General features: G+C 39.1%; 3 protein-coding genes across 3 annotated transcripts; 1 reads left to right on the top strand and 2 right to left on the bottom strand.

The window, feature by feature from the left end:
- Positions 1-50,343: 50,343 nt before the first annotated feature.
- On the bottom strand, positions 50,344-56,549 carry paqr7b (progestin and adipoQ receptor family member VII, b). Its single transcript, XM_020648978.2, has 2 exons — positions 56,393-56,549; positions 50,344-53,780 (listed from the first exon to the last, which is right to left on the bottom strand). Exon 2 carries the CDS (start codon positions 53,772-53,774, stop codon positions 52,716-52,718), a length of 1,059 nt encoding a protein of 352 aa, XP_020504634.1. The 5' UTR covers positions 53,775-53,780; positions 56,393-56,549; the 3' UTR covers positions 50,344-52,715.
- A 2,020-nt stretch (positions 56,550-58,569) lies between these two features.
- stmn1b (stathmin 1b) lies at positions 58,570-62,077 on the bottom strand. Its single transcript, XM_020648972.3, has 5 exons — positions 61,964-62,077; positions 60,535-60,580; positions 59,392-59,561; positions 59,099-59,290; positions 58,570-59,002 (listed from the first exon to the last, which is right to left on the bottom strand). Exons 2-5 carry the CDS (start codon positions 60,548-60,550, stop codon positions 58,943-58,945), a joined length of 438 nt encoding a protein of 145 aa, XP_020504628.1. The 5' UTR covers positions 60,551-60,580; positions 61,964-62,077; the 3' UTR covers positions 58,570-58,942.
- A 948-nt stretch (positions 62,078-63,025) lies between these two features.
- On the top strand, positions 63,026-71,765 carry serinc2l (serine incorporator 2, like). The gene is made up of 10 exons (XM_020648967.3): positions 63,026-63,182; positions 63,928-64,089; positions 64,797-64,984; positions 65,082-65,161; positions 65,286-65,423; positions 65,598-65,767; positions 65,983-66,073; positions 69,129-69,279; positions 69,363-69,572; positions 70,057-71,765. Exons 1-10 carry the CDS (start codon positions 63,144-63,146, stop codon positions 70,193-70,195), a joined length of 1,368 nt encoding a protein of 455 aa, XP_020504623.1. The 5' UTR covers positions 63,026-63,143; the 3' UTR covers positions 70,196-71,765.
- Positions 71,766-72,089: the final 324 nt, after the last annotated feature.

Here is a 72,089-nt window from a genome sequence, read left to right as displayed (position 1 = left end):
TAACATGTTTACAGCTTGGTACAAAACAAACAAATAGGTGTGATTAGCTCATGTCTCGATGGAAACACACTGTACAGGGGGGGTGAATGTTTTGATGAAGGATAAGAGTTATTCACAATAAGGCGTGTAGCTGAACTGATTGACAGGTGGGCGCGGTGTAACGGTTTGTCAAAAGGCTTAAAACCCGTCTCAGCTCTCAGCCTGTGGGTGACATCACTCAGGCCATCCGGGGGAGACCTCCCTCACAGCGAGGTGTTGAAGAGAAGCAACTGAAGTCCACCCCAGAAGAACCAACAAATACAGATGTTGTTGAAGCTCAGGTTTCTTCCTCTGTCTCTGCAGCTCTCTGGGCACCTCGACAGACAAGTCACCAATAATCCACACTGTGTCTATAAGAGAAATACAAAGGTGTTCAATTAATGCCTCAGACAACACAAAATGTACAGTTAACTACATGTGACAGCTCAGGCTGTTTTTGTTATGAGCCACATATGCAGGAATAATATTGAACAAGGTAGCTGCAACTCATCATAATAGATACCTGTCTTAAACACTATTTTTTCTAATACTTAAAGTTTTTGGTGTGAAGCTGACACTGTCCACAGACTTCATGACTTCACGGGGTTCAATAGAAAACAAATGTCTTATAATAAATACTAAATAATTATTTTTCAATTGTCATGTTCACCCACATCGCTGTTGACATCAGTAAATATAAAACACAGACATTCCTCTTTTTGTCACAACAGTAACATGAACTGTATGCTCTGTAATATTGATTTCTTCTGGATGTCTCATTTATTTACAGTTTATAGATAAAACTTTGTTAATGTATTTCTCTGCTAACTCTGACAAAGTCTAACTGCTCTGACAAATAACTAATAAACATAATTGTATATTTAAAAAAGTGTAGTTTTAAGACTTTAATTAAATATTTGTGTTGAATATAATTCGTTTTAACTGTGTTGTAGAAAAGTTAAATGTTAACTTACTGTTTGTAGAGTTTTCTCAGGATGAGCAGGAATAGTTGATGATAGCAGCCTAGCCGTTAGCTATGCTGTCAAGTGGACTGCTAACGTCGAGCTGAATGGGCGGAGTTAAATCCCGCCGGTCCCGCCTTACTGCTGTTGCTAGGTTGATCCGAAGTTAGGTTGAGACTGCAAATCCAATATGGATGCGGCCGTCGATTGGACTCATTTTCTGCCTATGTCACAGACGGGTCAGGGTTCGTCCAGTAATATTTACAGTCTATGGTGTGGGCTCGTGCATGCATAGAGAATGAGTAGGGAGACAGGGGCCATGATTGGTTCATCAAATTGGTACCTCGTGGCACTACATTCTGTAGTAGTACAACCTGGGCTTGACTCCTCCTCAGTTAGTTCCTCCAATTGAACCACATCTGTATTTCATTTTAAAACAAAAACAAACACTGGTTAAACATGTTGGTGGCAGCAGAGTCTGTTAAATTGTCCTTAGGATTGTCCTGCAGGACGGGGGTTCAATAAGTGTGTGAGATCAAAGGGATTGAATGAATATCAACAGTATACACCGCAGTCTTTTAAAAGTGAGCTAAGCTAGCTGTTTTTGCTCACATTAAACTGATGATTTCCACTGATAGTAAAGTGAGACAAGGTGAACAGGAATTTAATGATCAGCAAAGCAGCTAATTTAGCTTTTCTGTCTGTTGACATTTTCTTTTCTATTCACCAACCTTAAAACATCACAGTGGTCTGTTACATATATAGGCCATCTTCATATGATATTTTCCATTGTGTAGCTTCTTCTGTCATCATTCTCTTTCCTCTCTTTCCACAATACACAGATCAAGGTCAAATTTATTCATATCAAATGAGCATTCACATGATTAAAGTTAGTCCTCCAGAGTCTTTGGTTTGAGCTGCATTTATGGCAATGGTCTGTTTCTCATAGAACAGACCTCAGAATGTGTCATAAACCAATCAGAAGCTAGTTTCTAACACAGCTGTGTAATAACTTTCAATAATGTACATAGAGAGTATTGGAATAGGTCGTTATTATTATTCCATTTGTGATGTTTTTATTCCTTTTTTAACTATACATGTGGTTAAGCTTGTATTATGTTGTTTGAAACATTTTTTTTTTACTGTTCTCTACAGGGGGCATCTTTGGAAAACAGTAGCAAAGGTTTTAGCGCTCATGGCGATCTATTGCTCACTATATCTCTAGCTGACAAGTGAGAAGACATCAAGCAAGGAAAATGAGTTTGGATATATCACTGGCCAGAGCATTTCTGATGCCCTTTTCTGAGACAAACAAGGCCTGTACACTAATACAAGAGCAGGAGTCGCGCATCACATCCCGTGTCATGAGGGGACCAACGTACCCGGAGGAGTCTGTGGCTGCTGTTAGGAAGAGATGGGCCTTAATGTTCAGCTCTAAAAGACTGATGGGGCCTCCATTGACCGGGGCAATCATGCTGAGACAACAGAGGTTTGTACACACTTGCTAACATCACTAATGTTTGTGGACTTTTTGTCCTCTGTATAGTGTGTGTAGTTAGGGTGCTATCAGTTGGTTTTGTGTAGTATTGTATATGCTTCATATGAACTGTGTAAGTACCTAATTAAGGACTTTGTCCATATGAATTATGCAGAGAAACAGAGAAAAATATGTAAGCGCAAGGCATGAGTAATGCCTTTGATACCAATGTTTTGTCTCCCAGTCTAATTGTTTTATCAGCGGGATATTCATTGGAGTGGAATACAGACAGAAGGCTGGCACAAGAATAATGGAGATTCATATTGGATAATGGCTTCCTCTTCTTCCTCTTTTCCCACTTTTCCTTGTCTGCCAGTCTGTCTGTGTCTCCCTCTCTTACTCTCTCTCTCTCTCTCTCTCTCACACGCAGACATACACACACACACACAGATCTCTCTGGTGTCACACAAACACTTTCAGGGGTCCTGGCAATCTGTTCAATCATCCCCTTTTTGCAGGTCTTTATGCGGCTCTCTGAGGTCTAATTACCAGTGACAGAGGACTTTACCCAGTTGAACAGATGACAGAGCGTAAAGAACTGTCCCTCCTTCACCTCCGTAAGCAGCAGGTTTTAATGTAACGGCCTCCTAATAGTTAGAGCGTTAAGTGTTAATAGACAAGAATCATCGGCTGCCTTCGAGGGATGAAAAGGCAGAAGCATGAGAACATAAATGAGAAGAGGGAGTCATAATGTTCAGTGGGACACTTTTAATTGAAAATCACATTTAATAGAGAATCACATGCTTCAGATGGATCTCTTTCATTACCGTGGTGACATGCAGATGGTAATGGAGTGACCATGTGAACAAGGACACAAGGAGTAAAACAGTCCAAGCGTGAAACATGGCAATGAAGTCTGAGATATGTATTGTGAATGTAGAATGTTATATCATGATCTATGTGAATAACAAGGAGCAATAAAGTACACACCTGATTTTACTGATAATGTTAATAACTAGGCCTGTTCCTGACTAAGGATTCGCATAGTAAAATTGATTCGTCAGATTTAGATTTTTTTCAGAGTTTGCTTGTGATAAACTTTAGATATTGAGCGCAAAATGCATGAAAACTGAATCTTGTGGTTTCGTGTGCATTATCTAAAATGGAGACCTAGGTGAGCATAATCCAGATTATAAAGCCTTTCAAGCATTGACATGAAGGCCAGAATCTTCTTCAGTGGCACGTTGGATAATTGTGGCCTTCCATGACTTCCTGATAATTGACTCCTTGTTACGCATTATCACTTACTTACTTGACGTATCTGCATCTTTTGATTCTGGCAGAGATTCTCTTTTACCCTTAAAATGCCACATTTATACATAGTGATTAATCATCGCCGGCTCTATTTTTATCCAAGCTTACATTTCAGTATTTGAGAGGGTAAGGATTCCTTTAGAACAGAGCGGAAGAGACAAGTACCAATATGTGAGTCATGTAGATAGAACAATGCCTCTGTGTGATCAAAAGGTCTCTTAGAAAGTCTACCTGTCAAAACAGCCATTTAAGAAACAGAGAGAGCAGACTAAAAAGAAATCCATGCAACCAAAATCTTTAGGAAATACAGAGTAAAAAGGGAAAAGGGTCTGAGATAAGATAAAGGACTATGTATTTCTAAAACCTTTGCGCTCAATTTCTTCTTCGTCTGACATACAACTTTGTGATACAGAATCTAATTTATTCACTTGGTGTAGCTCGCGCAGCATGGCTGAATTAAGAAGACTGGAAGCTGTGAATTGAATTTATCAGCTGAAGGAGTTAAAGACATGCCAGGTGGGATGATATGAAAGCGCTGCCTCAAAAGTGAGAGAGGGAATACAAAGTTAATCTAAACGCAGTGGGAGGTGCACGCTGCTGCACATGATAGGACGAGAGGGAGGAAGCTTATATTCCATGCAAAGCGAGGCTTTTCTGCAGAGATCTTAATGAAAACCTGGAACGAACATTGTCATTCTCCATGTCCCCCTGTTGTGCTCCGCCGCCTCTCCCCAGATAACTCGTGAACAAACCTCTCGTCAATGCTTTATTGAACTTGAAGATAACGACAGCTGCTAATGCTGTCATTCTGCCAGAATCTGGAGCTCACAGTATCGCAGCACTTATCTGCTAATTTGTGGCTTTCAGGTAAGAGGAGGGAGGAGCTACACAGAAAACAAAGGATCATTGACGCACGATCTACAATATGTGCCCTGTCAAGGATATGTGGGCAGCTTTTTACTATTTAACTCCACTCCATTTCCTGTTTTAAAACCACACTAACTATGCTGCTCATTCATCCAGAGCAGTTTGCTGCTCCGGGTTGAAATAATTATTGTGATCTAGTAGCATAATTGTTCAGCTGTCAATATAGATGAATGTGAATGTGCTGTTTGATTGAGCAAACACAGTCAATGAAAAGAAGGTGAGAAATGCTCTGTTTTATAAACAGGGTTTTGTCATTTCTATCATATTTCATCTGCCAATTTCACCACCTGGCAGAGAGAAATAAAAAGTACACAGTGTAGCTACATGCCAAGATAGCACAATCCCATATGGAAAATATACACACTAAGTTGCAAATGTTGTATATATCTATCAGCTGCCATTCTTTCTCAGCACCTAGCATTGAGTCTAGGCTGCATATTTTCTCATGCTTAGTTCACTTTGACCCAACTTATAGAGCTCCCAATTTAAACTCAAACTATAGAGCAACTTTCATACAAACGAGGAAGCCCAAAGTGCTCCTTGTGCCGAATTCACAGATGCAAAAAACAATAAATATGATACAATTTTAAATCTCATATAAGGAACTTTGGGCTTGCATTGATTGTTTTGTGTGCCCCCACAGAACATGACAGCCCCTCTTATATCTAATGTGTTGATCTCGTCCTGTAAGTCATGTTTTCTGATGAAAGATCTCATCCGCTTGTGTTTAACAGTCGGTCGTACCACTCACTGTGAATCTTTGCCATGAAAACATCAGACAGAGTCCTGTAACTCATTTTGTTTTGACACCTACCTGTTGATCTGAAAACAGGAAGGTGTAGAGTTATAGAGAAGAGTTATTAAAAAAAACTTGATAGAAATCGCAAATATTCTTGTTTTCTTTTGTAGCCCAAAAAGAGACATCAGTGTTTATTTCAGTCTGTTTGATAAGTCCTCACAGGAGATTTAAAGTTGAATAAATAAAAATCAGTAAACGTTTTTTTGGAAAAATAAGCAGAGGGGATAAGGCTTTGAATAACAATGATAAACGCTTGGAATCAGGTTAAAACATTGCTGAAACATCAGGAAAATTTACTTAAATTTTCTTTTAAAATACAGACAGAGCCTTCTGTTTTCCAGTGTTTATAATGCTGATGTACGACAGTGTTTATATATCTGCTTGAGTACATCTCACTGGGCACTTTTCTCCACAGAGAACATTCTGTCCGACACAGAGGAGTGTACAGAGGAGTACATGCTGTCTAAGTGGCTTGAAGATGAGGTTTCATTATGTGGTTAGCCATTTGTTTTTGTTACTGATGGTCTGACTGCTGTTGTGCTGCACAGCTGAATTAAAAACTCGATCAAACCAAACCAACAGAGGTCAAGTTCAGGAGGAGTGGTTTGTGCCAGAGTCATACAGATGGTCCACTGTCTTCAGCACTCACTGTCAATTAGACATCGCTCAGAGCCATTCATGCCCTGCTTTCACTCTCACACTCACTCACAAACACACACAAGTCTTCTTTATCTTAAGGCGCCACAACTGTGTGAATATTTCCTATTGGCAGGACGCAGCCAACAGAGCAAACAGAGCCCACAGACATCTATGTGTCACATGCCATTACTGCAATTTGCTAATGGATTTATGGTGCATGTATCAAGGCTCTGCTATCCACTGACAGTCTTTGTTTTACACTGGGAGGCATGGCAGACTGACAAGTTAGCATGATAAAAATAAAACCTGATGGAAAGCTTTTAATCAGAATGTAACACTTTTTGGGAGCTACACTTCTGCTCAAAAATCAGTACTGTCGATGAACATTGTCTAGGATTCAAGGAGGTTTCATTGTCAATCTGGAACATATTTATACATGACAGGGACCGCAGTGAGGTGCTCAGGTCCTGTTAAAAAAAGAGAGCAATAATATCAAATACAACAATTCTAAAATATATCTACAGACTCTGAGTAGGACAAATATAAACTACGTGTGAAAAGACTAAACAGTGAATACAAATGTACTTTTATTATGTATAAATATGGAGTGCCGATATCAGTGAGAAGCCCTGATGCTACACAACCTCCAACCTCCAACCACACTCCAGCAAAATCAATCTTTGGTTATTAAACTAACCACAGGAGATTTTAAAAAAAAAAAAATTCTATGTTAAATGTAGGGCAGGCTGTTAACTAACGATCCTATGAGACAGGAGAGCTCAGGAGCTCCCAGGAAAATATGTGGTTAGATTTAATGATAATGACATGCAGTAATATGATGTGAATGTACAGAGAGAGAGAGAGAGAGAGAGAGAGAGGGGGGGGGGGGGGGGGAGATAAGAGCTCAAGCTTCCCCCGGTAGTCTAAGCCTATAGCAGCATAACTAGGAGCTGGTCTACACCAGCACCAGCCCTAAATATAAACTTTATCAAAAAGGAAAGTTTTAAGTCTATTCTTAAAAATACAGAGTGTGTCTGCCTCCTGGACCCTGACTGGTTGATTATTCCAGAGGAGGGGGACCTGATAACTGAAGGCTTTACCTCCCATAGTACACTTAGAGATGGTACCACGAGCAGGCCCGCATTCAGGTTGTGTAATGTTCTTGAAGGGTAGAACGGAACTATTAGCTCTTTAAGATAAGATGGTGCCTGACCATTAAGAGCTTTGTAAGTGAGAAGAAGGATTTTAAATTCTATTCTAGATTTACATGGAGACAGTGCAGTAGAAGAAGCCAGTACAGGAGTAATGTGGTCCCTTTTTCTAGTTCTAGTCAGTAGCCTACACGAGCTGCAGCATTTTGGGCCCAGTTGAAGAGTCCTTAGAGTCTTACCATAGCACCCTGATAAAAGAATATTACAATAATCCAACCTTGAGGAAACAAATGCATGAACTAGTTTTTCTGCATCGTTTTGCGACAGGATATGCCTGATTTGAAATTTTTCACGAAGGTGAAAATAAGCTGTCCCAGGAATGTGTTTCATGTGAAAGTTAAAGGACATATCTTGATCCAATAGAACTCCTAGATACGATTCAGCAAAGCTAATTATAAATATCTGTACAGCTTTCTTTGACAGATGTGCATAACATCTATAAGACAAATTGGACTTACATGAGTGGGTTTTTAGTCATCAGAATTTCCACATCTAACTTTTTTTTCAGTGTCAGGAAAAATAAGCTGTTTTTGAATTCCCCTGCTTCCCCTGCTGTGTCCGTACACGAGTCACAGATATTAGTGACGCTCAACTGCCAAATAACTCGCTAGTTTTTTCTTTACTCAGTGATTCAGCTGTCAAGGCTTACCTCCACCTGTGAGCTGTTTTTGCATGCTTGTTGAGTGTACACACACACAGACTCACACACACAGACTCACACACACACACACACACACACAAACACAGACACACACACACACACACACACACACACACACACACACACACACACACACACACACAAACACACACACAAAGTCATCCTGTGAGAGTGTGAAAGTGAGGAGGGGTCTGATCCAACCACTAGAGGCCGGTGCAATGGAAGCTAAAAATAGGCTGTTTGGCCACACGCCACTGAATGACAGTGAAAATCTGAGGTTCTTTCCTTGCTCACGCACATGAAAAACCACCAAACAAGGACGATTTGAATCCGTACTTTTCTTAGAGAACTGAAACATGAACATGAAGCTTCACAAAGGCTTTTCTTTTTTAGGGGGAATAAAATTGTAGTCACTTAGAAGGAACAAGTATTACTGCTTTCACTCTTGGGGAAATTATATATTTGGTTTTTAGATGGAGACGTGCTGATATGCGCTTTCTAGGTATTATGTTGGTCTAGTTTAGGCATTTCTTTTGCATGTCTCTGTTTCAAACCATCATTTAAACATGAACAGACATTAAGAAAGTCTTCTTTCAGACCAAAATACCCTGAGCTTATCTGTATAAACTCACTTTGTGTATTATAGGGTGGAACTTGCTGTGTTATCAGTGTGTCATTCTAATTCTGAGTTTCTGAAAACAAACATTTCTAATAAATGTTAAACGATTGAGATCAAACAGAACATATTAATCTCATAGCCATTTGTCATCAGCACTGTTTCTTCTATTCTTTTGCCTTCTTTCTTTTATATTATTTTATTGATTTCATCTCTTTATACAACATCCATTTCATCTGTTAATCTTTCCATCTGCTGCATCACTTTGCCCAGAATCATTCCTTTTATGATTTTAGTATTTTTTACTTCTCGACTGAGTCATTGTCCTTCTGTTCTGATTATGGTCATCTGCTCTTCTTTTATTCCTTTTAAATGGGATCTGAATGTCACTTTGTTTCAATAGTAATGTTTTTTTCTTTTACTGCCTCTGGTATGAGATCTTTCTTTTTTTAACCTCAACCTCGTGCCAAGCTAAAATAGGGAGACTCTTATTATTCCCCAAAAAGTGGCTTGAATAAAAGCTCAGAACAGCCACAAACCTTTCGATATTTATCCAATAAAGTCAAACCTCTCCTTCATCCACAGGTGTTCCTGAACGTCATGGGCAGTTCTAGGCAGGGGCCAACAGGGGCCAGTGCCCCTGTAACACTGACCTTGGTCCCTCTGTGTAACACATACCGGTACACAGTATTTGACTCAACAACTGGACTCACAATCTAGTATTAAATACTGAAACAAATATAAATCATGGTATTTTATGTTGTGGTATTTTATGATGTGTGCTATATATATATATATATATATATATATATATATATATATATAAAATAAGTGATCATCTTTGTCTATTTTTCACCTATAGGTTTAATGTTCCCCTCTGACAAAACTGGCCTCAGTTTGGCCCCCTGAGAAAAAGTGGTCTAGAACCGCCACTGCTGAATGTTCACCTCCCTCACATTGTGGCCAAAGTTGGATGATGGCGGCTGCATTGTTCGGCTCTGTACAGTGAAAGTTAGAGAGAAAAGCACATGACTTTCAAAGAGAGTAATGTGAACTCAGTGATCAACTTACAGATGGTCGTAGTCAAGTGATACATAACTTACACTTGGATCCTGGTTGTTTCAAAAAGAAGGTGATTTAAGATCATGCTGATGAGTCTTCCTTGATACCTCCATCCAGGTGCTGATATAAACTATTCTCTCTCCTGGTGAACCAGATCACAATCTCTCCTCCAGACAATTAATCAACCACAAACCATTTTTAATCAGTATATTAAATTTGATCTACACATGACATTATCTCTGTACCTCTGCATACCTCAGGCCGAAGCACATCCTCTGTGAGGAGGAACCCATCGTTAATCGCTATGGAAAGATAAAGACATTGTCCTCTGGTCTGAAGGTACCAAGCAAGTGATCCTAATGGAACTTACAGTACCCTGGGAAGAGAGGATTGAGGAAGCACATGAGCGCATGCTCAAGAAATATCAGACTCTCATCCTCGACAGCCAGCGTAATGGGTGGAAGGCATGGAATCTGCCGGTGGAGGTCGGCTGCAGGGGCTTCGCAGGGCAGTCGCTCTGGAGAGCTCTCGGTCTGCTTGGAATTGAAGGCCTGGCTAGGAAGCGACTGATAGCCAACATCACCAAGCAGGCAGAGGCAACATCCCCGTGGATTTGGATAAAGCAGAATGAGCGGTGGCAGAGCAAACCTGGGGTTTGAGTGGTGGTCAGAGTTGAGTGGTGGACTGCGGGGGTAGTACCAGGACGTTGGCTCTACCGCCGAGCCCCCCCGAGATGTGATGGTCTTAAATCGACGAAACATCGAGGAAGGGGCGTGCCCATTTGAAAACCTGCATAAGCCACTCAACTCATGTACAGTTTTGAGGGGGGTGCCTTGAGGGAGGGAAAAGGAGAGAGCGATTCCACTGGCTCACAGATGGTGCAGGGGAGAGTACCTGTAAAGGTGAGCCGGTTGCGATAACCCCTATAGTATTTTGCATATATGAGTGTTTTCTGTGATGAAGGTGAAGCTAAATAGAAAGTGAGGATAAAAACGAGTTTCTGACTGACCTTTTTTCCTGAGAGGATGTATTTTTTGGGTCATATTATTGGATCTCTTTGCATGGCAGATGGACACTAGTGGGCAGAAGCACTTAACAGCCTGGTTAGGGGCTTACTGCTCTAACCTTTAGGAAAATGTCAAGATTATTCACACAGGGTTTCCCCGCTGAATCATTCTCTAAGTAAAATAGATCCTCCTGGCCTTAAAGCTGAAAATTAATACAAACAACAGAGATAGTTTGAGCGCAGACAGAACTATCACATTTTATGACCATACTTTAAAATGAAAATGAGACATGTCAATCAAAACCTTTTTTTATACATGCAGTGTCTTTAAAGGTCAGTGATTGGGCGCGCTGGTGGCGCAATGGTTAGGGCGCGCATCCCATGTGTTGAGACCCTCGTCTCGAGCGGTAGGCCGGGGTTTGCTTCCACCCGTGACCCCTTTCCGCATGTCGTTCCCCGCTCTCTCTCCCTGGTTTCCGACTCTATCCACTGTCCTATCTCTGCATTAAAGGCACAAAAAGCCCCCAAAAAATAAATCTTTAAAAGGTCAGTGATTCTTTAAAATCCCCTGGATATATCATCTTAAATATTTGATATTGTCTTAGAAATCATTCATCAATGTTCCGAGACAAGACCAAGACCAAAACCAAGACCAAGACCAGGACCAAGACCAAGACCAAGACCAAGACCAAGACCAAGACCAAGGCTATACATATCAATGACATCATCCACTCCTGCTAGTGTGCAGCAGGCAGGTCACTCACTTAGACTGTAGGACCTGGTAGGTGGCCGAGGTAACCAAACAATGATTATACTGAGACCTTCAAGAAGTGGTCTTGAGACCAAGACTGATTTCGAGTACAACAACACTACTCTCTAGGTCTTTATGAAGTCAAATAACAGCATTACAGAACAAAACAAACTTAAAGCATATGCAAAGATATCATGCATCAATGCAGTTATTGTAATATTGTAGCTGTGCTGTTCTTTACTTCAGCAGTGGGTTTTTTTCCAATCCTATCCAGAGAAAACGCATCTCAATCAACTTATCTAAAGTAAATATTTACTTGGGTTGCTATGCCCTCAAGGTTCTGAATCATCCATGTAAGTAGTTTTCTCACTATCAAATCGTACAGAAATATATTTAAGATTTTTTTTTCACTGAAACAAAAGCTGATAATTATAAGTACGTGTTCATAATCTATCACCTTTATATTTGACTGAGGATAACGTGATGATCGTTTATAGATCACAGACATGAAGCCAGCTGGGATTTTTTTCTTCTCTGTCTCAGTCACTGGACATGTAGAGTATACTGACAGCATGGGAAAAAAAACTGAAACACACATCCTTGAACCCATAACTTTTTTTTTTCCTTCGGAAAATGGGTTGAGCTGAAGTTCCTTTCCATACATGAAAAAAAACAAGATACCAGCTACCATCCAGTTACATCATAATACCTTAGAGTATAAACCTTTAATTTCTCTACATTCTACATTCAGTCATATTGAGATGAAATATGCTGCTCTGCTGAATTCGTTGCATTCAATTATGACCTTGCAACCCAACGACTTTTCTTACCAATCCACAGACACCCACTACTGAAGTGCTGGTTTGTGAATTTGTAAGAAAAAAAGAAGTGAGTTGCACAGTATTCTGAGAGCAGGGAGTGTGGAAACTGTCAAGCGTCAGTTTTCCTATCCCCTCCGTCCTTTTACTCACTTGGTTGAGCTTGATTGATGCTACCGAGCACCATTCCCTCTTAATCCTATGCATTTTTAAAGAACTAGTGACTCGCTCGCTGGGAACTCATTTCCAATGACTCTAACCATATTGTAATAAGTCAGAGATAGTGCTGGCGTGGCGCTTTGTATTGATTCAAGGCAGAGGTCCCTGAATTGTGATTCATTAGAAAACCCAGCAAAGCAAAAGAGAAAACTTAAACTCTCACTTGTGTTTAGAAGTTTGTGGGGATTCCTATGAGATATACAGTATGTATGTGTGTACTCTATGTCCCAATTTGAACCAACTTTAAAATGATCTGTAAAAAGTTCAGTGAACTTTGGTTATTAGAGGACAATATTAGCATTTAATGCAAAGACATTACACCCAAATACTAAGCAGTTACTCCTTTGCCAAAACCCACTGCATATTTCAGAGCACAATAAACCAGCAAGAGGCTGTTTGCGGGCTATACTGAATATTTTAACACCTCTGCATATTGTTCTTGCACTGAAATTGTTGTTCATCTTAAAATGCCTGTAGCAGCTTCATCTTTCAAATTGTTCCTCCTGTTGAGAAGAGAGAGTTCTGTGGAATAATTTACAAATGGCAATCACTGAATTATTTAAAAACATGTCAGACGGGACGCGGAAAATACACAGATTTTTCTTTGTATTCACAACACGAGAAGACAATGAACTTGGACAGTGTTACTCAGCACTTGCAGAGTCACCGGCTTAAAAACTCTGATCATTATCCTGGAAAAACACAAAGCTGACACCTCTAAAGGAGGTCTTTTTTGTGCTTGGGTTTGTGGTGCTAAGCAGAACAAACTGATTGAGGGCTGATATATAAAGCCATCAAAACATGATCAAATTAGCTGGTTTAGTGAAGCCGGTAGAGCAGACAAACATACGCAGAGGAACCAGTCCTCAACAGACTCTAAGTTCAAGTCTGCTCCTCAGCCACTTTGCTTCATGTAATCTTTGCTCTCTCTTCTACAGTGGCCATCAAGTGTGAAAATGCTGCAATTATTATTGACAGACATTAGCTGAATTGACTGATTATCAGACCATGTAAGGACAGACGCTACCAAAGCAGAGTGTCTGTGAGGACTGTAAGGAGATCTGTGTGTTTCTAATTTTAGGACAGAATCATTGATAGGGAAAATTAATTGGTAGTCGTAGATTTGTGTGTTGGGCATGTATGTACAGCAGCGTAGCGAAAACACTTCACCTTTCTTCCTATTTTGTTGTTCGCCGTTTCCATGTGCAGTTAGAAATGACAAATTCTCCAGGTGCTGCACTTTGAAAAATGTGTTCACCATGGAAACACTCATCAGACTTTGACGAGGGCTGGTGGCAGTATGACACTAGATGGAGGCAGCCGCCACCAAGTTTTAATGGAAGAAAATCCTTAGTACACCGGCCATTTCCCAATTTACCAACAACTGTTGAATGTTTTAAATGTTCCACCCTGCAGAATGATATAACGCTAAAAGGTCAAATAACCAATTATTTGCTGCAATGAGGCGTCTCCGTTCACCTGATCATTTAAAGGAAATGTCCCCATTCCCACTGACTGCCACCCTCATGCCAACAAACACAGACATCTATATATCCATATATTGAGTAACAGTAAGGAAGTAAATGAAAAAAGAAATCAAATCTGTGTACATGTGCTAGAAAATAAAGCAAATACTGAAGCAAAACAACAAAGTCTTTGTGGTCCCTCTGTCTTCATTTATGTGACAGGCGAGTGTGAGCATGTGACAGGCTCAGATGAAAAGTGTATCTGGGCGAGTGCTTTAATGAGGGCTGGGAGTGGTCATTAGAGCTTTCATCGGGCTCATAGCACAAGGAACATAAAAAATTTGAAGTCCTGATGTAAAATAATGGCAGGTTGTAATGAAGTGACACAAATTGGTATAAATGTCCTTGTTGGTGCAGTAAGGTCAGGAGGCGTACAAACTATAGACATGACGGTTGGCGAGGCTGTTTAGAAATTGCTTTTTCTGCCATAGAGCAGATAATCACACAGCCCGGTCCTTTCACACACCAACCATCCTGAGGAATTGCTTTTTCAGTTGAACAAGTTTTTTTGTTGTTTCCAGAATAGGGAGCTGTTAGCATATTCATTGTTGCAGCATTGTAAAAGCAAAAGCATTGTGCTGCTGGTGTCAGAGTATGTACACTGTGCCATATTGGGTAGTTTACCAGACCAATGTGTTGCCTGAGGACATGTTAGATAAAAATTGTTGGAATAACGAAAAAAAAAAAAAAAAAAAAAAAGAAAATGCATGCAAAGGCTGTTCAGCTGCAGTGTAAACAGAAAAAGAAATCCCCGCAGGCACTGTCCCCTCATATCTCTCTTTTTCCTGCGTTCCTCTCCTCGCAGCCCTCCCCTCTGTGTCTCTCTGCATGTTTATGTATGGTCATAGACAGTTTCATATCACTTGTGTACCCACAGCTGTGTGGGAGTCTCAGTCTTTGTTTGTGTATGTTTGCAGTTCTTTGTGCTATTTCCTTATGTCAACATCATTGTGGACCACATCAAAGCAACTCAGACTGCAGAAATCCTCTGACAGCTGAGGCTATGTTTTAACAGTTTCACTCCTGTGAAGTCACACTGTGACCCAAGCTTAGTAGAAATATTATATAATACTATGGGTTTGACAGTTCATTACAGCACTGTAAGCCTAGATTCAGACCTTATTTACTTTCTGACCTCTCATGTACACAGTGCTTCTGCAGCTCTGTATCTCAGTGCTAGATTTCAGAAGGTCCGCTTTCATGTCGCCTTTAGTTTTCTTACATTTATGAGTCCATGTTAAAACTCCATGTTCTGAAACTCTAACCTTTTATGTATGTTTTATTCTGTGTGTCTGTGTCAGCCATGCATGTCAGACAATTTCTGTCACACTCTTGTCTCTCTATTAAGATTTTCTAATCTGATTCTGATGCAGTTTTTTGTTAAATGAACCTTTGAAGGAGATACTTGAATTTGTTTTTTGTCAGCTTGATGGCACTAGGAAATGTTTTCTTTTGAAGTGTCTGAAAAATCCCAAAAGATATGGGCAGTGTTGAGCGGCCAGACATGAAAATAAAGATTCATTCATAAAGACAAGACCAGTGGGCCTAATATTGATCCTTGTGGGACAACTTTTTCAAACATTAATAGTTTCAAAGTCGATCCGGTCGCCTGCTTAAAGCAGGATGTAAGTTGGCAGCCGGCAATAAGTGTGCACTGCTTTACAGCACTAGCCAGTTAACTCTTCTGGGTACTGTTTGATACAATGTTTTAGACTAAGAGACGGAATAGGATGATGACAGATGAAGGTTAGAAGAAAAAAAAAGAGAATGACTGAGTAAGAAGCAGAGTGTACTTCACTAGAGATATTATTCACAACATATTGTGATATAACGTTAGGCTGTCTCGTTATCAGTGTCTCGTTATTAGTGTCTCATGTTTAGCAGCTTTACCGGGTGCAGAAAGTCATCTTACTGAAGTTATGTCTCAGGTTTGCATATAAAATAAATACGTTTTACTGTACATTGTCACTTGACGTGGGTCATTGGCTTCTCACAACACTGCCCCTTTTCTTCTTGACAAATAGTGAGTGGGAGTAGTGGGGGAGGCATTAAAGCATTGTATTTTACAACAGAACAGTTGCAGTCACAGATCTTTGGTTGGCGCCAAAGCGCACCAAACCAGATTCCTACTTAACGTTGCTTTAAATCCTTCTGAAACAACTGCCTTAACTCTAAATGAATGATAGGATTTGATAAAGCTGTGGGCAGAATTGTGAAAAACAATAAAAAGCTGCTTACAAAACAAAAAAGTTTAGGAGCAATGATATCAACAGCCTTGGAGAGATTTACAGATCAAACAGTGCAGCACAGTGTTGCTTTTGGACTTTGAGCACAGCAGGAAAGCCAGGTGATGCAGGAAATGTTCTGGTGATGATCTCCTCAGCTAAAGATAACAAGTTATAAGAATATGATTGCTTCACCACCTGCTTTCGAAAAATAGACCGTCTCTAAATTACAGTAAATTAACACGTGATAATTCATCTTTTGTGTTGCGCTAGATTTACTCTCTGGTCTTGTCTCACTGATGTGTTCTGTATTAATATTCACACGAGGGGCTGAACATTGGTCCCCCACCATACCCAGAGGGGGAACCCACGAGTCAATACAGGTTGTGTGCACGGCCATACCTCCTCTATCTTACATTGAGCACAAACCAAACAGCGCTGTGTGATAGAAGGGTTTGCTATGCCTGCTGTCATGTTCAAGGGCATACAGAGAGATAACTGGGCCTGCTTTAGGCAAAATGTTCATCCTCAGAAATAAATTTTACCCATAGATCTGTTCACTTTTTTGTGTCTGCCGTCATGATTGTAAAGTACCTTATTCTTCAGTTTTCTTCATAATGAATCATCAATCTTCATTAAAATAAAATTCTAGGCGGTGATTTGGTCAGGCATTTTAGTCTCATATATATTAAAGAGTCTTTTCTTTTAACATGATTTTGGTGCTCAATCCAGAATTTCCTGTGAAACCTTCAAACAGAAAAACAGCCTTATCCAACACCTTTATTACCTCATGCTGAAAAACTGTAGTTTGCCAGCCGTTGCTGAAAACCTATTATGAAACAATAGTGAAACCATGGTTATTCTGTCATTGACCAGATGTGTTCCTTTCAAATTCACCCCAAGGTGTGTGAGAAAAAATTATTGGAGAATAAAGTGACACTGTATGCATTTCCTTTTTGTTGTTAGTGCTTAAATAAAAGCTTGGGTATTGAGAAAACTTCCCCCAGAATAACCCTTTTCTCTTTTTATTGCCCTCAGTCAAGAAGTTTGATTTGAGCCTGGGTTGAAGTTAAAATTCAGGGAATGGTGGCATTTTAACATCCTGTTGCCACCAAATGGAGGCTTTGTGTGGGCAATTTACAAGGTGACACAAGCTTTTGCACTCTGTTTGTGGGGGGATATATGTATTAATCACAACAAATCCACATAAAATATGTTATTAATGACATCAAGGAGGACATTGATCTTGATATATAATGAAATGTTGAACAGAGCTGCAATAATGTAGAGAGGGCGATGAGCCAGGAGAAATCATAAAGTCATGAAGTTTCCAGATTAAAGAATTCCTTCACTTTAGCTTTCTCTATTCTGCCCATAAAAACCTCTATGAGCTCATCAGCTTTTCTCCAGTAGTAAAATGTCTCTCATTTCTGGCACTATGAAAAGAAAAGAGAACAGGTCCTTTTTGCCTTCATTAATCTGCTGACTAGCTTCTCCTTCCTCCTCGAAGCAGACAGCGCACAGGCCAGTATAATGTGAAGTTAAGTGATGCTGAGGCTGCAGAGAAAATCAGAGTAGAGCAATGATGTCTACAGAGGCAGCCTGGGCTCGGCGCTAAAGAGCACCCATTAGCTCCTTTTTTAATGAAGCTCATCTCATAATGATATCTATTCTTTTCTCTTTACCTCCATGATAAGAAAGGAACAAACTCTCTGCCTCATAAAGCTGCCATTCTCGGCTGTCAAAAGCTGCTCAGGGACGGTTCAGTGTTGGAGCAATGGAAACGAAAGCCGCTTAGAGGCATGGTGGTGCTTTACATCCAGATGGCCCAAACCCAGGGTGCATTCACACTGTGTGATTTTAAACATCACAACAAAAACGGGGTGATGGCAATGCTGAATAACCTGCCACATACTGGGGAAAGAGACTGGAGCATCAGTGCAAACTTCCTTTGGCTAAACAAAGCCCATTCTCTATTTACAGATTGTGCACTAGAGTGCGTAATCTGTAGGCGTGGACTTCATAATAGTAACAAATTGCTCTGGAGTTTTGTTGTAATGGCCTATAAGCAGGAAAACAGTTCATGTGGAGGAAAGTGAATCGCAAACTGCAATACAATTTTTAACCCATTGGCAGTACGTTCAGTAATATTTCCCTTTAAGATATGTGTGATAACACAAACTCCATTCTTGCTCTGCAAATTTGTAGACAGACATAAAATATGGCAAACAGGGAAATGGAAGTCCTTTATTACAAATTGCTGGCTACATTGGAAAAAAATGTTGGCAATGGGTCTCAGAGACCATAACATCTTCAGACAATAGCTGATGTGTGCTGAGATTAAAGCCATATATTTGCACAGATTTTATCTTTTTGAAATTAATCCAAATATGCATTGGCAAACAACATTCTCTCCAATTAGCAAACTGATGAGCCATTAATCATCAGAACTTTGTAAAGGTCAACCTCCCTAACTTTGATTCGCCTTGTAAAGTTAATTTGTTATCACCTATTAAAGCCCTGTGTAACCATGGAGACAATTGTATTCTAATTTACATAAGCGAAACATTTTGAGAGCAATGCAATGTAGGTAAGACTACATCTTAAACACATTCAGTGTTCTGAACTTTATTCGTCACAATTAGCCTTTGCAACAGAGTTGTATAATGTATGATTGGGCTCAGGGCTAACCTTCATCAAAATAAAAAAATAATTACGGGTATGCCGTCACAATGTCATCAGGGTTGTCTTGATACGACTTGGAAAATTTGTGATGCGCTATTTGAAATACATCAGAAACATGAGGTTTAATTTAAAAATTACTATAAGGAAGCAGTAATGTCAAATAAATGGGCACAATACTGTTTAGTTTAAGGTTGTCAGAATTTCCCCTACATTTTTATACTTTTTGATAGCATGTGTTTTAAAACAGTACAGTCTGTCTTATTGTCATGATCGATAGTATCGAAATGCATTGAAGTGAAAAACTATGGATCTTCATATATGAGCCAATTGAGAATCAAGTCATAAACACAGCCATGTGACACGTACAAGTAATGTGATTCCACAACATTATGGCATGACAATGTCAGAGATATCCCTTTTCTTTCTGATGGTACTTACTAGAATAACGTTTTTAGTTATTTATGGCAGTGGTTCTCAACTGGTCGAGCCTTAGGATCCACCACCAACTCCTTCATGAAAATTTCTGATATTTTTCAATCAATCAAATTTAATTTAATGAAAAATTGTGCAGTGTGGACCTCAGCCGGTACAAAGCATGATAGAACTTGTAAACTGAACAAAACAATCCTGTTAAAAAAAGCCCTTTGTGGATTTTTTGACACAATTTTTCATCCAGGCACACCCACGCGACCCTCTGAAAACAGCTCCGAGACCCACTTTTGGGTCCCAACCCACCAGTTGAGAACCACTGATTTATAGCCTATGTTGTTAAAATGTAGTTTACAACAAAAGCTATTGAATATGACTGCTTTCTAATATATTTGATCAGAATTTCTGCACATTATTTTTTTAAAGCCTCTGTGCAGGCTCCATCAATTTGAATGGATTATCACTTTTAAAGCGTATTATCTTCTCTTTCCAACTATTAAACATTAATCAGATGTTTCTCTAAAAAGGATGCCTTCACAGGGACCAATTAACATAAGAAGCTGCTCTCTGTAAACAACAACCTTTCATTGTGTTCAGCACATTTGATCAACGCTTTATAACACGATTCAAAGCTCCCCTAAAGACTCCTTTAGAATATCTTTTAAAATGCTCAGATTGCTCTAAACATTAAAAACACATTAGGCTACACATAATTTATAGTCAGTCAAGTTCTCAAGGAAAGGCCTTTGAGCAAGAGAAAAAAATATGAATAAACTGTGAAACTTTAGAGTGAAGGATCAATGTACAGAGTCAATAAAAAGGGAAAAAAAACTGTTTTTTTATACACACGGCTCTTTTCATGAGCGATCTAAAGAAGGACAATCAGAGAGAGGGAGTATGTAGAAAAAGTGAATTATCAAACCGAATGTGAGCTCCTTGTCATAAGAAGTGCATAAGCGCTGGATATTTTTATGTAATGAGAGCTGCTGCACTAACCTTTACAATGACAAGCTGCACAATAGACTGTGCTGAGCCACCCACCTGTCTCTCAGGTGTTCATCTTTGCTTGCAAAGTGGAAAATGTTTTCATACTTTGAGACAAGGCTTAGTTTCTGGTCACTCACATGGGCTGTTCAGCTGTATACTAAATATATACTGAATTTGTGACAGCAAAGGCAGCAGAGTGGCCTATTATTATTTGGTTTACTCCTCATGCAATATAGAGCAAGCAACATTTAAAAGTATGACACAGATTTTTGGTGAGAGTACAGAAAGGTGGGCACACTGGCATGCTGATCCATCTCACGCCTTTCTGTGGAAGTGAAAGAGAATGTGCAGAAAGGGAATTGTTTTTTTATTTTGTTGCATGTTTTTTTGTTGTGCAGCAGAAAAGGGAGCTGTGTGTGTTGTTCATACACTACATATGAGGCGAGGACCCTCATGTGCTGCTCAGAGTTCACAAGAAACCAACTTCATAACTCAGTTTCTGGCATACTAGCTCCCCCTGCTGGCTGAAAAAAAAGAAAACATTAAAACAGATGCTTCACATGTACTTTGCAACTCTACACCTCTTCACATCAATCTATTTCAACCCCAAAAAATCCCTCTGGTGTGTGAGCTATCTCAGCAGGTGATATTACTCAGCCTCGATTCAGAGAACAGCAAGATATATATATTTTTTCTACCTCTCACTAGGAGCTCCAGTGAAGTCATTACCGGGAAAAATTATGTATCCGCTGACATGGAATATTCATCAAAAACATTCAGAGGAGGATCCCTTAGCTCACAAGTCATTAAAATCTGAATAAAATATAAATGACCCTGGTTCACTTGTCAGGTTTTAGTGTCTTACTCATGAGCATCAAATGTTTAATCATATCTACAAGGGCATTTAGGGATTCTACAGGAATACAGATTATATGCATGAACACCGTGTCCTATGAACCTAACCTTCTTAAAAATTAAGAAACGCTATTAAATCATGGAGTGAAAATGGAAGATGAAATATAGTTGATTTTAGATGTCTGTGACCTTGAGAGATAAGAGGCTTGATAGGCTTATTGATTAGCAATTCTTTGCAGAGGAAGGAACAAAAAGTAGAGGAGCTAGGTTGCTATAAGGCAATAATCACAGCAGAAGGACACTGTGTGAAAAAAAACTCCAGACAATAGAGAATTATTATGAAGTTTATTCTCATGCAAAAGTCTTCCACTCTGAATTTCACACCTTGTACGAGTCCTGTTGGTGGCAGCTGAGTTCTCTTCACCCTGTTTTTGTGTGTGTGTGCAGCGCCCACTAAAATGCAAAGAGCCACAGGGGGAGAGAGATAGAGAAAGGGAAGGGAGCGAGAGCGAAGAGGCTTAATCTGAACGTCTCTCTCTAAACTGGAATTATCAGCTCCCGTTATAATCTTCGAGCTAAGGAAAGATTTGAATTCCATAAGAGCCGCCTACTTACTTTAGATTGTACTCTAACCGCCTACTGGAACGCCAGCCCTGCTGCAGAGCATATTTGGCCATACAGCAGTGTGCGGCACACACAGTCCTAAGACATTGTTTAGTGTGTGGGAGCTCATTTTGGCAGTGTTTGACAGTTAAGCTTTTGTTTCTGCGAGCTTTATGTTTGTTAGTGCGAAGCTCAGGCAAAGCTCCAAAGCATCGAGGAGAGGGAGCGGGTGGAGGACGCAGAGCATGGCGAGGGAAAGTCATGATAGAAGGTTTCTAATGGTTCACACTGGAGATAATAGCCTTAAAATGTAAGTGCTGTTGGAAATAAATCTGCTCTTATTCCACTTTTAAAGGAGGGAATATGAGTAAGAATGTGTTCATCTCAAAAATGGAGCAGAACTAAAAAAACTAAAGTGCTTATTTTCAGCATAGAAGGTATAATGAGCTGTATTTTTAAAAGCATGAAATTATGTATCCCTGTTCACAGAAAGTTTAGAAACATTGTGATCCAATAAAGACATATCATTTCTGAACATCAGCAGCCCCCTTCTGCAAAAGCTCCACCTTTTAATATACTCCAACAGCTGATTCAGGCCCCCACTTGTTCCAGGGCAGCTTTAATCTGGTTTAGACGCCATAATGAAATGTGCTGTTCATAGGGCCTGTAACCATATTAGGAGGAGGGGAAACTTGATACAGAGGGTGGCCTCCATGGCAACAGTGTCAGGGTCTACCAGTCCACAATGTTTAGGAGGCTTTAAAACAGATTTGTCTAGCTTGAGGGGAGATGCCAATTTTGAGGGGTGGGGTGGGTGAGTTTCATTTGCACAATGAAAAAAAAAAAATCCCTTTAGAAATAAAACAAATTCCTGCCCTGACCTTTTGGCTTTACCACAGGTGATCAGTGCAGTGGAGGTCAGAGGGGTAATACAAGACCATACTGTGAGATGAATATACACAAGTTTAGGAGCAGAACTTCAAAGTTATGATTCTCTTTGGATGATGAACTACTATGATACAGAGTGCACTCTATGAAAAGTGCCCTGAGACAACTTCTAGTGTGTAAATAAAACTTGATTGAGCATGCTGTCACTGTCACTGGTGGATAATATGCCCTCCACTCCCTCACCACACTGAGGAAACAAATGTTTTTTCTCTCTGTCCTGGTTAAGTGTGGAAGTTCTTTAATGAATTCTCCCCATGGCATGAGCAGCTTTAATAAGACATTACTGAGAGAGAACCAATCACAGGCACAACAGTCAGACATTTAAAAAAAAACAACAACATTCATGACACAAAGTCCTCACTACTCAGAAATTGAAATGTAATCCAGCTTCAAAAACCACAATCAAACACAGGAAAAGAGGATTCAAATATTCCATCACGATCTTAGACGAGCAAAGAGGAAGAATTCTGGATAAAAGACTTTCCTTTCGGTAAACAGGTAGATAACTTTAAGAGAGGACAGAGCATAAGGAAAACCTTGTGAGGAATATGAGACAAAAAGCTTTTGTTTCTGTTTGTATCCAACCTCTCCTCTACGCACACTTGTAGCAATGCCCATTCTGTCTATTACATGAAGAAAGATATGCAGAAGCACGCACACTCATATGCTCCTGTGCAACAGAGAGATGGATTTATGAGAAATCTTATACATAACTATGAGTGCAACCAACAATAAAGCCCACAGATATTATAACAGACGGTCCATCGTTTCTTACTCACGCTGCAGAGAATAAAGCCAAGGATTCCAGCAGAGAAAGTAAATAAATGTTTACAGCCTACCTTTATTCGATGTTGAGCGCACGGAACATTAGTGAACATAGATCCTGTTCGATCCTGTCAGTGTTTCTGGAGATTTAATCATTAATGAGGTTACGCTTTTGTGCCTCATGGGGAAATGCTCACAGCCTCTAATAACTCAGCGAAATATAACTTCAATCTGCTATCAACATATATCGTATCTAATCGTATAACACAGGATCCTATGTGTGTTGTTGTAGGTTCAGTGTCACAATGAAAGGGGAAGGCTAAAATCTGCCAGCTGGAGTTTGGTCTATTTAAGAATAAAGACTGAAATGTGCCATGTAATTAACAACACACCCGTCTGCAGGTGCACCTGACTTTTAAAGGGAATGAGAGCTGACACTCTGATTGGTTGGCCTCAAACATTGTGCACTGTGTAACTAGCTCAAAGTAGTCAGAGACACCCCAAAACAAGATCATTGCCATTAACTAATTTCATTGCTACCTAAACCTCTAGCTATCATCATGAAGACAATTGCAACTTTTTGGCCAAGACAAAGTCGACATGAGTCAGGACGTCGCCTCACGTCGCTACTAGTTTATTGCCGTCTGCTTGGTGTGTCAGGGCTTTTAAACAACAAAACCAAAACTCTGAAGAACAGAACTTAATCGTCAATACTGGCAATGGGTGCAATCAGATTTTTGCTGCAGCCTCTAGCTCAGTCAGTACAATGGTACTTTGATCATAAAAATCAAAACCTGCATACGATTGGCTTTCCTAAAACACATAAACCTGTTACAAGATAACATAGATTTCGCAAAGGTGGTTTTCCAAAGCAGCAAATTAGAATTCATGGACTGTTCATTCTCCACTATAGCAGGTTGCCTTTTAGATGTGGTTAAAAGAAAGCCCATATACACAAACCAGTATCTCCTGTTTGATACTCTTCATCCACTTGAACATAAATTGGTGCGAGTTCGAACCCTGCACCACTGAGCATAGAAAATATCAACAAACGCTGTGGCTAACACCAGGGAACAGAAGTGCTTCCATCAGGCTTTAAAAACCTGTGCCTGCCCAGAGTGGGCCTTTGTTAAAACCCAAACATCCCTTATGTGGCTGCTGTCTTTGAAAAGTACCAGAGGATTTGTGCATACCCCAACGTTCTCGTATTTTTCAAACCCTGGCAACACAATAAGGCAATGCTTAGTTCACCCAGAGGACTGCATACCTGAACATCAGCTCTGTGAAGTGCAGTGAGGAGTGTACAGATATGTTGGCAGAACCAAACAACCCTCCACAAACCCATGGCACAACATAGAAGAGCTAGCACATGGGGTCAGGACTGAGCAGTGTTCAGCATTTTATGGGATGAGAAACAGGTTTGAGTGACAAATGCACACTTAAAGAATATAGGTAATCTAAAAAACAGGGAAATGATCCCAGGTATTTAACGCCAACCTTTTGTCGCTGAACGCTGTTCCGGTGAAATGCTGTTCCTGTGAAATGCCATGCCTTCCCTGTGCTGGTTTAAATCTGGGTAGTAGATCGAGGAGAGAAACCCAATTTTATTAATTTTACACAGATATTAGGGGTTCAATGTAAGTGATAATTCTTCAACTGTCTGTCTACTCCCTCTATGAGGTTGATATTTGTGGTTTCTAATGTTTTTTGTTCTGTGTCACATGGATGTCACCACTTCTCCATGACTTTTGGTGAAAACCATAGATCCTGAGACTGTGAAAATAAGGACTGATAAATGTGTTTGGCCAATAATTACCAAAGCACACACTGCTTGTCTTCTAACATTCTGACAGTAAAGCGACGTTGTCCAGAGATAGTGATTTTTGCTATACCTGTCTCAGAAATGGCAACTCAGGCTTAAACAGAAATTTTAATTCAGACTAGCCAACGAGCCGGAAGGTTAAAAAAATGCTCTGAAAACAGTCAAAACTATGTTATGTTACGTGTCATCTTTTTTGTTGACGTCTTTGTTCATGCCTTTACTGTAACTAAAACTTACAAACTTGGTTAATGTTTGAATCTGATTATTTGAAAAAATAAACTTTAGCCCTTGTTAAAAAAATAAAACTATTGATGCCCTTCTTTGTTTGACTTCCTCTGATTCCATCTATTATTCCTTTGCTATATGAAGCACTCGCGCCTACAGCTTTTTGATCTTTCTCTTGAGAATTTCTTTACGCAGTCATGTCTCTTCAATCTTACGATCCATATGAGGTGTAGCTGAGGTGAGGCTTCTGTAACATTGCAGGGAAATAGAATAGTCTCATGTGTTGAATCTGGGGTTAGTACTCATGGTTCTGACACAGCTCAGACACAGATTTGTGGTTATGTGATCCTGTCTCACACTTCAACTCTTGTAATACTGTCTTGGCCACTTGCCTGTAAAATAACAGTAAATCAACATCTTGCTGGGAAACAATAATTCTCCCACAAACACAATAACCATACATAAGATTGTTCTGATAGAAATTTCAGTTTCTAATTTATGACATTATTCTTTACAATGAATGTCAGGGTATGGAGGCAATACCGCATACGGTGAGATAGTGGATTAACAAAATCCCTGTCTATGTAGGTATACCATTTATTTGGAAGAGGATGTACAAACAGAAATCACACACAGACACAAAGCATCTGCTAAGTATGCAAAATGAACAAGCAAATCCTCAGTAACCTGACTTTTTATTTTGCATGTTTGTCTCTGCTCAAAACAAGTTCGCAAGTAGCTGTTCAAAACCTCTGTGCATAAAAGTACCTAATGGCACACACATGTTAATACTGCCCCTCTCCTCCCACGTCTCCCTCACACACACTCTCCAGTACCCACCTGAGCCTCGTTCACCAAAGGAAATCAAGTGTCATCATCCGCTTCTTGCTTTGGCTCTGTTCCTCTGGGTCCTCTGCTCGCCGCCTGTCACCATGCACAAGTACACACTACCTGATTGTCTGGTGTTTTATTGGTCCATGGAGGGCTACATATCAAGTTTTGAGCTACATTTGCATTTTAATTTCATATTCTGCACCATAGCTCCCACATTTTTTAACTACTTTATGCTTGTTTAATGGTCCTTGGTGAAATGAATGTACGAGTTTATAATAAACAAAGGATTTCATTATGCAAATACAGACAGAGCCAGACCCAAGACTTATAAAAATGTTTGTGTGGATGTTTGCTGACACGCAATCTGTGGACTTGTAGTTTTCTACATGAAACTACAGAAGGAGTGTGTTTGTGGCAATATTGGAGTGACTGCACTTGAAGACTGAAAAACATAGATGCTGCAGTGCAGTAGTTTTAATTACATTATAAACTACTTTAGTTTTCTAAATGAGCTGTTAAAATCATCAAGTAATTCCCTAAAATTCTACAATTCATTAAGTAGACTGTTTTATCCAAAGCTTCAGAGAGTAAGTACAACGGACACACAGATGCTGACAGGCAGGTCAAAGAGGCAAAGAGCAACATCGACAGCTGTTCTTGAGAGTTCTAATCAGCATCAACACCATCCTTAAATCATTATTATTAAACAAAACCATCATTATCGTCTTCAATAATATCATTGTGTCGGTGTTGATGAAAGAGCTGGGTCTCTACGGATCGAATGGTGCTTGGAAGTTCTCCACCACCGGGAGGCGACAGAGAAGACGAGACTTAGGACCCTGTTGTGAAGGTTGGATCACCTTTCATTGGCAGAGCGTAGTGGGCGGTAGGGAGTGTAGACCTGGATGATAAAGTTAAGGTAAGGAAAAGACGTTTTTGTCGCTGTTTGGTTAGCGAGCAGCAGAGTTTTTAATTTGATGTGAGCAGTAACAGAGAATTCCCTGTTCACTACATTTTGAAACCCTTTGAGGTTTATGTTCTTCCGGTCGAGATTTTGAAAAAATAAATATAAATTAGCTGAATAAATTGATGATATAATCAATAGGCAACAGGAAGGTCGAGGGTTCAATCCCCAGCTCCTGCAGCTACATGTCCAATGTGTCCTTGGGCAAGACACTTAACCCTGAATTGCTCCCGCTGCTTCGTCAGCGGCATATGAATGTGTATGAATGGGATTAGTTACTTCTGATGGTCTCACTACATAGCAACCACTGCCATCAGTGTGTGAACAGGTGTGACTGGGTAGGTGTGACATGTGGTGTAAAAGCACTTTGAGTAGTCAGAAGACTAGAAAAGCACTATACAAGCTCAAGTCCATTTACCATTTACTAAAAGCAATTTCGACTTGAAATTTTTCATCGAATAAAATGTCTTATCAAAATACGAAAGGTCACTTTGCATTGGCAGATCTTTTTTTTTTTTATCAAACGTAGTGGATTTCAGGAGATGGCAGGTTGGACATGGGGAATGGGCAGCATCTAGATTTATTTTTAAGGTAATAAGACTTTTAAGAAGGAAAATTACGTCTAGTCTAAAACGAAGCATTTCAAAGAGCTCTATCTTCTTCAAAGCACTGTTATGCTGAAGCCACGGGTAACGAGATCAATTCTCGGCAGAAAGCGTAAGCTTTCAGTAGGCTATATAAATGATGCAACAGGGAGGACAGTGTGTTTATGTCAACTTGTGTGAAGTTCTTTCCACAGTAAATTGCAAGAAAGTGTTTTTTACTGATCTGAAGCCTGACTACTCTGTCATAGAGAGAGCTTTCTGAGAAGAACAGAGCTAAGAGCGAGGTTGGCAGAACATGAATTATCCCGCAGCCTGGTAGCAAAGCAGAGTAGAGTCTGTACTGAACCTTTATTCTTGTTGACAATTCAAAGACAGGTCTATTTAACTTCTGAATAGTTTAAAAGTGCACTGTAGAGTTAACTATATAAGTGGTCTAAAGCTATAATAGTAGCTCTGTATACTTTATAGCAGCAGTTCTTTGAGCTACGTTCTCAATGACATTCCACTCTGAAAGGCCATTAGGATACATTTGTTAGAAGCTGGTCACCATAAGTTAAGAGCTTGGATACGATATAACTGTATTAATCCTGAAGGAAACTCTGGTTCCAGATTGCTCTGAGCTACAAAAAAAAAGTCACAAAACAAAACATCAAACATAAGTGAAAGATAAAAACATCAAGTTGGTGATGAAGTCTGTGAAGGTTAGATGAAAAGCAACAATGCCTCAATTATAATAGCAATGGAAGTACAATAAGGTAAGACAAAATAGTCGTCTCATTCAATTAACATCAGTAAAACTTGAAAATGATATTTAAGTTTGAAGAGATGTGTTGTACTAACAGGTGGACAGACACCATGGCTAAAAAATGTGACCTAATGTGCAATAATAAGAGCAGCCTGGACTGTGGCTCACAGAAAGATTGTTCTCCTTACCTGACTGTGTTACCAAAGTCTGAGCGATGAAAAACTGTCTGAAACGACTTCGGACAAAAAGGAACAAATGGCTCACATAACCTTAATCCAAATGTCACATTTTTTTGCCTCTCATCTAGTAAATGTCACATACAGAAACGGTGTAAAGCATTCCTTTTCCACGTGCACGGCCATTATGACTCAAAGAAAGCTTAACTACCTGAGAAGAATGTCTAATTATCTCTAATAGAAACAAACATCAGCTAATGGAGGAGTATTGTGTAACCCAGGTTAATTAGGCCATCTAGCCTGTCTGTGTCTGAGATGTGATCTTTGTTGTACCTCGATAATGATCATTATTTTTATTTTATTTCTGTTATTTTTGTTATATTAATTTCTATATTTTCCTCATAATTTTTTTCAAAATCTCACATTAACTTAGCTAAATCAGTCAACCAATCAGAGCTTAACCTACAAATCATAAAAATTGTCCCATCCTTAGAGTTTTTGTGGGTGGCTATTGGCTCAGTGGTAAAGTTGGTTACTCTCAACATGAAGGTTTGGGGTTCAGTCCCCAGCTCCTGCAACCACTTGTCCAAAGTGTCCTTGGCCAACACACTTAACCCCAAGTTGCTCCTGCTGCTTCATCTGTGTTAGTTAACTCTTAAAACACCCACTAGATTAATGTTTGTGTGTTTGTTTTCTTCCACTAGAATCGAAGAAACTGTTAATACAAAAACCCCTTTAAAAAATGTTGAATTTAAGTATTACCTTTCGTATTGATTATTTTATAAGTTTGTCAAGCTTGATCCTGTGTTTATTTCAGTTTATTTTTCATTTTTAAGTGTAGGATTGATTGACCTTATTCACTTTGAATTACCCTTAACTGAAGGCATGTTTTGTTTGTGTCATCTTAAATTGAGTTTTTTTTAAACAGGATTTGGTTGGGATGAATTTACTATGTCATACAACAAGACATTGATTATTGATGATGAGATTATTAATATTTTCAGGTTTTTTGCGTGTGTCAACAACTCAACGAGAAGAAGCAAGATGGCGAGCTAACCACCGAAAACAACTACACTCCTTTAAATCAGTGTCATGACTGCTTTATGGGTTTGAGGTGAAATACTGTTATCTCTTTTTTCTGTCCTTTTCTTCTTTCCCGTCCTTTTTTCTGCAGCTCCTGTTTCCTTTTTTTTTCTTCACAATGAGTCTTCACCAGCTGGCTTCACATCTGTTCACACTTCTTGTAAATGACACTTCCCTTTAACTCAACGTGAATACCTTAATTTTTCTAACCAAACTTTTACCACACAGGTAATTACTGAAAACTGAAAAAAAATAGAAACAAATTCTGTTTGTAGCACAAAGCAGATTCCTCTTGAGACAATCAAGCTTTCAGTTTTTAATTCACACCCTCCTCAGGCTTAAATATGTCCCTCCACAGTCCACAGCACCTCACTATAAAGATGTTTCTGTCAGCAGAGTACATCAAACCATCAACATTTCTCTGAATGTGCCTTGTTACTTTCACCCCTTCATTTTCCTCCCAATTTCCTCAACACATGACCTTCTTTCCCATCCCTCATCTGATTTAATTCCCCCCATTCCTTCTTTTCTCGCCACCTGAACTCAAATTGCTTTCCTCACTGTCTATAATAAGTAGTGCTTCAACCCATCACCTTACTCCACTTCTGGTTGATTTTATGAAATTTTAAGAAACCTTTGCAGCTTGTAAACTGAAGAATTTGTCAACATTTACCAGCATTTTGATCTGACATACCACCTCGGCTCTGGAAACAAACCCTGTTCTCATACTTGATGGAGAAGAAATTATTTTCTTTATTGTTGAAGTATCTGCTTTAGTTCAAGGAAACTGCACTCAAATGTGTGATGAAAGCCTTAAAAAGTGACACAAAGAAACTGGAAAAGCTTTTAGACTGCTGGTGGAGACAAATGCCTTCACTCTACACTTCCTGTCAATCACAAATATCTCTCTTTGTCACTAAGGTTACTCGGACTTTTTATCTTTTTTTTTTTTTTTCCCATTGTGGATCGACTCAATAAGTCAGTCACAATGAGTCCATTTTTGTCTAAGCAAGCATCTTTCCATTGTCCTCAGTGCCACAAGTCATGTGGGGAGATTTGCATATGAAGGTCCTCCTACTGAACCGAAACTGGTTCACAGTCTCTTCTCATGTAGTCACTGTGTTTTCTGCAAAGAATACAGTGAGATACGCTTGTGGAAAAATAAAAAGTGAAATGGTTTTAGAGCGATTTTCAGCTCATCCGATTCAATTATTACAGAACTGAAGTACAGTTTTAATCCACCAATCCCCTGAAGGGACGAAAACTCGGCTATTTGCAAACATTTTGTGTGTGCCGTTTAATTCATCACGTACAGATGAAACTGACGTAGGTTAGTTGCTGCTAATTTTGGCATTTATAAAGCAAAAACAACTAAATATAGAAGAACATTTCGAAACAACCAAATACACTGAGAGAAAAATACAACAAATCAATCTTTTCATCCCACCTTGTCATGTTCATTTACTCATATTGACAGGTCATTTCCACTTTCTAACATCCTATTGATACAACATCCTGCAAAAGTGTAAATGTAAGATTGTCTTCTAATATCAGGACGTTTGTTGTTTTTTTTTTTTTCAAATTGAGTGTTTGTTTTTGTCTTTTGGCGTCTTCCTCATTAATTGAGTCTTCCAGCTATTGGTGGGACAATAGTAGCCTTCCAATAATTATAATTGTATTTATTTATTTATTTATTGCTCTAATTAGGGACTGAGAAAAAATAGTTTCTGAACTAAAGTTAGCTTCAGCATTCATTTAAATTAAGCCAAAAAAAAAAAAAAAAGTAAAGGATCTGGTTCTGGATTAGAGGTAATGACTTTAAAGGCAAAAACAAAAACGCCGGACCAAACGTTTCCTCAGAACGGGCATCTGTGACATATGGGAGAAACAGCCGGACACATTTTGTTTTTTGACTTTAGAGAGCAGTGTGTGTATAATTTTCAGTTGAAATAAACTGTGTGTAGTATTGTTTGAGGTTGTGTGTGTGTGTGTGTGTGCGTGTGTGTGTTTGTGTGTGTGTGTGTGTGTGTGTGTGTGTGTGTGTGTGTGTGTGTGTGTGTATGCGTATGTGTGTGTGTGGGTGCGTGCGTACATGTGTGTGTGTGTGTGATGAAGTTCCTCCTACCATATGTTAGCGGGCTAGCTGCTCTGAGATATTCCGTGTTTTAGACTTGAAAGTTGTCAGATGGAGAATCCACTATTAGTAACTATCATTAAAAATAGGTCAGGAGTATTTTAAAAGATAGATGTGTGTTTCAGACAATCATCTTAAATTGTGAGTGATTTAAAAAGTAAACTTTTTTTTCAAGATTTGTTGAAAATGTAATCACAACAAGGACAACAAGTCCTTTACAGCTGAAGGTATGATCAAAGCACAGATCTGGTGATCTGCATCTGAGTGCATGAAGTCTTCATGGCGGAGTCTAAGTCTAAGACATTGCACATTTAGCTTTTCCTAAACGGTTAAATAAATAATTGTAAACTCTTACTTAAAGGTGCACTGTGGAGATTTGGCTGCCACTCTAGTCAATCATTGTGTTCACACAGCGCGCGCTGCAGTCCGTCTCCAGCCACCAACGGCACTACGCTCTGCTCCGTTTCATATACGCAGCGAGTCTATTTTCGCCGGAGTACACTGCAGGCACGCGTCAAGCTGGACAGAAAATGACAGTGCGGACAGGAAGTCAGACAAGGAAACGCACAGAGCATCCGGTCAATTTCAAAATAAAACACAATATACGGACATGTGATCGTATTTTTCATCACTTTATCAACGTTATGTCACAACACGATAAAAATGAAGCGACTATAAAAGGCCAAATGAATGATCTGCTGCACAGTAAATGACTCAGGCATTTACAAGACATTTCAGATAGTGCATCAAGGTCAATGGGGGATTTTAAAGCCCCTCTGACTGCCTATAGTTGGTGATACATGAATAAGTACAGTGATGGTTTATATCAAGTTGTTATTATTATTTTCTCTTTCCACCAAGGTTTTCAAACCTTCCTTTTTACATCCACTTTAAGTTCAATCGAATGTCGCCTGCACAGCAACAATGGTTTATATCAAGTTGTTATTATTATTTTCTCTTTCCACCAAGGTTTTCAAACCTTCCTTTTTACATCCACTTTAAGTTCAATCGAATGTCGCCTGCACAGCAACAATGGCAAAGTTATGAAATCATGATGGAAGATGAAAAATCTTCATGGAATGGAAAAAAAAACTGTATAGATACTTCACAAAAACATAAGTTAAAAATTCAAAGCTCATTCACTTTAAGTATTAGATACATGGTTATTTAAAAATGACTTTTCTATGATATCAATCCAGCACAAACACAAAATAATTGTTTGCTTTTGACAGACATGTTTAGGCTTAGGCTCCTGTTTTAATTCAGTCATGTGTGTTTATTTGTTAACTACATTCTCTAAATTTAGGTATAATAATTCAATTCAATATTCTTTAATCATTTAAGACCCTGCAGGTAGCATCACACATACAGTAAGTGGTGTCTTATCTTGTTACACAAACACCAAGTAACCAGGCCTTTTTTGCTTCCTCTCTTTTTTCTTCGTCTGAAAGCCAGAGCAGCCCGTCATATTTGAGCAAAAAGAAAGAAATGTTCAAATATCTGACCTGCTTGTTAGCCTCTTTGGTGTCTGTGCAGATACACCAAAATCACGGAGGCATAACTCACTAAATCATACTGATGGCTTACAACAAGTTGACGGAGGTGTGGAGAAAACAATTTACTGAGGGAGGAAGATCATGCAGATAGTTTCTCCCATCTGAAAGATAAAGCTCAGAGAAGCTGCAAAGATCATCAAATAGGAGGAGAGAAAAAAAAAAGGAACAAGATTGAATACCTCATGCACAAGAAAGATAGAATGCTTTTTTATCCACCTAACCTGCAGTCTAAAAACACATAGTCCCTCAGGAGTAGCAAGCGGATAAGAGGATGGAGGAGACGAGAGGCATCAGGCTCCAGAGTCAAGGTGGTTATGCTTGGACTCGCGGGTGGGTTGTTTTCGAGCACAACAGATGGTGTAGAGTGTTGAAAGAACAGATGAACTATAAACTCATTAAGCCTGGCCTGTGGGTCAAGAGCTACATGCCAAGAACGAGAGCGAACACTTCCTTAAACCACAAAAACGGAGAGGGAAAATAATTTGAAATCGGTGTTTGTTCCAAACTTTATTTGCTGTTACAAGATGTTTTTAAACTTCACTTAATAAAGTAGAACCACACAATTCAGCCTTAAGTAACACACTTCCAGGACTACTCTATCTGTGCAGCATATTTGTCAAAGTGGCACATTTTTACATTCCTCTGACATTTTCACTGGAGCTTTTCACTTATTATAACTGTGCATTACTATTCCCTAGACCCCCACACATCAAGAGGCTTTCACCAACTCATTTGTACTTCTCCTTAGCGATGCCATTTATACCGACCAGAACATATAGCAAGCACGATCGGGGTTAATTAAGTCAGGAAAAGGCTCCCCTTTTTCCAGGTCTTCCCATCATATTTGCAGCAGGCCGCATGTAAGCCTATGCAACATCAAGCAGCCAAGTTCTTTGAACAACTCAAGCAATTCTTAATTGTATGCAAATAAGAACGACCCCGGTTCAAGATGTGAAGCAACAAATTCTGCTCATCACAAGGAACCGAATGCATGACAATGTACTTCACTAAAAGTTTGTTAATGGAGTGACTCATGTTGGTGGTAAATCTTTGAAACTTCTAAAGACTTTGGCGTGTCAGGACACTCCAACAGTCATTCAAGTTTATGCAATTCATGTTTGGAGTCAATCCTGCACTCCCTCGTCTTAACACTCATTTTTCATCCTGAGTTCCAAAAACTCTCTTTCTCCAACCCTTCAATCTCCAGTCAGGTCTGATCTGTTTCTCTTCTCTATTCCCTCACCCCCCAAGCCATCTGTCATAGTAGGGTCCCCTCTGCCAAGTACCTCCTTTGAAAAGATTCTAAAGCTCATACTGTCGAACGATCAACATTTCCCTGGTTAAATAGACTCCTTCTTGTAGTCGTCACTCAGTTCTAACACTAATGTGAATCATTATATTAAAGCAGTCCACATACTTGGTCTTGTTCAGCCATTCTAACATACACTGGAATTGACTGTTTTTCACTGTTGTAATAATTGATCAGTTCTCCCAAGATGACTGAAAGTTAAATGTGGTCTTTAACGTGAGTTATTCACATATTTTTTGGGTAAAGACCAGAAACTGTTTTTTTTCCCTACATTTTTTAATATAATAGTCATGATAGAAATTAATTGTTAAACACGCTTTTACATTTTCAATCAGTAAAAAAGAGCCAACCCTTGAGTAATCTCTGTGGAGGAGTGCTTGGAGGCTTGTTATCTGAAAGATGTCTTGATTAATGTTGCATCCTCACACCTCTGCTGTGATTTCTGACAGTAAAATAACTGGTCTGTGTGAAATTAATATGGGACTGACTTTAGAAAGAAAAATGATTACCACGTTAAGGATTTCATGGAGGATTGATAAATAACTAGGGATGTAACGATTCACTCAACTGAAGATTTGATACGATTCCTGACACTGGGTTCACGATGCGATTCTCTCGCGATTTATTTTACAAAATGAGACGATAGACAAATTACGACTGAAAAAGATTCCTTTAGTGGCTGCATGCCCGCTTCAGTGTGGTTTGGCCTTTTAATGTTTTCTTTCTCTCAACAACGGGAGGTGATTGAAGCTTCTCATTGTGTTGTCGGTTAAATGCTGCATCATGTTGGTTTTGTGTAGTTCCCTGTCTTCTAGCAATATTTGGACACAGTTTATGTCTTGTCTGTTATCTTCTCACTTCTTTAATTTTCTGTCTTGGGGAAGCCAAAATGCTTCCACACCTCTGATTTAAAAGACGGTGGTGCGTCCTCAATTTCAAAATCTTGCTCTGCAGCTGCCATGCCGCCTCTGCTCTACAGCTGCTGACGCTCACGATATTATTGCGATTCTTTTGTCAGAGTATCAATGTGAATCTTGACACCTTTGAATCAGTTTATCACAATTTTACGATTAATCTTTACATCCCTGTAAATAACATACATATTTTGAATATGGCACAATAACGTTAATCATTATCAGGCATTTTTTCTTCATACAGTTATACATAGTGACTCACTGACACTTAATAGCAATGCAGCCATTTAGGAACCAAACTAAATTTGGAGCCTGTGATATTCCATATCAGAATTTGCAGCTGCAAGTTGTGTTTTCATTTTGTATGTTGTGTGCACTCTGATATCTTTTTATATTCAGCTGGCAGCTCACACTGGGACAGAAAAGTGCCATGTTTTTGTCTATGATTATTGCAGTCCTGTGAAAACAGACCCTAAATAGCACACTGCTGCAGGGTCAATATAAGTTTGTAGAAATCCTTCTTGACCTTTGCTAAAATGCTCAGGTAGCTTTAAAATGTTATTGTCCCAGGGTTACAAACTAGTGCTTGATTACATATTCTGTTTAAACTCCCCTGTGTTATCATGAATGGACCCCTACTCCTTATCACCTCATGCCAGTCCCCTCTATGAATATTTACCCCAGAATGTTGTGCTTGCAGAAGAATACCAATTCTCTGTCAGGAAAACCTTCCCGCCGGGGGGCAGGAGTGTGTGGCACGAGTATTGGATTAACAACACGTAAATGAATACAGCATCTGTTCTTGCTCTCATTCATCTGGCTTTAATATTGTTTATATTCACTCTGTATGTGTGTCCCAACTTCACTCCCATCTGCTCTGATGTACATTATCCTTTCTGTTTTTATGTGCAGTGGCCATCAAGTCATAGAAACAGTTTTAACTACAACACAATTCGATTTTTTTATTTTTTATTATTACACACAATTTTTTTTTACAAAGACTGTTTTGGTCATGGCCTGAGACTCATGACATTTATCTTTCTTTATATCAAAAGAAAATGAGCCAAGATGAAAAACTGTCAAATATTGACTTTGGATGTCTCAGACTCAGACTGTCTCAGAAGACTGAAAGACTTGCAAGAGATTGTTTAAGAATCATGAATATTTAAAACCAGGCGAGTACATGCTGAAATGTTTGGGCTGATCTCTAAAAGCATTGGATTCTATACTTTATGTACTCCACAGTGCAACGTGATTACTGGTACGTGTGTTGGCAGACAATCTGTGTTAATTAAATCCCCTCATCTTCTTCATCTCTCAATTATCAAGCAAACTATCCAGTCACGTGATAGATGCTAGACTGATACTAGAGACGTAGACAGTTCATTACACAGAACACAAACCCTCAGTCTTGTGTATTACAGGGAAACAAAGAATGAACAATGGAAACTATAAAGTAAAGCTCACGCCTCTATCATTATTGCTTCATTACATCTTAATAGCAAATGCTTTATAATCTAGCTCTTGCATGGGGGGGAGGGGGGTAACAAGTACAAAGGTCTTCACCCCCTGGTTTAGTCGTATAATTACCATGTAGAGTATTTATTTGTGAATGTCTGTCCTCTTCAGGAGTTGTTTAAAACTCTGATTGAAATTTGTCTCTGTGGATTCAGAGTGGGGATTTTCACGATTTATCACAGACTGGTTGGGACTAAACATTACAAATAAACTCATCTTTATGTTTAAAAGTGGAAGCTTTCTATTTATAAAAAATATATGTTTATTGTTAATGTGTTTGCTTCCGGCCCAGGTTCAAATCCGACCTGTGGCTCCTTTCCCGCATGTCATTCCCTACTCTCTTTCTCCCTGATTTTCGACTCTATCCACTGTACTATCTCTCTAATAAAGGCAGAAAATGCCCCAAAACAATCCTTTCTTTTTCTCTTTAAAGAGAAAAAGAAAGGATTGTTTTGGGGCATTTTCTGAAACTTGACTCTTTTGTTTATCTTTAAAATTCAACACATTTCTTCTATTTTGATGCAGGATGGAGTGAGGACACACACTGAGGAAATCTTTCAGAGCTCATAACACTGCACAGATAAAGAATTAAACTGTGATGAAATCCTGTTATTTTATTAGAGGTTGAATTACAAAGGAAGCTTGAACTTATAAGGTAAAAATAGTTTTTGTTTTGATTTTCCAGCCACTATCACTTCGTTGTGTGCTTTGAATATTTTAGTTTAAGCATTGATCATATACATTGATCTTACTGCTTTAGAATAAGCCTTTATTTTAGCGAGATATAACAAAAACATTTTTTGGGGAAATAAAAATGAAGATGGTATCTATATTGAATTGAGAGTTCCATCAACCTGGTTTCAGGGCAAATTAATTGACTTATTTGCTCCATAGAAGTGGTTGAATATATGACTCATAGACTCACGTAGGTGTGCACTTACACATTACAACTACAAAGGCTTCCTCTTGAAACCGCTTGGAACACATTGTAGTCTCTTTCAAAGAGTGCACTCTCTCAGAGGACTCTTGACTTTCTACCACAATTCAAACTACATTATCTTCATCTCACAAATGATATATGAAGTGTTTATATCAATCTTTCATTATTTTTATGTAATGAAAACAGCAGCACTAAAACTCATAACAAAATTGACCTCAAGAATCCACAGCCAGCTGTTATTATGCTAATGGATGAGAAATCATACAAAATGTTCTCATACAAAATATGTATCTATACTTTAAGTATATATAAATTATATATATATATATATATATATATATATACATATATGTTGTATACATACATATATATTGTTTTTTTAAAGATATTTTTTGGCGAGCCATGAAATGCTGGGAGTAGAGAGTAGGGGATGACATGCAGCAAATGGGCGTGGCCTTATTCTAACCCATGGCCACTTTGCTGAAGAAGACTATTACCTTTGTACATGGTGCGCACGTCAAAAACCACTAGGCTATCAGCACCTTGGGTATATATGTTTTTAAATGGCTATAAGCAGTGGGCAGTTATGTTTACCAATTATTGGTTCTATCCAAAGTCAGGCTCCAAAATCTAAATCTAAATCAAGATTTGTTTTTTTGGAAAATACATTGATTGCAGATCACACATTAAATACTAGACTGACGTTCAGGTTAATGCAGACGAATAGGAAGTTCTTCACTTTCCTCCAGCGTCTCCAAAATCTGAAACTGCAAGTACTGCTTTCTAATAAAGGAGTTGCTGAAAAAGGACTTTAATCAGAAAAAAGTGTGACAGTCTCAGAGTTTTTATCAGTCGTGCCCCTCCTCTGTGTGATTTAGTTACTGTGCTGCTGCTGTCAAACCAAGCGCCATCTATCAGCCGGGAGCTCCACACCGCAGCGACTGCCTCCACCCTTCCATGTTTCCCCCTCAGACACTTCTATTTAGATTTTGTCAAGATACACTCATCACATTATAAGTATTGTTTCAGAGTGACGGGCACAGGGGTTCTCCTCATTTTATATATCTGCACAGTCTTTTTGATAATACTCCCAGCTCCCCTCCTCAGCAGATAAGAAAAAAGGATGTGGAACAAGAACATGGGGATTTGGGAGGTTTAGATTATTGTGGCACAGTTTAAAAGGAGAGGTTTTCTTTTTCAGCTATTACTTGGCTTCAATTGAGAAACCATAATGATCAGTGCACAGCACCACCTGTGGCTCCAAATTACCCCATTACTGACTGTTAATGTTTATTTCATGGAGCTATATGAATTAAGGTCCTTTACCCGTTCCCTAAGCTCTGTTTCGTCCTCCTGAGGGAAATATGCGGCTTGTATGTTCCTTAATGTTCCCCTCTTTCAACTTCAACACTTACTGATCTCTCTCAGTGCAGTGAAAGTAATCTCTATTTACAGATTCTGCATGTTTATGTAGAATCAGTACACAGGGGGTCTGGATTTTTAATATGGGAAGAGTTCTGATTTCTGTTGTCTATATAAGTCGTATTGCTTAATGAAATATCAGCAGGCTTTGGTGTTTGCAGTAAAACAGTCTGTGTTGAGAGCCAAAGAAGGTGGATATATCTGCCATGATGACAGCCCAGTCCCATCGGCAGTAATCCGATCTGACCATGGTTTAATTATCTCTTTTAAAAAGATATCTGCATGCAAGTTCAGCTAACAATCCAGCTCAAACATGTCAACTTATCAAATATGTTTGATGTTGTGAGGCAAAAGTCAATCAGCGTGCAGATTTCCAACTTCCTAGAATGTATCAGAAATTATCGATCTGACCTTCAACCAAACAAAAATTTGAAAAGTTGTTTTCTTCTCCTCTTGTGGACAGAACTGACAAAAGTGGATTTTTTTTCTTTTACAAATCTGCCTCATGGTGCTGGTATTCTGGCAAAGTTAGATGTATTAGTTGCAACTAAATTACAAGAAAATCTGATTCTTTTGCAGGTTACAAATTGGACTGCAGCAGCAGCTACTAATGCTAAAGCTAATGGATTCTGAAACTGCAGTGTAGGTGATCATACAAAGGCTTGGACAGAACTGCAATGTGCTCATTCAAAACAAGAGAAAGATAGCACCCGCCTACCTTTATAAATGAAGTTATATCAGCTCATCTTGATCATTTTGTTGAACTCCGAAAAACTGAATCACATCATGTGTTTACGTGTAAATCCTTCATTAGAGTGAATTAGTGATCTCATCTTTTGAAGAGTTGGTTAGATGTTTCTTTTTGGATGTGCTTTTGCAAATTAGTTTTTTAAAAGCAGTGAGGATGGAAGCATTGCATGAAACCAAAACAAAAGGCTGAAAGAACTCAAAACACTCCAGAGATCTTAAGAATTATATTTTGTACATGTGGGTTTGTACAAAGGACCCTCAGGACACTTCTTTTATGTTTAATCATTAAACTATTCATGAGCACATCTTTTGAAGCATTTTACGCCTAACACTGTAATGTATATCTCAATTTGTATGTTAAAATGCAATGCTATCAAAAGAGTCCATCTGTATTAATTAAAGTGATGATGTTTGCAGGTTGATTTGTTTAAGCGCAATAATGTAGTTTAGAATTCTACACGGGTGTTCTATTGCATCCAGTTGTTGTTTTTGGCCTTACATGTTTCTGTTCTTATATAAAAAATAATTTCAGTGAAAAGTTTGCCTTTGTTTTGGTCATTGTTTATATCTCATTATTGCAGCCTCTATACACTAAATTACCGGCACATGATTTTATTTTGCTATGGATTTCCTCTAGAATTGGACCACAAGTTCTCTCTCTCAAAAACAAAATATCTCTCCCACTGGATGCCCAACTGTTGCTGGATAAACCAGTTTACTTTAGACTGCAGAAAATGGGATTGGAAAGGGTTGCCAGTTTCAAGCAGCTCTCAGGTCTCAAGCCCTTTAAAGAAAAAGAAAGTCTATTCAGCTACTCTGTGCCAATATACCACAAACAGTAATTTGCTTTATCATCCGTGTACCTCTTCCAAATTCAATATCACAACTTCTTTACTAATTCTTCGTGTGTGGATGTAATCTCTGAACACACAACAATAACTGAACCCATTTGATATGCCAATCCAAGAATTGCATTTGAGGTTACAGGTGAAAGTCGATAACTGAGTATTATCTGTACCAACATTATTATATCTTGCTGAGGACTTTCATCACTGACTCAGCGAAGGCAATTATTCTAACTTCTCCCTTATAGCATAACTCTTCATCGCTGATTTATTGTAAAGGATATTGTAAAGATTTTAAAGCCACTGATCATAGAGAAACTTTGAATGGCATTTTCTAAGCTTGTGGAAACACTCCTTGCATAAAATTGAAACAGGCGCTGCAGGTGCACGGTGAAATTGAATACTTTGTATAATGGAAGAGAGATGAGTGGAGGAAGTGTATAGATAGACCGCAACAAAAGGATCCCGAGCCATCTGGAGTCTTTGGAGAAAACTCACAGTGTGGCGGAGGAGGAGGCGGGGACTCTGAACCAGGTGATGGATTTTCAGAATCGAATCTAAAGGCTCTTCTGTAAGGCTCAATGGGAATGAAGGGAAATGTATAGTGTAAGAGGATCAGGGGTTTGACACTTTGCACATCACCATCAATTCTATAAAATCATGTTTAAATCAGCCATATGATGTTAATCCCATTTCTATACTATAACTATACAATATGTACCCTTTATGATATACTGTTGGTATGGGATTCGACTCCATTGTATTTAATGACAGGAAATGTTACAATACTTTAGCAAACAAGTACCATTCGAACTCTAGAAGATTACTGCAAAATAAACTTTATTTTTTGGGGGGGGCTTTTTATGCTTTTATTTTGATAGGACAGTTGATCGAGTCAGAAATCAGGGAGAGAGAGAGAGAGAGGAACAACATGCGAGAAAGTAGCCACAGTTCGGACTTGAACCTGGGCTGCCTGCTTGGAGGACTATAGCCTTGTGCACTAACCACTAGGCCACCAGCACCCTAAAATAACATAATTAAAGAGAAAACAAAAAGGTATCGGAAGTTTGATGGCAATTTTCCTGTTTCATTCAGTATTATCTTTAAAGCAATATTTTAATTATTTGGTAAATATGCATATTGGTGTTCCTGTTAACTGTTGAATGAAAATATACATTTTGTTTACAGTATTATTTCACAGTCATTTGGCAATTAAAAATAACAAGTTGTGTTTTTTTTTTCCATTGAAGTGACTTACTAGCTTTGTCTCCAGAGAGGCAGCATAAAGTTCTCCATGCTTTCAGGGTCAATAATAGTCCCCCAGTCGAAATACAGTTCAATGTTTTTGCTCAACATGTATTTGCATAGATTTTACAAATAACATATGTAGGACATGTGAGTGGGTAAACTTTTTTTAAAATTTGGACTCGTTGCTTTCCCCCTTTTCCCGACCTTGTGCTAAGCTACACTATCTAACAGAGACAGCTTTCTAAGAATCTCCATCAGTACCCTATAATTGTTTCCTACATTGTGGGGGTGGTACCATTGACGGACTGAAGAGACACTACTTATGTCTGTTATGTTTTCTGTTCCATCAAAGGATGCCTGAAAGTATGTTGTGAAAACCGTTAAATCAGATGGAAAAATCCAAACAGGACAGAGGAGAGAAGATTTGTGTTACAGAATCTTTGCAGAGTTTTGTCTGAACTCAAAGTGAGCAAAAGGTTATTCAAACAATACACCCACAAAACAAGTCTATCTGCCCCCTAAGCTCTGCTAGCTCAAGCCTGCTGTGAGGAAAAACACAACGTCCAGGCTTCTGAAAGTTTCCCACTTGCTGGTTATCTGAGTATGCTGTGTTGGGAGTGTGTAGCCTTGCTGTATACAGAGAGGTGAAGGGGCAGGAGGAGGGAATTCATTATCCTAGAGCTTCTACTCCCTTTGGCAGGAGAGAGAGACCTTCAGATAGGGCATGCGTGCTCCCTCCTCACCTACCAGCCTCCAGTATCTCCTCAACCAGCTCATGATGAATAGGCCCGATCAGCGAGCTGATTGGTGAAGCAGGGAGCATCGAAGCAAGAGTAAAGATGAAGGAGGGTAGGAAATGTCTCTTTTAAAAACATACTGAATCTATAAGGAATGCAGTAAACACTGACAGCGCTGTATAACAAGCTCTACAGTATGGAGAATGAAAAGTTTGTGATAACATGACCACAAAGGCTGCTTCTTTTATGCTTATTTATAAGCAGTATTCGTTTAAGACTATACAGACACAACAAATGTATTTCACTCTTCTTTTCCTAGAAGCTTTAAACCACTGTTACTCACTGGTTCTACACAGTACGATTAAGATAAGATAAGAGGTGTTTAATGTGCCTGTAGAGGAACTGGATTGTGACTCAAAAAACACAACATAATACAGCAGCAATTCCATGTTATAGTTTCCACATTTACACAACAAGCAGTGAGGTGAGCAACAGGATACGCAGCTAGGTTGTGCTATTAACGCCACTTTAAAACTGATCTAGTGTTTCTAATACAACTATGAAACTAGAAAGTAGCACGTTATTGAAACTAGGCAGTAGGCTGACACTGTCATGGCTGCATGTTTGTCTTCAACTCTATAGTCTCCAGCTCTGTCCAGGTGACAGCACTGATTGCTTGATGAGGTGCACCTGGTCTCAGTTCCTCAAACCCCCAGTGCAGACTACTGAAGGGAGAGGTTTTTAGATTTGGGACTACTGACATCAGAAGCACACAGGAATTTTGTGCTTCTGATGTCATTTGTTAAGTTAGTTCTGAGTCGATCCTTGTTTTGATGACTTAGGTCTAGTTATTTGTTTGTCTAATAATTACATTGGTTTCTATCTGTATAAGTTGTTTTATCTGGTTTTAGTGGGTCAGTTTGTAGGCGAGTTGAACTCCATAACACACACCTTTTGCATTACAGCAGTAGGCCTATACCACTGACTGCATTCATGACTCCTCTTGTTTATAGGCTCAACTCTCATAACTGAACAGTAACAGTTGTCACACGCACAAGTAAACTCAATGTCATGACTCGAAAACCTCGGAAAGCATCACAGACAGTGGGACTCGGGTGTTACACCCATTGTAGACAGTCATGATTCACAGAGTTATTTTCAGAGGATATACTTGATTTCTATTATATTTAAAGTGTGAGAAATCACATATAAAGCCTTTAACAACGGAAGCAAAAGCCACAAAATCCTGCACTAATCATTTTTAAATGACTTACCATTCTGTAGATTGAGTTTACTTGTGGACAAAAATCCATCCGTTGATCTTTCTGTGTAGACTCATCAGGAAGGACGTAATGCTCGTCTTTAGCCTACACACCTGAGTTCCCTTTATACGACTCTCCATGTCGATAAGTCCTGCAGGAAGGGCGGCCCAGCGGTTAACTGTTAGCACTGCCACAAAGCATAGGGATTCTTTTACTCGGTTGCCAGTCCTATTGAAAGCAAAGTAGGCCTATGCTTTTCGGACATTTTTTATTTATGTAGGTTGGCTAAGTCTAGGAAAGTCCTCCCTCTTGCTCTCCTCCCCCTTTCCTCTTAAAAAGGGGATTTTGCTTCATGAATAAGTTTTGGGTTGTCTTCAGCCGTCGCCATTACCGTGATATTGACTGGATTTACATTAGCTATAAGGAAATAGGCTCTGATGTTTTCATAATGCTGATCAAATTCTTCTGTGCAAAAAATCAACATTGGTTTAATGCTTTCTTGTGTGTGTTAAAGTAGATGAACACAGAAGAGCCCTTTTATTCAACATTAATGTGTAGAGAACAGGATTGAAGTGCACTTGTGCAAACATTTTCTTAAAGGGCCTATATGTAACTCAAAAATATTACGTTTGTAGGGATACCGCATGGCCGCTAGACGAACTGAACCAGTAACTTGTTGCTCGCTCTCCCCTGCTTGCTCATCATACGTGCTCATACGTACACAAACGAGCATCATCATGGGCCGTGAAACACTGGATATTTACCGACATAATGTTTACAGAGGAGGTAAGTGGTCATACACATGTGAAAATCTGTGAAGGAGTTTGTGTGTCTGTATTTACTCTCCATCCTACAAACCACAGTCTCAGCAGGCACAGGCTGAGAGCAGGAGTGTGTGATGAGTTTGTCCACCTTTGAGAGCTCCTAGGGGGGATAGAAGTGTGTGGAAGACGGCCTCTGGCTGTGCAGGTGAAGACCGGGAGTGTGTGATGAGTTTGTTCTGTTGATCTCTGTAAGCGAAGCGGAGTGAGGAGGATGTTGAGAATGCGTATAAAATGTCACTTCCTGGAGCTTTCGCGGAAAATACGACCCGGGGAAAAATTTTATACAGGCAACACAGATAGACAGTGAACATCTACTTTTTCACATCAGTTAACTGTTCGCTTATTAATGGGCGATTAAAAAAAGATTTATACAAAAGTTACATATAGAACCTTTAATATAGGATAATTAATAAACATAAGTTGATGCCTCTGAAATGCTTCATTTATGAACATAATTTAATCAAACATTAACATTTTACAAAATTAAAAATATATCAGAAGAAGAATATATAATTGCGTAAATACTGGTTCATTAGAGGCGATGCCTGCCTGACTGCCCATCACTTCACTTAAACACCTTCTTGAACACATCATACATAACCTGTTATTCAGAAATACATTCTTTATTTTATTTTATTTCATCGGTGCAGTAAACATGACAAGAGAGAAGTGATAAAGACAAGCAAGAGGGAGACATTACCAAACAGACAACATACACACATACAATACATGCCATCACTGACACTATCAATGATGATAGTATTACTAAAAAAACAATAATAATAAACATATAAATAAATGTTTAAAAAATGGTTTACCCTAAATTATTTATCATTATGAAAATAAACATATCTATAGATACACACATATGTGTATGAGTGATCTATCAGGTTACAAAAACACTGTTTCTAACTGACAAGTGTTTTAGGCTATAAGAAGCCATCTATATAGTTGAACAAATTAAATTGTCAAGTCTTGGAATATCTTGTCTGGATCAACTTTTTGAGAGCACTCTGAGGTTAGATTTTTTTATGGACTGATACTGAGAATATTTATTCTACTTTGAAATTTGAACTTAAATGCAGGACACTTTTAGTTGGGTTTACAAAAAAGAGGCAGCCCCACATAAAACCACAATTGTTATTTTTTACTCCTTATTTTTCTGTACAAAAATTAACAAACAAAAATGAGTTCATTTGTGAGCTTTATGGGGGGATTTTGTTTTATTCAGGGGTACAAGGCTCACATTTTGCCCTCTGTTAAATCTTTATTGCAATTTTTAGGCCATGCAAAAGCCTGAGCTTCGTAACAATGCACAGATGTGGGAGTGGTTTAAAATGTCTCATTGAACTCTTCAAAGGACATCAAATAAGAAGACATCCTGAATCTATAACCCTTTAAATCTGTAAAAGAACAGACTTTTTCCAAACTATGCATATACAGTCTTTGGATGGAAGGTGTGTCGGACAGAAGAAGGTGCTTTTGCTTTTGTTTTGTGTATGAATTGATTTCTTCAGAGCAAAGAACCTACTTAAAACAAACCACACTTCAAACAGACCATGGTTTATAATATAAAATCTCAAAAACTACTGTATCAATAGTAAAAACTGAGGGTGAAGAAGTGTGAGAAATATGTAATAAGTTCTTCTACTTTCTGATGAACTGACCACCATTATTACATGTGAGTACATTACGGGGACAGGAGGACAGGTATTACGTTTTCCATTTTGATTTGTAATTTGCAGTCAGATAAGGCTTTTCAGCTCCTCATATATTGACATCCTTCATAAAACTGTGATTTTCCCAAAGCTTGTACTCAACATAATAACTGAAAGCTAGAACATATGAAAATGTCACAATAACAAAGGACAAGGGAACAAAATACCTGGCAGCACAGAAGAGGTTCATCAAAAAAAAGAGAAGAAGAGAGATGGTGAAAGAAGTTGGCTGTGTGTCACCTGGCAGAACGAGAAGGCGATTTAATAACTCTGAACAAAGCTGTTCCCTCTGGCAAGTCAAACCTCTAATTACAAAACAGGATAGGAGACCGAGGCCACCCAATATTTCCTCGCCAACCTTGATACAAATCATACAAAGCAAATGAAGCGTTTAAAAAGGAATGGAGAAGAGCAGGAGCATTTGCAGTGCGAGTCGCTGAGAGAGGAACCTCGACAGGAGGTAGAGGAGACAAGTGAAGCGGGGCGGAGAGGAAGAGGGACGCTGAGCCGCTCCAGGAACAGGCAGGAAAATTGATGGAGCCTGGGGAGGCGATTGATAGTTAGAGGACAGGAAGCAGGCTGTAAGGCAATTATCACTATCTCTGCCGTATGATTTAAGAGCGTCTGAGTGTGTAATACTGTGAATTAATCTCATCCAAGGTAGATACATCAGGAGCCCATTTCTGTCTTAAATTTCAATTATTCTTCTCCATCTCTGGAAAATGTACTTTAGAGATGATCTAATTAGGCTGCTTATGAAATTCCACTCAGCCAGGATATAAATGTTTTGTGTGTGTGTGTGTGTGTGTGTGTGTGTACGTAGAAGAGAGACAGCTTGATGAGACAGCTACATTAAATGAAAGCACAGAGTTATAGCCAGTTTAATCATCATGAGCAAAGCTCCAGACAAAATCAACAAAAGGCACGATGCTATGTAAACCCACACAAACTTCCACATATTTAAACTTCTATAGCAATAATCAAAAAAGGATATGTGCACCAAAACAAAATGTGTCTTACCTGCAGCCAAACATGCACATACAGTACAGAACATGTTCATAAATAAACCAAATGTGCCACCCACCAGGCTACGACACAGAAAAATGTCTCCAACTATAATTCGCAGAGGAACGTGTGCATGAATAACACAAGATTTAATCATGTTATATTATTCTTACTCTGTTAAGCTAATGTTTACAGCAGTAATTAACTTTTGCTCATTTCCACTGGAGGTTTAATTCAACAAAGGAAAAGGCATACAGTGATTGTGTGGAGGCTGCACATGGTGCATAATGAATTGTCTTTAATGTTGCAACATCAGAGCTTTGCAATAGAAAAGTGTCTTAATTGACCTGAAAGTTCATAATTCAAGTGCTGTGACTGATAGGTGTGATACATTTATAAGAAGAAACGCAGGTCATTTGTGCCCCCTGATGGATATATTCATTCTTGTAAACACTGGTGTCATGGGATAAAATTAATCCCTCCATTTATTGAGCTTGTCGCTCCAGAACAACTCTGAATAATTCAACTTTTATTTTCCGGGCCAGACACCATTAAGAGCTCTGTGCTTACAAGGGAAGAATAATCATGTTGTTTTCAATATTTGACTCATGTTTACTGTCCAGATTAAAGAAAAGTCATTTTGTCATCTTTTGTTACCGTGACAGTGAGGCTTTTATAATGGCACATTCATCAACCTACAGAAGTAAACAGTCAGACTTATTACGGATTTCTCTTGTCAGATCTTAAACAACCTTAAATCAAATATAAGCCTCTTAATTTAAAACCTTTGGTTTGCTTATCATTAGTTATACAAAGACCATTTAATGACCTTTACTGTAAGGTTACTACTGAACCTATTAGCCACTAAAATGACTTTACTACAGTATTACAGGATGAGTCTGTGTGTGAAATGGCTAACTTTAGAATGCCTTTATTTTATCTGAGAGGTTTCTGTCATATCTTTAGTTGACTGTTTCATACTTTTTAAACATGATTGTGACCAAAATCACTTTTATAACAAGTTGCTAAGCCATTCAGCAACTTTCTCTACATTCCACATCTTTCACAGAGAGCCCTTTTACCTCAAATTTCCTCTACAGCGTTCAGAAAACGAGTAAGTTATCTCAAGCTGCTGTGACTTTCACGTTTCTAACTAAATAACAACACTGCCCTCTGGTGGTGGTGAAACTATAACTGGTAATAAATCTAACACCTGTGAGAAACAGTAGACCCTTTTCCTGTATATTATTCATTTTTGCCACCTTTAACCTAGTCAAAAGCAATCCACTGACTGTAATACACAACTTTATATCAAGGATGAGGGAATTTATTATTTGCATTAAGAACAGCTATATTGTCTTCAAAGTGAAAAGACTTCATGCTCAGGTGAGACAAAACCTTATACCTTGTCCTTGTCATGTATTTTTGTAGTTTTTGCACTGTGTAGGGAAATACAACCTGAAATGTACAAAGACATGAGTTTCAATCACATCTTGTCGGAATCTGTGATCTAAATAAGCATAAAATACTTTGAAACATGAAATTAATTACCGAAACTGTAGTGTAACCACTACAAAAATAATAATAAAGCACCAATTTGGTAATTATTTTAAGTTAAATGAATAATGCGTGTGTTTTAAAATACTATTCCCAGTTTTTATTTTAAGATGTTTATTTATTTTTTTCTTTTATTGGAGAGATAGGACTATGCATAGAGTTGGAAATCAGGGAGAGAGAAAGTGGAGAATGACACGCTGGAAAGGTGCCGCAAGTTGGATTCGAACCAACGACTGCACCACGAGAAGAAAGGCGTCTGATTGATTGCACAGCCTCAGTTGAAAATGTTCATTTGGGTTGATGAAAATCAAGTTTTTATATCTTAATTATGATTTCTGTATTTCACCAATACATTTTAGACAATCAGATTTTTTTCGGGCATCACTTGGATATCTGATTCCTGAGATATGTTGTGTTTTTTTTTTAAAGTGTGTTGACCAAGATTCTTCAAATTATGAACCCTCACAAAAATGTAAACACACATTCAGAAGATTGATGACCCAATAAACCTCAGCATCAATCTGCTGTCTAAATGGAATACATACATTTAGTTTCACGTTGCTAACATTGTCATTCATTATTCCCCTTCTTTGCTTTGATACAGTCCTTATATAGAATCATTATCTGTAAAAGAATAAAAGGACGACTTTCAAGTTACTGTAACACTTTATTTTCTTAAATACCACAGAATATTAGTACAGTCAGTCACACTTATTTTCAGGAGGCAGAAAACATTCTGGTCCCTTTCACCCTGCTTTCTACAAAGGGGGTAAAGGGAAACATTGGGTGGCATCAGAGGCTACGTTAACACACTAATTCACTTTTACAGTACAGAGAGGCGACCACAGTCAGGTCAGGAGGTTTAACTGGCAAATAAGATAACCTGTTAGAGTATCCATGTTGCAACCAATGATCTGTTTAGTTCTAAACACTGGACACTCACCAGCTGACCAAAGGTAGTTTCTCTCTCACACATGGGACACAAATGATAATCCCAGTAATTACTGTTTTGGTCCTTGAACTGTCAGGACAATATACTTGTCATGGAAGGCTTTAGGCTTCATTTACCAATTGGATATCATTAGCCTTCAAATGTGGCCTTCCAATGAAGCATTAGGAGTACATTTATCAAAAATAGTCTTGTAGCATTAAATCCTCAATCTAGTTGTCAAACAATTTCTGAACCATGCACAACCAGAGAGGCTTCTGTTTGAACAGGTTACACCATGTTATTCTGAACTTTTCCAAAAGTCAACACAAACCAGAATAGCCGCATGAACAGCGGATCCCTCCATGCATGTAAACATAGCCAGTGTGGTCAGCTACAGTATGTACAGTGTTGATTCAGGCAGTGCATGATGAGACCAGGTCAGTGGTGCCAAAAGTCAACAGTAAGAAGCATCATATTTTTTTTAGGAGCTTTAAGGGTAAAATCTCACAAGTATGTCTGCAGTTATGTAAAGACATCATTTTGAATCTTTAGTCTCTGGATTCACCGGTCAGTAGTACCATCACTGAAGCAACGACAGATTCATTGGCACATTAAACACCATCATGAACAAAGAGTGCTGTTATGAATACACATTTTGTGGGATAAAAATCTTAGCAACATTATCAGTGAGTCATATCTGTGTGATATTTTTATAACAATAGTCATCAAAGAAAGAGGAGGGGGGGGGGGGGGGGTGGCATTACAGTGCAGCAGTGTGACATGATGAATTCATAGCCATTGAAGTCTGAAAGTCGGGAGCACACTGAACACATCACACTCTCTTAAAGGACACAGCACAGCAGGAATGTGCTGAACTCCACCATAAAAAACAAAAGGATGCATTCAGGATAAGAGTGCTGTTTGGTGGAGAGAAAATAGGATGCAAATGACTTTGAGGGGGAATAAAGCTTATCTACAAGGTAAGAAAGGAGTGCAAGGCTAAGCTTTCTTAGACATCCACACACTTAAATTCCACAGTATATACCAAAAGACATGCGTAGAGGCACATACATATTCATCATACAAAAACAAAAAACATACCAAAAGCAGAACAACAGTCAGACACGGTTCCTGTGACTCAAATCTGATCGACCTACAATGAAAACAAAGCGCGCAAAAAAGCACTGACATCATGGGAGGTGAAAAAGGCAAAAGCTGAAGTTCCAGCCCTTTGAATAAAAAAAGATTTACATTGGTAGACAACAAAGAGACATCAGTAATCTTCCCTCCATCTCTTTACCAATACTGAGTGCCAGCCTCATTTTCAAATGTTATTTAACAGAATGAGAAATCCTTTTGATATATATATATATATGATATTAAGTATTTGGTTTTCAAATTGGGTTCTCAACTTGCAATGAATATTTGTCAATCCTCTGTGGCACAGTGTATTTATAAATTGAAATAAAGTCCCCGCTTTGATGCCTAAAGAGAGGGGGCAGAATCAAAAGGGAGAAAACTTGAAGATCAAAAATGTTTGTCAAGACCAAAGACATTCATCGGATTAGAATCAGTATCCGTCTGCAACAGACAGGTAGTTTCAGCACAGAAAAAAAAAAGAAATGCTTGCATCATTCAAGGCTCCACAGTTTCATTAACAGAGTGAAAATATCCAGAACACTTTTTGTAAGAGGCCATTTTTGGAAACTAGCTTCTTAATTTGTCTGCTGTCTAAACTTGGTATGTATTTTTTTAGGCTGAGGTGAAAATACTTTTCTTAAGACTCTGCCTTAAAACATCCTTACAGACTCATTAAGGAGCAGAATAAAGACGCAAGAACTTGATCCAGTGTTTAAGAACAACCTGTAATACTTCAGACACACCATGACAGTATTTTTTTCTTACTGTAAGTCATAAAAACAACTTGAATCCTTTTTTTTTTATTAACTCACTGGTAGTTTGGCAGATCACATGAAGAAGAAATGATCATAAGTCACTGTCACAAACTGGTAATTGACAAAAAATTTAATAAATAAATGGTCACTATAGAGTAAAATTATCTAGACTTTTTCCCCCTCATTTCATTTCTTACTGCTCCTTCTCGTGGAGAGAGGCACGAACACGCTGGCGCACATAGAAAGCTGTAAGAGCGCTGCAGCAGGCAGTGAAAATGAAGAGTGCAACAGCATCGTGTGCGAGATCCCCGTGCAGACGCTCGTACAATGGCCGGCGCTCTGTGAAGTCTGTTTTTAGCGCCTCGATCTGTGTCAGGGTGCACACTACCACGAACACGTGGAAGAGCTGGTGGCCCTGCCCGATGAAGTCACACCTTCCGGGGAACAAACTCTCCGGGTGTGGGCAACAGAAGAAATAGGCGCTGATGAGGAAAAAGATCACGTGGTAGAAATGGTACGCCACGACGGGGTCGGAGCAGCCCTCCTGGTAGCACTTGTAGATGCGGTGAACCACCGGGCTTATGTCTAAGCAGTAAGCCAGAGCGGAGGGCACCACCTGGAAGAGCTTGTTGGCAAACTTGGGCAAAGCAGGACTGGCATACTTTCCATAACAGCAGCCAAAGCAGGTGAGCCAGGCCAGGAATGCTGCAGCAGGTAAGAAGAGACCCTGCACTTTAGTGTGCCACTCCTTCTCAATGGCGTAGTAGTAGTGAGCCAGGGCACTGCCATACTGGTAGACTGACACACCCACATAGTCGAGGAAGTAGAAGCTGTAGTAGGAGAGCTCAGATTTTGCAGAGAGGAGGTGAGCGAGAGCGCTGAAGGAGAGGTAGGTGAAGGCTGCGAGGAGCACGATGAAGAGCGGCTGAGCGTGAGGGTCTCGCAGGAAATCCACCGTCTCCGAGATCTCCTGCCACTTGACCAGGATGATGAGGGCAGCAAGCAGGTGGGTCCACACGTTGAGGGTCTCGTTGTGCCTTTGGAAGAGGGTGAGGAAGTAGTATCGCCAGCTGTGGTCTGTCTGCCTGTAGCCAGCGAAGATGTGACGCTCGCGGAACACCCAGGGAACGTCTGCCTTCTTCACAGTGCAAGGCAGGGTGGGAAAGGCCGACTCCAGCAGCTGAGGGATCTGACGCAGCTGCTGTGCATTGATGAACAGGCGACCAATCTGCTCCATCACCACCGTTGCCATGGCAACCTTGAGAACAGAGAAGAGGGTGGGAAAAAACGGAAGCAACAGTCAGTCAATATCTGTCCAGCTTTTAGCTGTTGTTGTCAACAGGTCTGTTTGTGTGCATTTGTGCGTGTATAAATGTGTGTTTGGATTAGAGTAGTGTGTGTGTGTGTGTGTGTGTGTGTGTGTGTGTGTGTGTTCCTTCCTTAAATACCACTACCAGCACAAAGCCCAGAATTAATTTGTTGAAATATATTATTTCTCTCAATTTTAGAGGAAAACATTCAACAATACCTTAATGGTTTGAGGGTAAGCTATGACTGTGAATTAAATATACGTTGTTCTTTGAACAATAAAAAACAGCTGATGATGATGTAACATGGGGCTTTGGGAAACGTACTGGGCTCTTCCACTTTGGTTTTTTTGTGTGTTTTTTTTTCATATTTTTTTTAGAACAAATAATTGATCCAGAAGTGATAAATCACCTGATTAACTGATTATAAAAATATTTTTTAAAAGTACTATAATTTGTATCACTATTTCATTCTTCTTATTTGGTTGAAACAAAGTAAAAGACTAGATTCAAATGACTATTAAAAATATATATGTATTTCATCAATGACCTTTAGTCTTCCTCTAAATAAATGTAAATGCTCCACTATGTCCAGTCCAGTAGAGTACACTGTGCTGGATACTGAAGCGGATGTAAACTACAAATTGGATTGAGGTTAATGAGAGTGCTGTTACATGCCAAAAAACTAAAACAGTAAGCTGCAATTTAAAAATGCTCTATAGAAATGATTTGCAGCATTGTGTGATAATCCTGAGTGCTGGAAACTGACAGCACCCTCCTTCCCGTCCAATATGGGTCATATGATGAGTTGCCAATGACAACATTATTGATTAGTTGCAGCTTCTCCTGTTTCAGAATCATACATGGATTTTTATACACATTAATGGCTATGACTGTTAGTGTTGGTGGCAGAAGTAGTGCTGCTTGTTCTGTTGTTGTTTGGTTGGCTGACCATCTGACTGGTGTCCCCAAACGTTTAATCTGCTACCACATGATGAATCATCTTGAAGGACAGTTTCACACCACAGGGACTCAGATGGAGTACAAATGTGACCTCAGCTGTCCTCCTTAAAGTCATAAATTATGACAATGAGGTTCTTCTTCTCAATCCTCAGTAAAGGTGATTGAAAAATGGAGATTGCGTCCTGAAACTGTTATAGAATCAATATTCCTACAGCACCCTCAGAGGGAGGATTTAGAAGTTTTAATGCAAAAGAAATAATAAATTGGTAAATGTTTCGACAACCAAGTGATACTTACATAATGAAGAAAAAAAACACAGAAATGATCAAAGATGACAGTTGTCTGTTATTGGTTTATCCAGCCTAATATTTGAGGAGACGGTAAAAGACAGAGGAATAAAAAAAACTGTATTTGAGATGATTGCATAAGGACAATACAGAGAAATGAGCTGATGTGCTGACGGTTTGTAGATATTCCCAATTTTCAGCTCTTTCCCTTTAGTTTATAAATAGTTCAAATAAATCTATCATATCAAAACCACAACTACTGCAATGCAATGAAATACACATTATAAATACTCCACTAGTGCCACTACAATGCACACCATAACATACCAAATACAGTGACCTCATTCCCATCCTACAAGGGGTGAAGGCAGCTGACAAAAGGCCTGCACCCATGTCCATTTGGGCTTTTAGAGCAGTGTCAGGCAAAATGTTATCATAAAATACTACAAGTCTCTGTCTGTGCAGTTAGATGACACTCTGCATGACTGCTTGTTCCCTGCCATATCCAGTCGAGCTAGTCCCTGGACTTACCCTTACGTAAATACACAAGAAGGAAAATCGGGAAAGATAAGCATGTTTAAATAATGCCTTCCAACCTTCAGGATTTTATGGTTTGGTAGAGTAACGCAAATATGTGCTGTTTCTCTTCATTGTTTCCCCTAAACACGTGGTTAAAATCAGTTATTAATGATGTGATGATCTCTCTTGCTGGTTGTATTTCAGCTCCAGTGCACAGTGATGAGAAAGCATGGAGACAGTAGCTCCACACAGAGCAGGCTGTAGCTGTGTGGGATGAACACAGGCCGACGTTCAGGAGGAAAAGGCGTGGAGTGATGAATGGGAAGGGATTACGTAACATAACCCCATCCGTCCGTCCACACCCTCCGTTTCCAGCAAAGGGTAGCAGTCCTTTAAAATATTAATGGGTGAAGAAAATCTCCCGGCTAAAACAAAGAAAGCATCTAACATAGTGTGTATTAAACAGTGGCCTTTAAGGGCCTGATGCAGTAAATTCACACCAGCAAATCGTGCACCTGATCGACATGTCTGTGGAAATATGACATCCCAGTGTCGGAAATCAATTTGCATTCCCTCTTTCCTCCGAGCCTCGAGGCTTGTCTTAAATCCACGACCATCACAGGCCTCCTCTGTGTGCGATGTATGATGTGTTTCATTGAGATACCGCTGCACGTTTAGATGGTTTTCCGCATCTGAACGTATTTCACGCTATGTCACTGTGCAATTTCACACAAAACACTACCATGGATTTACCAAATACATTCATAACACCATTACGATTGACGTAGGCCTACCTGTAGAGAGAAGAATCAACCCAGAGTGTTTATGTAGCCGGTGTTGAGTGATTTAGAGCCCTACAGAATACAGATAACATTGTTTGAAGGGGTGAACGGAGAGAGGATGTCCGTGACGGGAGCTGCGCCTGGCGGCTCTCACAGCGCAGCTGCCGGGAGGACACAGGAGTTGTGACAGGCGGCTGTCTCGGCCAATCAGAATGCACGATACAGATCATCGCTGCTGACGCAATACAGTTTTATCCAATGGCAGCAGGAGCCTTGCCTATCAGCCCACCCCTTCTTAACGGAAATTCTGATACTACCGAAATAATGTACAGCTGAAGTATTTCTATCAGCAATGGACATATTTTATCTTGTGCTGAGTTCATATTCAAGAAACTACTGATGGTCAAAATTACTACTAAATATATTCATGTAAACGTAGTGTTTTAAACTCTATCATTGTTATGAATTTCCCCTATGCATTACTGTTTGTTGATATTGTTAATATTAGTCACATTTCTACAATTTAAACTGGCATTGTTGCTGTATGATTCTGTTGTATGTTGTTATTTTCGCCATGTCTGTGTCTTACTGTCTGTCTGCCTGTCCAGTAAAGTAACCTGTTAAAAGGAAGTGTTTTTCTTGCCACTGTTGCCAAGTGCATAGTCATGGTGGTACAGTCCAACCTGCTTTATGTGTTAAGGTTATAAAGATGTTTGTTGTGATTTGGACCTATCAAAAATAAAATCACTTAACTCATGAGGGGTCTTTATGATTAAAATATGGATATTTCCTCAGTCTATTAGAATATTCACTCAAGACAGTTATTTAATACTTTTCTTGAAGTCAAAATGCCATTACAAGAGGTTTAACCAGACCAGAATTCAAATTTTGCAAATACACCTCCTTTAAACATGTATTGTTTGCCCCAAATGAGCTAATTGGAATGAAAAGAAAATCACTATCCTGTAGATAATGAATTGAACAGTTGCATAAAAATCCCAAATATATCGGAGGTCCCAACACTTGGGCTACATATAATTATACCTGAGTGTAATGTGTGTAAAATGTAAAATGACCATGTTAACCAAATTGAATATCATTTGTTTTTTTCCTGCTTGATTAATCTGTTCAAATGTATTTTATAGTCTGTGTCTATCCCTTTATCAGCATCCAGTTACAAAGTTCCCCTTGTTAGACTCAGTGTGCCTGAAAGATCTTCATTGTTTCCTGAGTCCAACTATCGTAGAGCATATTTACCCAACAGTGATGGGTTCAGGGCCTTCTGGTTCTTTATCCACTTAACGATGATCTGGGTCAAGGCCTTTGTACACAAGCAAAAAGTGTCAACAGAGGCTTATTAAAATGAAAAAGCAGATTTAAATTGAGTAAAAAAAACTGAAAGTAATGATCATAAGCAAGATTTTGAAAAACAGAACAGGCTGAGCAATGGTTCTTGGAGTCAAACCAGTCTTTGTCCCGTGTGTTGACAGCAGAGAAACACTTCTCGATGGGACAAGACTCCAGCAGTTTCCTCCCCACTCATGACAAAGATGGGATTGTGCAGCAGCAGATGTGTGTGCATAACAATGCAGACAAAACTAGCTGTGTATTTTTTCCTGCTACACTTTTGTTGCTGTGGCCACAAGAGCATTTCATTAATAGAAAAACCCCTATAAACAACTTAAAGTGAGAGGGAATGATTGGTACCTCAGGTTTGATTATCAATGTGCAACTTTACAGTTTTTTTGTTGGATTGTGGAAAATTCATACAAGTGAGCTGAGTAAAATGCTTGTCCATTGATGCAGCCATGTGTGTGGTTTCCACCAATCCTAGAACCCTTATTTGTAACATCTGTCAAAGGTTTTACAGCTCAAAAGGACATGAGTTGAACCAGTTACTCCTAAAATTAATCATATATTACTATGAAGTGTTTTAAAACGCCCAAAGTAAACTGTCCCTACTTCTGCCTGTTTTCTCAGCCACCTCTGGAGCTTTTAACAAGTCAGTTTGCATCACTGCCACTAGGTGTCAGTAGTGTCAAAGTATTACTGATGGTACTAACCACATTATATGGCAGGTAAGATGGTCTCCTCTTCATTTCAAATTTTATCATCTTCCACCACATAGTACAGAATTTTCATCTTCAACTTTCATATGGAAAGAAAATATCCAACACAACAGACAACGATTAAATTGTGGATACACACTTTAATGCCAGAACCTTGGTATCTTACAGTATATCTAAACAGTACAGTACAGTACAGTATTATCAACAGTTTGGAACATTATTATTAAGCACTGTAGTATGAAGGACAAGGATTGATTCATATCAATGAAATGCATTGTAATGGAAAATATAGTTCAGACCTCAGAAAAAACAGTGTAGCTAGCTGCCCACAAGAATTCTACAAGTGCAGAAAAGTCAGACAAAATCAGGACCCAGTCTAAAACTGAAAAGACTTTAATTCTATAGCATACTGAGAACTAGTTAAAGAAAACCTTGAAAAAGTCAGGTAAAAAAAATTAAGCTTATCTTTGGAGATGTAACTGCTGTTTTCAAATTACAAACAAATTAACTTTCCCATCGCCTTCTTGTTCTTCACCTCTTCCAGTTTCTTGTCCTGTTGGTGTTAGTAAACAAAAGAATCACATCACATCAGTATTTATTATTACAACAAAAAGCATTAAGACATGTTGAAATGCAATTATCAACGTACTTTCTCCTTAAATTTTTCATTTTGAGCTGCCATCCATGCAGTGCGGTTCTCTTCGTATGTCTCCATCTTCTGATTGAGTTTCTCTTGTGCCGTCTTCTTAAAGTTGCAGCTTTCCTCGATGGCCTTCTGCTGAACCTCCTTCACATGCTCTTTTTTCTCAGCCAACTGTTTCAACACTTCAGCGCCCTGACTCTGACAAAATGAGAATTTAACATAACATGAGGTGATGAGGCTTCAGAGTTCATTTAGTAGTTAACAGTTTTCAGACTTATGTTACTTTGCATTCACAATACCTTGCGTCTCTCTTCTGCAGCGTCCAGTTTTCTCTTAATCTCATCCAGTGATGTTTCCTTTTTATTCAGAGGGGACAATGGAAATTCCTTAGCATCTGTGTTTGAGGGGCTCAGGATGACCTCGAATGCGTGACCTGAGGCCCGCTTGTTCAGCTCCTTCACTTGGATATCTGCAAAACAGAATATCTGTAAAGCTATGGCAGATGTGTTATGATTAAAGGTCAAGGTTCAAAGTCCACAACACTTTGATTTTTTTTCTTCATCTCAACATTAGTCATTGCAACTTGATATATGACAATCCGTTGATTCATTATAAAATCTGTTGTTAATTCACTTAGATCAAGGATATCTTCATTCACTAGAATTATAGCAAATTGATTCTATTGAGACCCACTGACCCAGGATAATTAAATGAGGTTGGGCGGGGTAGGGTTCTATTAGAGGTCAGGAGGAAACAATAGTCATTGTTGAGTGGCAGCTTTTTTTGAGTTTTTTTTAAATATGAAAACAAGATGGAAATATATCACTTTTTAATGACTGCCTCTTTACAAATTGCCTTTGCTACTTGCTGCACATGCCACCTCAACAGACAGTTAAATTGTAGTGGTTGCGTTTTGTTTACATTTAAATCAAGACATTTATTCGCTTGAAGGAGCAATATGTAAGATACCTACTAAATTAAGTCATAAAATGACATTACTATATCATCAGACATTAAGGAACATGCTGTTAAAGTGCTGACTTCTCTCTCAACAATGTAGCAGCCAGTATGGTCTCCTCCTAAGTTTTGATTCAGGAATGGTCTGTTTTTGTTTTGACCAGAAGGTAGGCGGTTTTAAGGCACCCTGACGCAGTTTTGGACATCCCTGTGTTTCCCAGTTATGAGACCACTTATAACGGAAAACCAAAAGGGTTGCAGTGATGGACGCGGTACAGGCAAACTGGTTTAGATATAACTGATTCTACCTGACCTAAAAAGCCACTGCATTTTTCTGATAAACTTCATGACCAGAAACATGGTAAAAGTAGGATAAACATTGGAAATGCTTTAAAAAAAAAGATAGAGGTTAGAGAGCAGAAAGGTTTCAAGCACGATGCAGAACTCATCTCACTGACACAATTCATGTCTTATTGAACACTTACCTCCACAGGTGTCCATTTCAGCAGGAATGATTCCTTTTTAATTCCACTAAAAAAAACACAAATAAGAAAATGATTGTCAAACAAATCAAGTCTAACTGTGCTCAGTGGATACGCCTTTGTTTCACTTTGGTCAAATGTGAATTTCGACATTTGAAAGAATGCAGCGCTGCAGTAACACAACCATGTACTCTGATGGAGCTGAAGCAGACAGTCATAGCCCGTGTTTTGATAGAACAACGCTCAAGCATGCGAGCATTACTTTTAGAAAACACTTCTCTTCTCCTGCTATGACCTTTAGAATAAAAATACACGTTTTTCGGGCAATTAAGACAGGTGGATTATTTCTGCAATATACATACTTATGTCAATGTCTGGTAAAATGTGGATGCATTAAACCCTCTCAGGGTAAGGTGTACACACAAGTATGTTCTCTACAGTTGCGCGTTTTTTAGCTGTTAGACTAGTCTGAACATGTCATGACATAACAGGCAAAACTAGATCTACACATCACTGATGTTATAAGCAGTGAAGTGAACTAGGACAGCAACTCAGGATTTCTCCTGCTTTCATAATTATCTGTGTATGAAAGAAAGGGAGTCTTTAATATTTATTTGTTGCAACAAAATAAGTGGAAATAACCATGGTGCACATATAGAAATGTTTGATAATTGCATTTAAGGTTGGTTTACAGCACATAATGTAAAATAATGGTGTTATGGAAGTTATATGGCATAGGAAAATAAAATTAAGTTAGGTAGGTAATAGATGTACTCATATACCAATAACGGATCAAAATAGCTACATTTGACTGAATTATACTATTTAGACAATAAACTGAAAATACAGATGTTTGGTTGTATTTGTTAACAAATCTTTAGGCTCGTCAAAAAAAGTCGCAATGCCCATACCTACTCTGAACAGGATGTGTTTCTGCAAAAAGGCGGGGGTGGGATATAAGAAACAGAGTCGTTAAAACAAACAATCTTGAAAGTCGAAAGCATGAAATATCTTGAGGAAAAAATAATTTGATAAAATGAGGATGAAGAGCAAGATAATTGAGTTATAGACTCGAACACTAAAATGAGCTGGATTAGTTTACTGTCGTGTTTTCTCATACAGGATAACATAGTGTAGACTCCAGTCAAAACAAAGTGACAAACTTAGCGTTATTTTAAAGATATTGTGAAAATAAACGAAACTTATGGTAGGCCTACTGCTTTTTGAGTAATACAGCCTATTTTTTAAGAGTTGCTTGTATGTTATTACAAACAAAATGTGTCCATAGCTATAAAGTCAGTTTACTCTTTGACTTTTAGTGATGCTCAACATCTTCATAACGTTTCAATAATTGTCTTAAAAGACCTTACAAAACATTGTTATAATAGTCTGAGAGCCTGGTTCAACATTAGCATAAAACCATTGTTCTCACCGTCAAGTGCTTTAGTTTGAAGTGCGCACACGACACGAGTCGACTTCTTCTTCTGCTGTTCTCATGCAGAATAACACCAACAACATCTGCACCTTCGCGCGAAAAGTTACTAACTCCAGACGTCACCAGAGGTCTTTGATTTCATTGGTCAAAATCCACCAATCACAGCACGTCTTAAAACTGTAAGCGCCAGGATCAGACTCACACTACATAGTTAGAAACAAAGGCAGCACAGGCTGGTGGATGTCAGAGAAAGTACAGACCAGGTAACGTTAGCGTTATGTAAGAGGCAAACATCCCACCTACTTTACCCAAGCATATGATTAAAGATAAACTTTTTGAAAGTATAATTGAAGGAACACTGGTGGTAAGCATCTCTGCAAAAAAAGTACATTGCTTTTAGACCTGCGGGATCCATGTTGTTTCGCCCCCCCCATTCGCAAAAAACGCATTTGAGTATCATTTGCATAACCTTCAGTCACTACCACAACAGTAGTCCATGTGAACTGAACAAAGATGCATTCAATAAATAAAAACCACCATATAATTAAAAACACAACAAGGTCACTTTTATTGTGAAGAGGTTGTAGCGAAGACTTATTTTGAAGAGGTTATAGTGAAGACTTTTATTTTGAAGAGGTTATAGTGAAGACTTTTATTTCTAAGAGGTTATAGTGAAGACTTTTATTGTGAAGAGGTTATAGTGAAGACTTTTATTTCTAAGAGGTTATAGTGAAGACTTTTATTTTGAAGAGGTTATAGTAAAGACATTTATTTTGAAGAGGTTATAGTGAAGACTTTTATTTTGAAGAGGTTATAGTGAAGACTTTTATTTCTAAGAGGTTATAGTGAAGACTTTTATTGTGAAGAGGTTATAGTGAAGACTTTTATTTCTAAGAGGTTATAGTGAAGACTTTTATTTTGAAGAGGTTATAGTAAAGACATTTATTTTGAAGAGGTTATAGTGAAGACTTTTATTTTGAAGAGGTTATAGTGAAGACTTTTATTTCGAAGAGGTTATAGTGAAGACTTTTATTTTGAAGAGGTTATAGTGAAGACTTTTATTTTGAAGAGCAGCAGAGTATCCCCTCCGGTTGTTGTATTTAGTAGTACTTATCTCCTGACAGGGAAACGATAGTTGACTGTATTCTTCCCTTGGTTTCAACATTTTAAAGTAAATATGGGAGCTTGTCTGGCATTGTGCTCTGTAGCCAGCTGCGTAAGTATCTACTCTTCTTATGAATACTGTGTTTGTCGGCTTTTCTCACTTTCTCACGGTATTGTAATCGATACTGATGGTTAGCTTGAGGTTTAACAAAAGGCGTAACGTGAAACTCTTTAGACAGTCTTGCTATAAACAAGTTGATTAAAGTATGGACACGCTACTGCATACACGAAGAATAATTCAGTGTAGTGAGCTGCTGAATAAACAGGACAAAGAGATTGTGAAGGAGCAACAGAAAAGCTAGCTAGCCAGGCTAACGTGAGGGTATTTGACGTAAATGTTGCTGATTTATTGTCGTATTAAATGTATATGTTTTGGCTGTTTCTTAAGGAAGACAGCTCATGACTGTCTATAAAGTCGCTTACATAGTTTAAATAGGTCAAGTAGCAATATCCCTGTCTTGCTTGGTATCATATAAACAAGGTGGAGTCTGTCTGTCTATATGTGGACTGACTGGAAATTATTACACAAGCCAGGAATTAACTGTCTCCTATGTTTTGTTGACAAACTGGCCCTACTTAAAAAACCCTGTCCTAGTCATATAGACATATGTGACTGTTAATTGATTTTGGAACCAGGACATGTCAAGATTAACAATTTATCAGCCAATATTTCTAATGTAGCAAAACCTGTTTGTGATTGGCATTCTGCCAAAGCAAACGCCTGCATTAATTTCACATTCAGTTTTGCCCGTAGCTTTAACTCTGTAATTTTTTGCCTCTCTCTCCATCACTCATAGGCCTCCTGTCTGTGTGGCTCAGCACCATGCCTGCTGTGTGGCTGCTGTCCCTCCTCCAATAACTCCACTATCACACGGCTGGTTTTCTCCTTCTTTCTGCTGCTGGGGACACTGGTGTCTGTCATTATGATACTTCCTGGAATGGAGGCCGAGCTTCAAAAAGTAACATCTATGGTTTAATTACATTTTTTAAAAATGATAAGATTTCTTAAACTGAACCACCCACTTGTTGTGCATGTGTTTCTTTTTCATACAATATTTCACTAATGTCAGCTATCTGTCTCTGAGATAAGGAAGTTACACATTAAAAGCTGCACAGCAGTCAAATGCTTCTTTGTACAAAATGAATGGCTTACCTATAAGGCAAGTTAAGTTTATTTATGTTGTACATTTCAGCAACAATTCTGTTATGTTGAAGTTTTTCACAATTTCTTTCTACTTGATACTTTCAGGAAGGCTTTATTATGATACAGTCTACATTAGACTTAAACTTAGACTTTCTTTATTGTCATTCAAACTTGTATTTTACAGTGCAGATAAGGACAAAATTTTGTTGCATTTGGCTCGTTGCAGGATAAAAAACAGCAGCAAGTATTTACAAAAATAAAAATAAGGTGCAGATATAAATAGATATAAAAAGAAAAGCTATGAGTAAAATTACTATACAGATAAATATATTGCACGTTATATGTTGTATTTTCCAGTCCAGTGAGGTAGTCCTGTGTGGGGGTTTGAGGGGGAATGGAGGGATTATTTTTTCGTGTTCAAAGTCTTATGGCCTGTGGGAAGAAGCTGTTACAGAACCTGGAAGTTCTGCTTCGGAGGCTGCAGAACCTCTGGAAAGTCATTTATAATTTCCTGTTTTGTAGATTCCGGGACTCTGCCAAGGGGGATCTTCTATACCTGGTTTGGAAAACCACGTTAAATGTGAAGTCATTGTGGGCTACAAGTCTGTGTACCGGATGTGCTTTGCCATGACCTGCTTCTTCTTTCTGTTCTGCGCTATTATGATTGGTGTCCGTAGCAGCAAAGATCCTCGGGCTGGCATTCAAAATGGGTACGTACTTCATCAGTGCTCCTTGGAAGGCATGTGCTCAGGTTTGGGAACTGATGGTGGTTATTCAACTGTTTATTTTATTGCTTTATTTTTACAGATTCTGGTTCTTTAAATTCCTGATCCTTATTGGGATTACTGTGGGAGCTTTTTTCATCCCTGACGGAACCTTTCATACTGGTACTAAATTGCTCTGATGAATTAAAATAAACATTAGTTCTTTGTACTTTTTTTCCTGAGCAGACATTGACTTTTATCGGTGACTCAAGCAAAGTAGAAATAACTGTTTTTATCCAATTCACAGTGTGGTTTTACTTCGGAGTGGTGGGATCTTTCATCTTTATTATAATCCAACTTATTCTCCTCATCGACTTTGCTCACTCCTGGAACAAGGCGTGGGTAGAAAATGCTGAAAATAGTGGCAACAAATGCTGGTTTGCAGGTACATTTTTCCTTTTTATATTTTTTGCCATATCAAACTTTATTCTTCTTGACAAATGACTACTTATAAAATTGGCTAAATATTTTACTCTGGTACAAACATCTGCTCTGCTGTCCGAGTAGCACATGAGTATACTTACAGCTCCACGTTAATAATTGTTTTTGTGATTTCCAGGCCTTCTGTCTTTCACCGTCCTGTACTATGCCTTGGCTTTCACTGCTGTCGTGCTTTTCTACGTTTACTACACACAGCCCGATGACTGCACAGAACACAAAGTCTTCATCAGCCTCAACCTTATTTTCTGCATCATCGTCTCCATTGTCTCTATTCTACCCAAGATTCAGGTATGAACCAGTTTAACGCAGTATGTAAACATTATTCTTCCCCTCCTTTTTGATTGAATTGAGTAATTTTCTCAGATTCAGACAGGTTTTTGATAGAAATATTGTCCGACTACAATCCCTTGGTAGTTGATGTCAAAACTGCTGAACCTTAGTTTACATTTTGCACGATCTTACGTTTTTGCTTTCTTCATTCTACATTTTTCTTAATGTAACAGGAAGCCCAGCCACACTCTGGTTTACTCCAGGCGTCACTCATCTCCCTCTACACCATGTATGTCACCTGGTCTGCAATGACTAACAATCCAAGTGAGTCCCCGGCTCTCTTAAACATTAGTCTCAGCTCTTCTCTGTAGCTTTTGGTTGCATGGTCATCTGTGATTATGCCTAATTTTTTTATTTTTAATATATGTATTTGCTAATTATCTGCTGCAGCATTTTGATTATATTGGTAAGTTTTTAATGACATGCTATAGGAACAAAGAAGTACTTTTGTAATAGGAAGTACATATTCTAGGTAGACCTTCCTTGTCTCATCTAAGGGCGCGGTCACACTGGCAATCCGTACCGTGCCCAAGCACGCTTCAATGCTAAAGTCCAGTTCGTTTGTCTAGTGTGACCGCTCCGTATCGTGCTCAGGTATGGTACACTTCATTGGCTTTGGCACACTTCAGAGAGGTGTGCCTCGGCGCGGTACACTTCATGCACGAGCACAAGCACGCGGGTACACAACGCTGACAGCCTTCATTATGGAGAAATCCAGAGTTTCATGGCTGTATCTGACTAAAATGACTCAATATAAGACACAAAGTAGCTGTCATGTTCTCTGTGTTGTTCTTCGATGTGCGGCCGATTCCGCAATCGGCCGCACGTCTATTTTTTTTTTTTTTTTTTTTTACAGCTGTGTCTGATAAAAATGGCTTAAATTAAGCCGCAAAGTCAGTAAAGTAGCTGTCATGCTCTCTGTGTTGTTCTCCAATGTGCAGACGCGGACTGGACTGCGCGTCCGCCTGTTTGTCAACTGAGCACGCTTCATAATAACATAAATGTATGTACATGTATTACGACACCATGTACAAGAGGTAATCGTGATTAAGCACGGATAGTCCTGTGTAGTGTGCCGGCCAGCGTGGGAATGGCGCAGCAGGGCGCCAATCGTGCTTGAGTACGGCACGGTACAGATGGCCAGTGTGACCGCGCCCTATCACTGAATAGCACAATAGGCTAGCTTGTGGTGACTGCAGGGTTAGTTATTTTCTATGTGTAGCCAACTGAGCTCAATTTACACTCAACATGACTGTAAAATGCATCCCTACTACTCCCAAAGACGTGGATTTCATCTTTCTTTTAGTATAAGAAAGATGCAAACAATCCATGGTATCCTTGAAAACTGTCATGTTATGTTATGTTGCAATACTCACACCCTTGTTGATGGCAAACACAAGAAACATATAGAAAACACTAGTGTAGCCTAAGCCATGTTTAAAAAGAGAACTGTAGTTTCATTATTATTTAAATATAGGGGGGAGTAGGGTAGGAATAAATTGGGATGTGTTTGGGATGGATAGCATTTTTTTAAATAAATGTGATGTACATGTGCTGTAATGAAATGATAAGTGCTCAGTGAAGACACCCCTCATCCCAATTATGCTCCTGTGCCCTCCTGATAAGTTACGCAACCTACCTTAAGACCCTTAGCTGGCACAGCTACCAAAGCAGATTCCACCTTCTACAGACCCAGGCTCTGTTTATGCGAGCTAACCAGTTAGTGGCAACGCCAATTTTACCTACCATATTGCATGGCCCCTTCTGGCACCCACAACTCAACCATGTAGACTGATGGGCAGCCGGAGCCAGGATTTCAATTAGGTTGTCAAGTGGGAACCTCCCATAGCCTGTGTTTTGTCCGATTAGTCCCACGACACCCAGAGCCACAACCCGTCCATGCTAGCTCTCACGGCCCCCCCCCAGAACTTCTATATCTTGCCTACCCTACCACATCACAGCCCAAACAGCATTGCCTCCTTCAACAGGCTGAAGGGTACATACAAGCTCCAACTTTTTTACCTGACATCTCCCTTACTGTCTTTTGGATATTCTGTCCTAGCACTGACAGCTGTCCCAGTAATGAGACAGCTCATCTTGCATGGATCCACTACGTCCCACTTCTACTGGACAAACCCTTACTTTCCATCCTCACTGTTCAGCTTCTGGCTCCTATACCTGCATATCTAAGCTTTTTCCTTCCTCTACAAGTCCTCCAAGGGAACCGTCAGTTCTATAAAATCAACTATATGCTGACTTGCACGCCATAACACTATGTCAAGACTCAGATTAGTGAAAACTATTTCCTGTGGCACAACAGTTTTGCCCCTCCCAAATCTACCTGCATCTCCAAATAATTTGCGCTCTTTTAAAGGCCTGACTGGTGCCTGCTTAAAGTCTCCCTCTGTTGTATTTCTCTCCCTTTATAGACAAACTGAAGGCTGCATTCTTTTTCCTGATTACATTTTGAATCCACCTGTCCTTTTACTTTCAATTCCTGCTGCTAAGCTTTTCAACACCTGGTTATGTGGATCGTGGATTGTGACAAACTAATCCTTCAACCTGAAGGAATATGCCTCAAAGTAGCTACCTCTGAACACAATGGGCACCATTGGTTCCTATCTACCCAACGTTTAGGGTTCTCGGGTGATGGTAGCACATCACAAGCAGCCCCTCAGGAATTTAACACGACTGTCCTCCATACTCCCCAGGTCCCTTCAACTAAACTTTCCCTACTGTGCACTTTCCCAGTTCATCCACTGTGCTTCCTTAGCCTGCATGCCTTACAACTTCCTCTTGTCAACGTACCAGATCTATTACCGGCTTCCTTCTTTCTCAGGGACCTACTATGGTCAACACCGGTTTGCTAGAGCTAGCTGCACATTAAACTCTGCCTCAGCTTCCTGTACCGCTTGGCTTGGGTTCCATTTCCTCCCTCTAGTTGGATTTGGACCACGTTACTAACTACCTTGTCCTTGCTTTCTGTCCTGACCTTTGCACACTTGAACTTAGACTAGTTATCGGAAGCTGGAGTATCCCTTTCTCATACAATACCACACTACTAAGAGGCAATGGGGTGCTGACCCATGTCAATCCCTGCGTAATACACCTTTAATTGAACATTCTTATTGTATATAAAGTATCTTCTTTCTTATTTAGTGCAACAGTTAATTTACAAAGGAATAATACAATTTACAGGCAGGTTAAACAAGATTAACTTTAGATACCAAGAGATATCTCTTACATCAATTTTAGAAAGTATTTTCACAACCTGTTATATTGTTTTAATTTCTAATATTATGTGTGTTTGATCTCTTAGATCGGAAGTGTAACCCCAGCCTATTAAGTCTGGTGTCGCGCGCCAACACCACCCAACTACCGGGTGACAGCAAACCCGAGGGGGTGCAGTGGTGGGATGCTCAGGGAATTGTAGGTTTGATCATCTTCCTCTTCTGCACTCTCTATGCCAGGTAGGATATAACAGTGCAAAAAAACAATATATACATTTTATTTTTACATTTTCATTATACTGTCTTTTCTGTCTCCTTCCTAGTATCCGCTCGTCCAGTAATGCCCAGGTCAACAAGCTGATGCAGACGGAGGAGGGCGGAGGCTCAGGTGGAGAGGGGGTGGTGGGAGAGGACGGCATTCGCAGGGCTGTGGACAATGAGGAGGAGGGAGTCACTTACAACTACTCCGTCTTCCACTTCCACCTCTGTCTAGCGTCTCTGTACATCATGATGACTCTCACCAACTGGTACCAGTAAGTATCCGTCCTCACCAAATTTATAAACCGATAACATAGAGTCCCCAAAGATTATAGCACAGGACTTCATTGTAAGTGAGTCTAATAGGAAAAAAAATGTGATGCTCAATATTGACTTTTACCGGCTACACCTGCAGTGCACACGGTGAAGTGTGAGTCACAGGCATGAGCCCTTGCTGCATATCAGTAATAAATGAGTACATCTTAGGGGAAAAACATGAAGTCATTTGTATTTCAGTCAGATTGTATACATTGCATACATTTGTTGTAATACCGGCATCTTTTCAGATGTTGCACATTCAGTGTAGGCCTATGGTCTGGCCACAAGGGGGTGCAATACTTCAGCTCAAAGTTATCCATTTTAGAATACAGTCTGAATGTGGATTTCCGTTCACATTAAAATGTAAAAAATATCTGTATATAAAATTCCTTACATGCGTTATGTAGAATTTACTAAAAGGTACCTGTCCCCCCCCTGCAGACCTGACACCAACACCAAGACCATGCAGAGCAATATGCCGGCTGTGTGGGTGAAGGTGAGCTCCAGCTGGCTTGGCCTTGGCCTCTACCTCTGGACCCTCGTCGCCCCTCTCCTCTTCCCTGACAGGGATTTCAGCTGAGCGTGATTCTCCTAGTGACTTTGTTTGTTGTTGTTTTCTTTCTTTTTTTCTAGCACAGGGTAAAAAGCAGTTTGAAGGATGCTTTAAAAGGAAAGATATTGTACAGAGGAAAAAAATGGTTTGATTTCTTTTCATTCATTGCCTCTGCTTTTAGTGCATCTATTTTTGTGCTATTCTAAGTATGATTTAGTGTATAACAATCACTACAAAATAAGTTATTTTTTTTAGTTGGCTTGATTAATGATTGCTTTGGTTATGAGAAATGATTTTCTTTGCCAAATACTTACCTTGTAAAGCGACTCCCTCCCCTCTGCCTGACGTGGTTGTGATATGACTCAATGAGCTGTTTTTTATCTTATAGCTGAATATTAGTTACTGGACTATCGCATAGACTCTGCAACAAGTCCCTTAGTCAATACCTCAAAAGTACATTACAGGATCCCCTAATGACGTGGGTCATCAGACTCTTCTAATTGGTTGGGTTTGAAGTCCCTATGATTAGAGAACATGGCATGGCATGTTGAGCTGGGGGCGACAGGGGGAATCCTGCAGTAAGCCCCCGTTTGAGGTGAGTGTGAGGCTTAGATAAGACACACCCAAAAGATAAGAACCGGGCTTCCTTTTTGCTGCTAGACTGGAAGTAAATCCACCTCGTCACACTTTCAGTCCTAATAGACCGTCAGTTTAATCTCAGCTCTTCCATGTCTTCGCCATCCAATAGTCATTTATCAGCGGTGCTAACCCTATCCGTGTCTGATTGGATATTGGTCTTATGCAGCCACGTGCAACAGTCTGTACCTGTAAAACTGTCTGTTTGCATAGCTTAGCAGTCAGCATCATGTGATGTGCAATGGTACCATTCAAGAAGTGACCACCTGAGTGCTCTAAAAATGCCACTATGTCCAGAATGTTGCAGAGCGTGGTATTGAGGTTTTTCTTTTTAAAGGGACTTTTAATCGTTGAAGCTTCAAAATGATAATGATGCATGTCAATGCTGATCAGTTGCTGTTAAGTGGTACTGACTTTCATAGGTTGTTGATGGCTGTAATAATGGTCCAGTCATTTTATGCATAATATGGAAGTTACCTTGATTTCAATATTAACAGAAAAAGTTAAAGTAGAATAGTTTGTACCTGTGAAAAAGAGTTTTCAAACGATCCTGAAAATGTAAACTTAAGTGTTATATTCTTTCCTGACATTTCAGTGGCCACATCAGTCAAGTATTGTGAACGGACTAAGTGTTGATAAATGTACGTCTTTCATTTGTATTCATTTTAAAACATGTCTGATGTATTGCACATTTTATATAATTATTGTCCCACTAATGAGATTGTTTATGCAGAATTGCTGTATTAGTTCAACACATGTAACATTTCCAAACACTATTAAGTGCCTTTTGTAGTCCTGGGTTTCAAACTGAACTGATCACTGATGCTGATGTGTGCTTATTATGCCTTGCCTTACACTGGTGTGGAGTTAATCATTGCATGCCATATAATAAGGCACAGGCCTCTGTCTGGAATTAATATGATTATGATTAATGTATAAACACTGCTTTTCAAGATGGAAATCTGTCATTCACTACTTTTCTCCTGATGCAGTCTTTATAGATGTTTAATAGTTTTAGGAAAGAGTCCTATGAATGTTAACATTGATTCTGTTTCCCTCATCTATACAGTGTGAAGATTAAGGTACTAAATATTTCATGCGGCATGACAGGAGCCAGTAAACTGACACATTTGATTTAGTTTCACCTTACATTTGCTGGACACTAATTGTTGGTAAAATTAATGTGATTTAAGGCACCTTATGGATGTTATTGATCACACATGTCTAAATATCTCTAAAGAGTCTGGTAGTGTGATAGCACTTTCTTTTACTTCTGTGCTTAACC

This window comes from Labrus bergylta, chromosome 8, assembly GCF_963930695.1.
Source record: "Labrus bergylta chromosome 8, fLabBer1.1, whole genome shotgun sequence".
Taxonomy (NCBI): Eukaryota; Metazoa; Chordata; class Actinopteri; order Labriformes; family Labridae; genus Labrus; species Labrus bergylta.
Note: the sequence above shows the minus strand (reverse complement) of the source record. Positions and strands in the feature narration are given on the sequence as shown.

Coding starts and splice junctions, on each gene's coding strand:
- paqr7b (XM_020648978.2), bottom strand. CDS start 53,774: ATGGCAACGGTGGTGATGGAGCAGATTGGTCGCCTGTTCATCAATGCA.
- stmn1b (XM_020648972.3), bottom strand. Junction 59,291..59,391: donor CTGCAGAAGAGAGACGCAAG/GTATTGTGAATG, acceptor TCATTTTGTCAG/AGTCAGGGCGCTGAAGTGTT. Junction 59,003..59,098: donor ATGAAAAATTTAAGGAGAAA/GTACGTTGATAA, acceptor TAACACCAACAG/GACAAGAAACTGGAAGAGGT.
- serinc2l (XM_020648967.3), top strand. CDS start 63,144: ATGGGAGCTTGTCTGGCATTGTGCTCTGTAGCCAGCTGC. Junction 66,074..69,128: donor TGCAATGACTAACAATCCAA/GTGAGTCCCCGG, acceptor TTGATCTCTTAG/ATCGGAAGTGTAACCCCAGC. Junction 69,573..70,056: donor ACTCTCACCAACTGGTACCA/GTAAGTATCCGT, acceptor CCCCCCCTGCAG/ACCTGACACCAACACCAAGA.